The 72,089-nt window shown below is 39.5% G+C and overlaps 2 protein-coding genes across 9 annotated transcripts; one reads left to right on the top strand and one right to left on the bottom strand.

The window, feature by feature from the left end:
• Positions 1–8,650: 8,650 nt before the first annotated feature.
• leap2 (liver-expressed antimicrobial peptide 2) lies at positions 8,651–11,782 on the top strand. The gene is made up of 3 exons (XM_063461435.1): positions 8,651–8,931; positions 9,705–9,892; positions 10,216–11,782. The coding sequence occupies exons 1-3, from the start codon at positions 8,854–8,856 to the stop codon at positions 10,268–10,270; spliced, it is 321 nt and encodes a 106-aa protein (XP_063317505.1). The 5' UTR covers positions 8,651–8,853; the 3' UTR covers positions 10,271–11,782.
• Positions 11,783–15,700: 3,918 nt separating this feature from the next.
• Positions 15,701–52,164, bottom strand: phka1a (phosphorylase kinase, alpha 1a (muscle)). Of its 8 annotated transcripts, none has more exons than XM_063469434.1 (35): positions 51,902–52,164; positions 45,498–45,656; positions 45,307–45,354; positions 44,611–44,779; positions 41,859–41,941; positions 41,692–41,772; positions 38,361–38,459; positions 38,134–38,280; positions 37,500–37,553; positions 34,647–34,769; positions 34,453–34,548; positions 33,395–33,502; positions 33,135–33,213; positions 32,760–32,894; positions 31,931–32,040; positions 30,801–30,945; positions 30,538–30,616; positions 30,096–30,265; positions 27,573–27,734; positions 27,390–27,484; positions 27,146–27,291; positions 26,085–26,238; positions 25,436–25,594; positions 25,226–25,355; positions 24,317–24,418; positions 23,637–23,752; positions 23,136–23,171; positions 22,314–22,349; positions 22,148–22,183; positions 21,573–21,602; positions 20,903–20,941; positions 20,526–20,687; positions 20,216–20,269; positions 18,284–18,484; positions 15,701–17,662 (listed from the first exon to the last, which is right to left on the bottom strand). In XM_063469434.1, exons 1-35 carry the CDS (start codon positions 51,977–51,979, stop codon positions 17,489–17,491), a joined length of 3,795 nt encoding a protein of 1,264 aa, XP_063325504.1. In that variant the 5' UTR covers positions 51,980–52,164; the 3' UTR covers positions 15,701–17,488. The 8 variants fall into 8 exon arrangements, with proteins under 8 accessions (XP_063325504.1, XP_063325507.1, XP_063325506.1 ...); XM_063469437.1 differs by lacking the exon at positions 51,902–52,164 and adding an exon at positions 45,993–46,231; XM_063469436.1 differs by lacking the exon at positions 22,148–22,183.
• Between the last annotated feature and the right edge of the window lie 19,925 nt (positions 52,165–72,089).

Consider the following 72,089-nt stretch of genomic DNA (forward strand, 5'->3'; position numbering starts at 1 on the left):
TAATAATAATAATAAGAAGAAGAAGAAGAAGAAGAAGAAGAAGAAGAAGAAGAAGAAGAAGAATATTGAAATATTTTAGAAAGATAGAAACATATTTCCACACTCTATGGCTCTGCACTACTGTTCAGCAGTTCTGGGTACAAGTTACAAGATCACTTTCCACCATGACTGCTGTCTCATCCCATTATCACCACATCTCTGTCTGATAGGAGACACCACAACAATTATTAATCATGTCCAAAATCCCAAACAGTTACTCACAGCATTAACTGTTGCCAAGAAGACAATCCTTGTGAACTGGAAAACGAAGACCACCATCATTCTGACACTGGAAAAACGTACTAGAGCATAGTCCACTGGAAAACAACTTTTATTCATTCTCAAGGATCTTCATTTATATTACAATTAATATGTTCAGTTTACGTATCATGTTTACTGTCTTTGTTTTGTTTTTTCTTTTTCTTTTCTTCTTCTTCTCCCTTTTTTGTACTGTCCTTTCTCCTCACACAATTCTTGTATATAATCCAACAAATCCACCCTGGTAGAATGAAAATTGCTCCCCTTTTCCTTTACTTGTCCAGTGTGTATGTCTAGATGCGCTCGCCTCTTGCAAATAATTTATTGACTTGTTTAGCTCAGTAAATGTAATGAATGGGGCCCTGTATTTTTATTATTATTATTTCTTTATTTATTGATGACAATGTCAGTCTTTACTGATTTCATTATCATTTACTTGCACAAACACACATGATCACGCATGTTCACCCACCAACCCACTGTACTGCTTTTTTTCCATTAATGCACTTTTACTATGTATCTTGTACATAGTAACAGTACATATATTATACATTTTGAATCTCATTTGTGAATATAGTGTTATTTAATGCAAACCATCATGGTTACATAAAATAAAATACGGGGAGAATTGTAAAATGTAAGGCATGTGTAATTTATTTACACTCATGTCTATAGTTGTTATTTTGCCCGAGGACCTGCAGCGTTGGTCTGTTACGGAAATATTTTATGACTCACTGACGGGAAATATTCAGTTTTACAGGGCCTCCCTGTTAACTACTTTGGGGGATTTCGTGTGTGTGTGCAGTTTTGTCCTTCTCATCTTAACCTCCTCTGACAGATGTTGCACACTTTTGAAACACACAAACGAAGACATCCACCGTGATTCCCATAAACACTGCGCGCACACATACAGAGAACAAATAAACCTGTAAAGCTCTAAAAGGCTTTGAGGTAAAGTTAATGAGTTATTGTGTGTGTGTTTGTGAGTGTGGTAGGGGATGAAGTGTGTCAGCAAGGTAGTCATATTGTGTGTTTACTGTGTGTCATGTGTTCTTACATTGTTCATAAAATTGGTGACACACCGCACACTCACAGCAACAACATGAGAGAACGGTCTGTACTTGTTAGCTCTTTCACCTCCTATCAGACTTCTACAGGGCGGAGAACCAAATTACAGCTAATCATAAAGGACCTGCTTATCAAGGTGCGCTAATAAACTGTAGAGGCAAATCTAAGGGGGGTGTTGGTTTTTTTATAATAGCCTCCATACAGTTATTTTCAAGGGTTAAATTAGCTACAAAGTCTAAAAACCTGGCTGTAAATATGTTTATTTTATTGCTGAAGCTGGAAATTTTAACAGAACTGACTTGCTCATAGAAGATCTGCCTCCAATTGGTTAAGGTCAAAGATGTGAAGTGGACAGAAAGTGTCTGAGAGAACAGCTTACTATGAACAAATAAAGCTTCTTCTTTTTTTTGTTACAATTATACTCGTTGTAGTTTCTGACTTCACTGACTAATTTTTTTGGCTTAAACTAAATGCTCTTCAGTCAAACTTTTAAGTTAGGGCTTGTTGCTCTTGAACTAAAACGTTGATGTTATTTGTTTGTTGTGAAATTAAATGTCAGGGCGTCACTGCAGTCAGCAGGATTTGTCATTTTGATGTTTTAAATGCTAGTGCCAAATGTCACAAATATCCCTCAATAACTTAAAACGTGTTTCTCTCTGTCTGTGTAGTTTTTGCACTCTGGTCGAATCAGCGAGGCTCACTGAATGAATCTGAACATAGAAGCACATTTAGAAATGAAATTTAGAGATAGCCTGAATACAAACGAGAACTATCTGTCTGGATTTGTGCCACCGAATCTCTAATCAATACACTAATGGTAGATGGTGTGCCACGTCAGACAAACAAAACACGAGAGTCAACAGTGTTCCTGTAGCACATTACCGATAAGCTAAAAATAAACTTGTTTAAAGATGCAGGGTGAAAAAGAAACCAAAGACTGGGTTTTATAAAAGCCATTGCTGAAGTAGAAAAAAACAAAAGCACAGCTGGAAGAGCCAGACAAGATTTTTCATTAGCACCTCCAGCAGTGAAATTAAACTGCTGCAAACGTTGATTTATGTGTGCTGTAGAAACATCAGAGAAATATTGTATCTGCTTTAATGTGAGACTTTCTCACAGATATCCAAGTCTGCGACATGTGATTATAATTTCTCTGTAACTGGTGCATAAAGCAAAACTAGGTTACAGCTGGTAGTGATGAACTTAAATTCAAAATTTATAGTTTGTACAAAAGCGTTTTACATTTGTGACATTTAGCTTTTGTTGCATAACTCAATAAATAAACTTTGTTTGAGTTTGTTTGAACATAATGGTCTCATTCATATTCTAATACCAACACAAAAACATACGACTGGGGCCCTGTCACAGCAAAGTTACAAAGAATATTATGAACATGTTACATTTATGTTATTAAAAATATTCCATTTGGTAACAAAATAACCACAATCTTATACAAAGTCTTAGTCATTTTAGGAAAAAGCATCGTATTTATGTTTGTTTTGAGACATGTTACATTGTCATGTATATGACATATACACATATAATGTTGCAGTTTAGTGAAATTAGGACTAGTCACAGTTGCGATTGTGTGTGTGTTTATAAGAGTACTGTCCACCTTCTGATCTCAGATCTTTTTCTGATATCATTGAACGTAATAATGTGGGACTGCACTGAATTAAAAATAAATAATTCAATAAATCTGCATTCAGTGTTTAGCATTTAGGTTCACCTTTAAAAATGTCAAACTTATGGATAAAGATGTTTGTCTATTTGGCAGGTAGAAACATTAATCTGGACTAAGTCAAACCCAATGGATGAAAAAGTTATTGTTCAACTATTAACAATTAACAATTATTGTTCTGTTAGCAACTTAGGTTAGTCTGTTTTTCTAGTTGCTGATTGCATCAGTATAAAGTCATGCAGAGGAGAAATCCAGGGAGCCAGTTAGAAGACAGTTGGCTTGAACGGAGAGTGGTGTTAAAGGGAGATAAGCTCAAACTGAGAGGCTCCATCAAAGCCATTGAGAACCTAACGAGTTAAAACTGAATCATGCAAAGATCCTCTATTAGAGTCTAGAATGAAAGTATGGAGCTGGGAATGATACTAAGAGTTCCCCCTTGAGGAGCGTTTGTGTGGCAACTGTGATTTTTACTGATGAGCAGTTCTTAAACTACTTTATATTTTTGTAATATAAACTTATCAATTCAGAAAAAAGGCTTTTTTGTCCTTTAAATGCTTTAAATTTTAAATTAACTAAAGGTTTAAGACTCCACTTGGGCAAGAATTATAAAAACTATATTTAAATATGTATATATATGAGTTGTCGATGTGGCAGGTAGGCTTAAGAAAGAGCATGATATTTTTTTTATTTTTTATTATCATAACTCTGGCTCATTCTACTTCTGATTACTTTTAAAGAGAGAGATAAGTGATAAGCGCTGCCACTGCTGAACCTTCACCATATTTACTTATCAAGCATTTATTGACTTCCACTCAAGGCCTTCCCACATTTATATTACCTTCTGGGTAACCCATTTCTGTGAACACCAGCCTGCACAGTCCACACGAGGACTGAATGCTGGTCAGATGAGGTCATGTCTGCAACCCTACGATCAGGCTGTCCAGTGGAATTCAAGTTGAGAGTTCAAATATCATTGCCTAGTCAGGCTTTTTTTTCCAGAGCTGATGACAGTGGCCTGCCTGTGCTGGAAGAAAAACTGGCACAGTCACACCATGAAGGCTGAAGCCAGCCAATGCTGCTTCAGTCTGCAGCATAGGCCACGCTGCAGCCTCCCACAGAGAGACCCTGACATGATGATTAAAGTTCACTGGATTTGCTTTCCCTTTGTAATGTGGAAACTTTTTTTGGCAATGAACATGAGCCAGAAAAGCCAAACAAACACATCAATTACAGCACTCATTGTATTGTTGATGCTGCTGATCAGGAAGGACCTGACCTGCCAACAAAAGCCGATTATAGTTTCTCTTCTTGTGTAGCTCAAAGAGAGTTTTTCAGGGATTTTCAGTGACGGTAAAGATGGAAACTGTTTCACATGAGCACAGGACACAATGAAAATGGAAACTATCACAGTCAGAAAAGAAATCGATGTTTAGCTTTGATTAGAAGTTTACATTCATAGACATGGATGTCATGGTAATTTTGAGCTTTTAATGAGTTTTTGAGGGTGAGATTGTTGTACAACAAACATCTTAAATTACTTTAAAAAAAAAGAGAGAATTTGATGCACTAGATTGAATCTACTTGGGATTTTCTCTAATCCACACGGGCTCCAGAGTACACATGCGCACTCTGTCTATGATCTGGTGCAGTACATTTTATTTGTAATATTCAATACATTTAAAATATAGTCAATAGAAATTTGCTGTATCACTACCATCAACACCTGCTTATTTCACCTAACAAACTCTTTAGAAAACAGAATTATAAACTTCAGGAAACCACAGGTGAATCATATCATAGAGCAGGAATGTCAAAGTACAGCTGGAGACATGTCTTTAAAGGAAAACAAGCAAAGCTTGACAGCTTTTCTCGTTTTTTTCCAGTTCATATAAAGGCACAGGTCTTCTCGTGCAGGCTGCTTGTAAGCAAGCAATAGTGTTTTAACCCATTCAGTCCATGCATTTTGTTAACTACATCTCCAATCCAGAGTTGTAGGGGGACTAGAGCCCGGCTGTTTTGCGGAGAGAGGTGGGGTAAACTCTCGACGGGTTGCCAGAGTGTCTGTATTCTTTTTTCTTTTTTTTTTGTCTTTACAATTCAAATTCAATTCAAATAATTTATCTAAACTGAAAAATACCTTTGACTTTCGGCACATCCTCACTCCCTTATAGAGTTATGACTGGCTTGTAGTGCGCAACAAAGAACAGAGTTACACTATGAGGATCAGGAACGTAATATTACTTTTAGTGTGTATAAATCTATACAAATGTTGCAGTGCAAAATAGTACTAAACCAACAATTCAAACGAAAAAAAAAAAGCAAGCAGGCTGACCTGCAATCTCCACATAAGAGCTCCTGCAACACAAACACAGCAAGAAGGCCTGATGCCGGAACATGCAGTAACCACATCCACATATTCCAATGCATTTATCCTAATATGTTGAGTAATTGATTACTTTATTAATATTTGCACATTGTGTGACTCCAGTAAGTGAACTAAATTGTACCTACGGTGAGCAAATTGTGGCCCAGGCTGTGGGTTGACATTTTGGCTTGCTATTTTGTGTCTTTGGCACAAAAAGTCTGAAAAGTACTGCTTTGCACTACAGTATATACATGTAGAGGAAATTCTTGTCAAGTTGTAAAAATCCCCCTGGTAGCATGTATACATATTTGCAAAGTGTAATGCAGCTGGAAACAGTTTAGTGATGTATTATTAATAGCTGTAATATAATCAGAAGACAAAGGACATGACTTTAAATACAGTTTGTATCTGCTATGCTTAGGAGGAGAAATATGCATGTCTCTTTAACTTGTTCCTCTAAATATTTAAACCAGTTGCAGATAACCAACTCTTGGCACTGGTCCTGCATCAGCGCAGCACAGTCGACACAGAGCCGGCGTGGAATAACAGTCTATACTGTTCTCCTCCAAAGCCCCCAAGAGCGTCATCTGTCCCTGAAGTTTCTCTGCTGTCAACACGATGAGTCACGCTTGGCGATAAATCACGACGCAGATGTTCTGAGTTTATGTCGCGCTGATTCCTGTCAGTCTTGTGTGCTTAATGGTGAACAGCATTACAGGAATCTGCACAGTAACTTTCCACTACATCCAACCTCAGATCCTCTTTATGAAATCCACCTCCACTTGTTCTCTTTTTGTTTCATTTCAAAGTATTTTAATCCTGTTTCTGCTGTGAAACATACTCTGGATGGATTTACATGAAAATGTTTCCAAAGGTCAGGCTTAGTGCAGTTTACCAGTAATTATTTGAATCCACATCCAGATGTAGCTCAAGGAATTAGATGTTAGATGGACTCTTTACTATTGTGTGATATTTTCTCATTGTTTATGCAGGGATTTTCAGCCTTGGCAGAAGTACGTCTCTTACTTCTGTGTTGTTGCAGTATATCCCATAAGATAAGTAGTCCAAGGGTTGCTTTCGACACACAGGTAGAGACGCTCCTGTTACTTTGTACCTGTGTTAACACTAATTCAGTGAAAATACAAACTACAGACTAAGATTAGCTTCACTGGCTGTACTTTAGAAGGTGGAGATCACAAACATTAAACTTACCAAAACTTACTTTTTTTATTTATGTATTTTTAATTTATTTATTTATTTTTTTTACATCCAAGTGATCATATACTGACAATTGGTTTGGACTCCACATTGTAACACACTAGATCAAACTGTAGTGTCATTTCAACATGTAGTTCAGTACGATGGAGTTCATCTGCAGCGCCTCCACATGCCATGTCACACATGGTTATAAAAGCATAAGCACATGCTGTAAAGCTGTCTACACGGTAAGCAAAGAGACAAAAATGAAAGTAAAACATGTAAAAAAAAAAATACTAAGAGGAACAGAACGTCCCATTTATACTTTCAATTTAAATTTCAGATATTTATCGTTAAACAATTAAGTTTAAAACACTTCTGATAAAATTTATTTTACTCCATTTAAACCTTCTTCTGATTATTTTTTATGAGACTGATAAGTGATAAGCCTTGGCACTGCTGAACTTTCCCACATTTACTTATCAGGCATTTATGTACTTTTTATCTCTGTGAGCCAGAAGCTCAGAATTTAGACTCCTCTAAATGCTCAGTAAGTCTTTTTATTTTTTTTTTAATTGGATTTTATGATGTCAGCGAGAGCGTACAGTTAGCTTAGGTGTATAGCTCTGGCTCTGAGCACAGAAGCCCCACCCACCTGGTGGATAAACCTTCTGTCTTCAGCCAATCAGGGGAAGGTTTGTTTAGCGAGAGGAGAGGTGCTAAAACATCTTGTTTTAGACAGAAGAACTGTGTGAGAATCATGCACATCCACTTGATTAGACTCATAGAGAGGATAAAAGACAGGCACAGCTTCCGAGGCTGAAAATGTGTTAGTAGACGTCTCTGCATTGAATCATACCTGTTATTAATCTCTGGCTCTCTCCCACAGCATGTCTTTAATCCTGTCTTCAATCCTGTCTTCTTTCTCTCACCCCAACCGGTCGCAGCAGATGGCCCCGCCCCTCCCTGAGCCTGGTTCTGCTGGAGGTTTCTTCCTGTTAAAAGGGAGTTTTTCCTTCCCACTGTCGCCAAAGTGCTTGCTCATAGGGGGTCATATGATTGTTGGGTTTTTCTCTGTATCTATTATTGTAGGGTCTACCTTACAATACAAAGCTCCTTGAGGCGACTGTTGTTGTGATTTGGCGCTATATAAATAAAATTGAATTGAATTGAATTGAATAAACGAATCTATTATTTTGTAAGCTTCTATCATTTTTACAGCCAGAAAGATGGATAAACCAGGGGATGGCTTTTGACTAATGACTTGTCAATTACAAGTTTTTTTTTAGATAGCTGTTCTTTATTCTGAGCTTAAACCTGTAAAAGATAAACAGCAAGACGGTTTACATTTCCTCTTTAAGTCTGATCTTTTGTCTTATAATGATGAATAAAACGTTCTCTTTTTGTAGTTTTAAGAAAATGAAATTTAAATTTTGGTGTTATTTTAATCTTAGCCGGTGTGGAGTGACTGAGAACATCTGCACACATCTGTCACACATATCACATGCGCTGCGTCCCTGCTTATGTTTGCTTATGTAAACCCCACCCTCATACATTTGCACCAGCTACATTATATAAGGCCCTCTGTACGAGTGCATGATGTCAGTGTCCCTGGTATTCAAATATGTATTGCAGAACACAGATTGATAAAACCTTATCATCCTCAAAGTTCATTCACATGCATTGAAATAGAAACACACATAAATTTAGCAACCTCTTTCAAACGAGTTTGACCCAGCTGTCCTTGTGTTACCGTCACGTGTGCCATGTATGGTGCCTCTGTGCTCACATTAGACACAGAAGGAAAAAAAAATGTGTTTGTCTTTGTAATAAGAAAGGAGCTTCTCTGAACATACTGGACACATCATGTGATGTTTAGACTGGATAAGAGAGGCAAAGAGGGTGAGATGAAGCAAATGGGGTGGACGCTGCATGGACTGTGACTCCCTCTCCCGCCCTCACTGCTCTACCTCTCCAGGGATCAGGCCCTGACTATATAACAGAGAGCCGAGCCCTCCTGAAGTTCGCTAAGTCAGGCTCACTTGAAAAGACTTACAGGTTCCAGATTCACTTCTTCTCACTTCTGGAAGTTGGCAGGGGTGCTTGAGTCCTCCACAAAGTCTTGGAAATCAGGGAAGCCACCAGGTTGAGGCTGAGCAACGTAGCCAAAGAGAAAGAAAGAAAGGACGATAAAAGCAAAGAATCTCCGTAGACTTACCAGCAAACACCCCGGTCCACTGGAAAGATGCAGAAGACAGGCTTCTTCACCCAAAAGAAAGCAGCAGCAGCACTGTGCATTGTCCTGTTAATGGTGGCTCAACAGGTGAGTGGAGTAAATTTAGTAATAACCACAGATGTGGTGTTAAATTTACCCTCTTCATTCTACCCTGTCATCAGGAAACACCCATAACCTGATTATGACTATAATTGTAATCCTGGGCAATTAGAACATGTAACTTTTGTTTTTATTCAATTGTTTCTCCAAGTGAGTAAAAACAAATCAGCTTAAAGTCCAATTTGCCTTTCTTTAAAGTATAGAGTGATAAGTTTGTTAGACTATGGTTACATTAATAACCCTCTAATATATTCATCTCTTATAAGTCTATCAGCAGCATCTTTCACTTCCATTAGTTTTGGATCTAAACCCTTTTTGTGAAAGCCTGCTTTGAATTTTCCCACTTTTCACATCAGGCATGATTTCACCTTTCAATGATACAAGATACTGGATATCACTGACATTTCACCATGTCTTCTCTAAACTCGTATTTTCCTCTGTGGAGCGTCCATAGTTAAGAACTAAAGTGTAACTGAAAGGGTTTTCTCTCCTGCTGGTTGTGTTTGATCCTTTCTTTCCTTTGCTTCTGCCTTATTTGACTTCCTGTCAGAAAAAAAAGAAGAAGAGTTTTTCCTCCCCACAGTCACCAACACCAATGTCTCCAGTGTTCATATGAAGTCACTGAGTCACTAAATAGTTGATGAAGCTTATGTCTTCCCACTGCTTTGAGTCAGAATACACTGGACTACATCAGCATCAATCATCAGTGTGGTTCCTTTTAATGAAGATTTGTATACCTTTCTGTCCCATCTGTATTCCAGGTGTGTGCAGGTCCTTTGGTTTCACAGGATCAGTCCAGCTTCCTCCAGAGTGCAGATCTAAGGGGGTCAGATGTCGTCCACGCTCCAAGGAGGATAGCCCGGATGACCCCACTGTGGCGGATCATGAACAGTAAACCCTTCGGAGCATACTGCCAAAACAACTATGAATGCTCCACGGGCCTCTGCAGGTAACTGTGCTGGCAAAAGTGCAAAATAACCAGGCTGTGTAACAGAAGAAACTCAAATTTTAATGTAGAAAGAAAAAAGGAAATGTGGAGATTTTTGTTAAGAAGCTAACTTCAAAAAATCCACTGGGCTGGTAAATCCTGCAAAATGAAACAGATCTTTTCTATGGCAGCTTGTATCTGCCACTCAATATATTTGTATTTTTTTCCTCAAAATTTCAAAATGTTATTTTTAATAACATGAACACTTAAATACACCTGATTGGAAATTTTTGGCAGAAATAAGCTTTCAAACTTTGTTAACATCTGCTTGTGTTTTGTTTTAGGGCAGGACACTGCTCCACGATGAACCGTTCGGCGTCGCAGCCGGTGAACTATTAGACGTCCGAGGACACAACCAGCATGTTCATCCTGACGGGTTCTGATAACTGGGAGATTAGCTTACCCAGGCTTCTTCTTCTTCTTCTTCTTTTACTTCTTTATTTTAAATCAGAATTTGTATTTATTTTCCAGTAAAATTATATCTAAAAATTTTTTAAATGCACCTGTCAGGCAGCTACTGCCCCACCTGATGCATTTCAAATTGGGAATTGTCAGGCCTTTCAAACCTTAAGCATTTGATGACAGTTTAACCACACAAAGTTGTATTTCTGCAACTATTTAGCTTTTTTTTATTATTATCTCTGTGTCCTACTAGTTACCCTGGCCTTGAACTTATCCCACAGCTGATATAATGGCGCTCGATAACAGCGTTTTATTTAAAACCCGTTCCTTCACAAATATCATAAAACAGCGAAACATTTTTAAAGGAAATTTGTAATTCTGTAACTCTGAGCAGATGCGTAGTTTCCACATTTTTATGACTGAGATGTAATTGGTCGTGTTTTCTAGGGTGTGATAAACTCAGATTTTTAATGATACGACTTTATCAGAAGTAAATGTAACAAGGAGCTGTGCAGCAATGCCTTCTACAAACTCCTCACCCTTATTTTTTTTTAATACTCGCAGTCATAATTTCTGTTCCCTTAATAATTGGACCAGCCTAGTTTAGTCCAAGGTTAAATTAAAAGGTAAAGTGTAAATGAAGGATAAACCAATAGAGAACAAATGACGTGGAGCTGACCTTTGGCCTTTGACCACTACTTACTGTTGGGCGTTTTACATAAAGCAAAGTTTTAGAAATCTTAAAAATATGAATGAATATGAATATGAATGAAGTTGTGGAAATGGCATAAAAGGTGATGGTATAAAAACTGAGAAGAGGTGGAGCAATGTCGTTATGGATTTAAGATAAGTTATTTAAAGTACACTCAGGTTCTTGACAAAAGGTTCAAACACAGTTGGATTAACTAACAGTACCTGTAATGCTGATTCTGGTATTTTATTTATTTTATCTTTTTTTAAAATGTCAAAATTTGCCCATTTTCATTTACTATTTTAAACTCAGTTTAGGATATTTCACTTTTTTGTTTTGTCCCATAACTGTTTGGGTTTTTTTGTTTTGTTTTGCTTTTTAAAAAAGAAAAAAGAAAAAAAAGATTTAAAGCAGGAACGTTATGACATCTACATGCTCAAACAATCTTAAATCTGCAAAGTCTCAAAGTTTAGCTACCTGATGGGCTGAGTGTACAAATACTGGGAACAGATTCCTCACTATGAGCTGCACAGCCTTGTTTTTTTATTTGCACATCTATGAAATCCTGAAATTTAAGAGGCGGTTGCAGCTTTAGCTTCAACTCACCTGCAGTTTACTTCATGCACACAGCAGGTGCTTGCTGATATTTTGTACACTCAGGTTGCACTTTTAAACCCAAATTATCTTTGTACTGTGTATTGCTTACTGTACTGTTTTACTTGCATCTGAAGGGCCGGAGATGAAGTGAAATAAAAGCATCGGACAAAAGAATCAGTGACTCAAACGTGTACTTTTGTACGCCGTTGCTTCGTGTCTTCTCATATACCTTTCACCTGGGACATAATGTGGACAAAGCTGACATTTGAATCCAAGGTAAACAAATGAATCTGCTGCCAGCGTTCAAAAGTCAAACAGCTGCTGGTGCACAGATATTCAGTCTTTCACAATGAGAGAAGCCAGCCAAGCGTGTGAGTGGGTGTAGGAGATAAGTCGTGTTCATTTAAGAGGAATGACGCCTCCTGAAGGAGTTTTCCACATCTTAAGAAAATCTGCAGAGTCATCAGAAATGTCTGTTTGCATGTTTGTCTGCACATTCCTGCTGAATTCACTGACAAGAAAACAGAATTTTTCCAATATTCCAGAAGAGGAGCCAAGAGGAAAGAAGGCAAAAATGGGTCCAAATTCATGCAGACGTACTTGAAAATTAAAATAAATAAATAAATAAATTAAAAAAAAAAAAATATATATATATATATATATATATATATATATATATATATATTTTTTTTTTTTTTTTTTTTAGTAAGTTAATGTAAATAATAAGAATAAAAAATGAACAAGGAAACACTCCTTTTATTGATAGATGGTAATCCAAACTCTTATTTGTCTTTTTAAAAAGTGCAAGTACAGGTACTGGATCCAAATCCTTTAACAAGGATTGCCTTACCTTTTCAGACATTTTGTTTGACCTTTACTGTTAAGAAGGGAAGGAGCAACTAAGTGCTGATAATACACTTGATTAAACATTTGTCAGAAAGTCTGAGCACATCTATAAAAATCAGAACTTCTGGAAGTTTCCTCGCCTGGAGCATTCAAGTGTGTGTTAACACCATGATGCAATTTCACAAACTGTGCAACATCTCGGACTCTACAGGCCTCAGTTAGTTAAAAGTTAAAGTTCATGACAGTACTGTTAGAAAAAGACTGAACAAGTATGATTTGTGTAGAAGGGTTGCGAGGAGAAAGCCTCTTCTCTCTAAACAGAACAAGGCAGCAAGGTTCAAGTTTACAAAACCGCATCTGAACAAATCAGAAGACTTCTGAAACAATGTTATTTGAATGATGATGGCTGTAGCTCAGGTGGTGGAACAGGTCACCTACCTACTAATCGGAAGGTTGGTGGTTTGATCCTTGTCTGCTCCCGTCTGCAAGCCAAATATCCTTGGGCAAGATACTAACCCCAAGTTACTCTCCGATTCATCCATTGGAATATAAATGGGTGAAATCTGTGTAAACTGTCTTGACTGCTCAGAGTAGAAAAGAACCATATAAGAACCATGATACTAAAGTATTTTAGAGTCAAATGTGAGGCCATCTGTCTGACAACGTCCCAAGCAAATCTACAACAGGATGGCTGAAAATGAAGACAGTGGTGCAATGTCCCAGTTTAAGTCCAGACATCAACCTGTTCATTAACAAATGCCCACACACCTCAATGTGCAGAAGCAATGCTGTAAAGAAGAGTGAGACAAACTTCTCCAAAGGTGAGAGACTGGAGAAGTCATGCAGAAAACGATGGCAATGCTAAAAAGTGGTTCTACAAGCTACTGAATAAAGCGCCATATTCAGCTTTTTTTCCCACAGGACTGTATAAAAGATGGATGTAGATACCGTGACATCATCCACTGGGTTGGGAAGTCTGAAACTGAAGAAAAGCAATTTGTCAATCACAAGTTTCTACCCTAGATAATCCTCCTATTAGACTCTAAAAACAACCAAGATTTACAAAATGGACTTCATGCTTTTGAGAACGTCGTGAAATAAGTGAATAAATCAACCAGGCAGAGGTCTACTCAGGGTCAGCAACCAAGACGCTTACATTTCAAAAAAAGTGTGGAGTGGAAAACCAGCGTTGACTTTGTCCATCTTTGTCCATGACTGATGTTCATTGGTGCAGTGTTGGAGTGTTGGCCACATGGAGTGCAGTATGAGCCATAAAATTGTGCTCACTGGGGTAAATTTGTGTGATTAAATCCTATAATTGGGCACGTTTGCTGATAGGAAGCAATACTGCCAGAATATGACATCTGAGTTGTTTTAGAAACAGACTCCATCAAACAGATTGCTGGCACATGAGCGTAACGCTTACAGCTGAAATGTGTTCATGTTTTTGGCAAACAATGAAGAACAAGAGAATTTATCACAGAGTATTGGCATCAAGTTTTTTCAGATCACATCTGGTTTTGCTGTGTTTAATTAATCACATAATTCAGCGAGCAAGCTGAACAGATGACTAAGATGGAGAAAAAAAAAGGTTTACATAAAATCGAAACGTTCACTGACGATCATTTGATTAACCACAGAGACAGATTCGTGCCTGGCATCGGACAAGTGATCGGTCTGCACGTGTCTAGAGAAAATGTTCAGGCCTGCCGAGTGCAGTCCCTGTTCATCCTTGTCTGTTTGCTTTCCACATACATGTAACCAGCCACACTTTAAAAAAAAACATGGTGTTTAGAGTTCAAAGTTCAGCAGCACTTAACATACTAATTTATCTGATTGAATATTTTCTCTTTTGAGGCAGTTTTATTTCAGGTAAAAAAAAACAAAACAAAACAAGATCCTGTGCTTAAACCACTTCTAACTCTTCTCAAATTAACTAAACCTTTCAGCAGAATTTGAAGAAATTACATCAATGATGTTATGGTTATGTCTGTGGTTTCTAATTCACTACATTCACTCACCTGATACCTTTATTTGGTATACCTTATTAGTATTTGGTTGGATGCCCCTTTTTGCTTTAATTCTTGGTGACACCGATTCATTAAGGTACTGAAACTCCTCAGAGATTTTGGTCCATATTGAAAGGACAGTATCACACAGATTTGCTGGCTGGCTGATCTGAGTTTTGTGACACGGTGTTATCCTGCTGGAAGCATCTATCAGGAGGTGGTCATGGACATGGTCAGCAACAATACTCGGGCTATGGTGTTGAAAAGATGCTAAGGAGCCATAAATGTTCCACACCACCACAAGCAGTTCTGCATTTGGCTAGGGTCAGTGTCACTACTGGTAGCATGAGGCGATATATGGACCCTACAGTGGGTGCACAGATAGTCCAACTCCTTGACGATGGCACATCAACACATGCCTTTGCCAGTGTCTCCCAGCAAACTCTGAGGAGCATGGAGGAGATTCCAGGAGACAGACAGGTACTCTAGGAGAGCTGGACAATGTCAAAGAAAGCACTTAACCCATCAGCAGGACCGGTATCTGCTCCATTGTGCAAGGAGGAACAGGGTAAGTACTGCCAGAGCTACAAAATGACCTCCACCAGGACACGCGTGTGAATGTTTTTGATTTTTGGTCAGAAACAGAGTTCATGAGGGTGACCTGAGGGCTCGGTGTCCTCTTGCGGGCCCTGACCTCACTGCCGGTCAACGTGGAGTCCGATCTGCCACTGAGTACATTACGTTTTAGTCCATCCGATGGTGCCAGGTTGCACCTCAAACTGTCCAGGAGCTCGGTGATGTCCTGGTCCAGATCTGGGAGAATCCCCCAGGACACCAGCTGTCATCTCAGGAGCATTCCCTGACATTGTCAGGCATGCAAATAGGCATGTTGACCATACAAGCTACTGAGTACCCCTAATTACATTTAATAAGAATGGACTAAGCCTGCCTCATTATTTTTCACTTTGATTTTTGAGGTGTCTTTGAATTCAGCCCTCACAGTTTGGTTATTTAATTGCCATTAAACTTTTTGGCATCCTTTCAATCTCAACACTTCCTTACTTCTTCCCTGTTCCTTTATTTTTTGGTTTGAGCAGCATATTCATATATATGAAGTTAAACCAACAAAGCACATGTAACAGACCTGAAAGTTCAGGCAACTAAGATGGAGAGAGCACTTTGAAAAGTTTAAAAAGACCTACTCAGATTAAAAACACTCATAACTGATTTTGATTATTTTATTACAGAATTAGTTTCAAAAACAAAAAACAGTCAACCACTGGCTTGCTCATCGATACTCGTTCTGATACGATCGGCTGTAGTTCACGTGGAGTGTGCTGGAACGCCACAAAATAACTGACGTCAGCTGATTACTGGACATTTAAACAGGAGGCACGATTAGGTATGTTCTTCAATAACCTTAATAATTTATTCCAAATTTGCCGTCAATATCGTAAACAATGAACCATCGAAGAGCCAACAGACAAAATGTGTTCAAGTTTAACTGCAATTAATCTAAAAACAGAAACAAAATTACAGTTTCAGCAATCAGATGAGAAGATTAAGGCAAAGAAACGCATTAATACACTACATGCTGAGGAAAACATTCTGAGAAATTAATTCAATTCATTTATAGCTTTAAATAAAACAGCACTCCTGAAGTTTCAGTCACACCAACTTCTAGACTCAAAATACAACCATGTTAAGGCATCATGGCCTCTTTAAGACACCTGCCTACAGGAGCTGACTGTTTAGACCTAAAAAAATAAATACTATTTTTTTTTGCTTTCCATTTGTAATACACCGTACAAGCACACAGGACTGGAGGTATACGAAGACGGGTGAGTCTTAGTGGTTGAGCGACCAGGTGAGGTAATAAATTAGAAAACGTTAGAAGATTAATTTGAATTTTACGAACTTCATGTTTAAGTCACACAGGTAACACTGGTTGGAGGTGAAAATGTTTAAGGTAGTGATGAGCGCAAGAAAAAAAGAAAAAGAAAAAAAAAAGGGAAAACTGTATTTTCTGGCCATGTTGATTATAGCTGGGATACATTTACATTCATTTCCACAGAGTGAATTAGCATATTTGGCTAATTTTTCCCATAAATAGATGAAAAAATGAGCAGGGGATGGAAATTAACTGCTTTAACTCATTCCCCCTTTGAGAACTACTACGGATAACTGTCGTTTCTCTTGTCTAAACTTAGTTTCTGTTATATTTCAGGCCTGCTTCAGAACAAAATGACTGGGTGTGCATCAGAAGGTAGTGGGTAGCTTACTAGAGCTACCCCTGGAAAACCAAATGTGCATTAATCCGCAGCTGAAAATAGTTCCCAACAAAAAGATGCATTATTTACCACAGTTTTAGTAACATTTGCTAATAACTACTGTGCTATGATGTTTTAGGAAATGTATTTAAATATCTGGCCAATGTTTATTTTGTATTAACACTGAAAGTTTAAGTACGGCACACAAATTTAAAGCTTATGAAACAAGACAAAGAAATCCAATTTTGAACTAGAGGAATTTATACTAGTTAAAATACTTCAGCTCTGGCAAGGGGTTAATCAAAATTGCTGATTCCAAATTTCACTTTTACTCTTCCTCCTCCTAACGTTTGCCATTAGGAGTGAATATCTGTGGCTTTCCATCACAGCTTTTTTCAGGTGAGTAACACGAGGCCTTTGAACGCACTGCCAGAATTAAAGTAGGGAACTGCTGGTGATTACTGAGAATAAAAGAAACACAGGAAGTCACCACCCTGAAAAGAGAAGCAGACGAGGCTTGCTAATGTGGCTGCTACAGTTTCTGCGGCATTCTGTTGCTTCGGTACGAGCAACGGTTGAAGAGGACAACTCTTCACGTAAAACTTACAAACGCACCAGCTGATCTATCATCTGCATTAACACAGATGTGGTGACAACACGAAGCGAGGCTGTTACGTTAGTTTATGTAGTAAAAAAATCCAAAAAAAAAAACCCCAACTAACTGTTGCACCATCTCGTCTTCTCACTGTACGGCACACGAGCCGCTGGGCAGGAAGTCCTGCACGTACACCGCCACAGCCTTTGTGAGGTAGGTCATGCTCCCGAAGCGGCCGCTGGGGGCACTGTCATACAGCAGCCTGCATATTCCTGTGGACGGATCCCTCTCCAGGATGTGCTCCTCTGCTCCAAGGTCCCTCTGCAGAACAATGGAAGGAGAACAACCTGCTTTAGCTGACGACAGGGATATGGACGCTGGGATTTTAGGCAAGGCAAGGCAAGTTTATTTATATAGCACAATTCAACAACAAGGTGATTCAAAGTGCTTTACAGAGGCATTAAAAAACAAAAACAAATAAAAAGCATGATTTAAAATTGATAAAAAAAAAAACAGTAGATAAAATCAGAACAGTAGATAAAGTCAGTAGTTAAAATGTAAGTTTTGAAATTTAAGCTTAAAAGTGTGGATTTGGTGCTTTATTCAAAAGCAGCTGAGAATAGGTGAGTCTTCAACCTGGATTTAAATAAACTGAGTGTTTCAGCTGATCTGAGGCTTTCTGGGAGTTTGTTCCAGATATATGGAGCATAAAAGCTGAATGCAGCTTCTCCGTGTCTGGTTCTGACTCTGGGAACTGATAAAAAACCGGATCCAGATGACCTGAGGGATCTGGAAGGTTCATACTGGGTCAGGAGGTCACTGATGTATTTTGGTCCTAAACCATTCAGAGCTTTATAGACCAGCATCAGAACTTTAAAGTCTATCCTCTGACGGACAGGCAGCCAGTGTAAAGACCTCAGAGCTTTTAGAGCGACTGCTGACCTGGTCTTTGTCGAACATGTCGTTGGCCAGGTGGACGATCTTCTCCACGTGGATTATAGAGCCGATGCTCTGGATGTCCACGTCAGCCAGCATGGTGAGGACCAAGATGGCCTCCACCAGCAGCTGTCGGTACTCAGGCTGAGGGACTCTGTTCAGGACGGTCTCCACATGGACGGAGAACTTTATCTCCCCTGGGGTCATCTGGAGAAGGTGGAAGGTTATAGTTTTTATTTTATGAGTAGTTTGTAAAATTATTTAGTTTTAAGGTTTTTCTGTTTTGTTTTTAAGTTTGGTTTCAGTTAGTTGGATAATTTCAGTTCTTTTTGTTTTTTATTTTGGTTTTTATTACTGTAAAATATTGGATCAAATGTTTCATTTTTATTCCTGGTTAACCAGGATGTTTTTTCACTCCTAGTTTTAGTTTTGAATTTAGTTTTAATTTTAATGACCTTGGTGAGTAGATGAACAATAAATATGTCTGTAAAGAGAGTTTCTTTAAACTTTACAAATAAAAAAGGGTATTGTTTTGCATTTATGCATAGTTTAAAATCTCTAAATAGCTGTCAATGGAACAAAACAAACAAAAAACAAAAATTACGACTTTAAAAGATAAAATTGTAGAAACAATCTTAATTAATAGCAAATAACAGAACAGAGGTTTTTGCTTTTGGCTGTTTGACTGTGGCTGACCTGACTGACAACGCTGCAGACTGATGAAAGTTTTACTTACATTTTCAGGGGAAGTAAGCAGAAGAAGAGGTAAGTAGGCTAACTACTATGAGACTCACATGTACAAGTAAAATGAACCAAATGAATGAACCAAATGAACCAAAAATAAGCTAAAACGAAATATATTCAAACTTAAACAAGTGAAAAAATATTTCAACATGGCATATATTTTTGGTTTTCGTAAGTGGTCACAATATACAGGAGCGATAACTCTGATGCAAAAATACAAAGCACTAAATGCAGCGTCTCCTCACTTATTTTTATTATTAATACTATTTTTTTATGTTGTTTTAAGTTTATCATTTAAAGTTAAGTTTTTGTTAGTTTTGTTCTATTGACAGCTTTATTAAGGTTTTAAACTAAAGCGTAAATGCAAAAAAAAACCCTGTAAAGTTTAAATAAACTCTGAATTGTGAAGGTGACTAATATTTTAACAGTCATTAAAATTCATTAAAACTAAAATCAAAACTAAAACTAGGTGTGAAAAAACATTCGTTTCCAGATTTCAAGAGAATTCATTGTGCAACATCATTTAAATGTTTGCTGATCAAAGCATTAGTGTCTTAACAAAACAACACAATATATTACTCAGTATCGGTAAAAATCAGGATTAAAAAGAGTCAAGGTTTTTCATGCAAAGTGTAGTAGCAGTAAAAAAAATTTTTTTAGGAATTTGATGTAATTTGGCAAATATCCTGGATTTTCCCCCCGCTTCTAAACATTTTCCACTTTTTTACACAAGCAAACATCAATGTAAAATAACACAAATACCTCCAATTCATTTCTTCCAACTAAGGATGGGCCTGTTATGAAATCCTGAACTAACATCAACAGTGTCATTTTCACTGTTTTTGCAATAGAAAAAAAAGTCATTAAAATTATGGGCGACACCAGATCATCTCAACTGAACCTCAACAAATTGAATATCACCCAATAAATGAGCAAAAACATACTACTAATAATTAACTCTTGGCTCTTACAATTGAATTCTCAAAAGTGTCTTACCTAAAAACACTAACATGCCTAATCAGAAACTACAAGGGGCTCCAAAGAGCTTTACATTTAAGAAGTAAAATAAATACAAATAAATACCCGACGTAGCATTTAAATGATGAGAAGACGGGTTTAAAAAAAAAAAAAAAAAATACTAAAGCAGTAAAATTTTTCTCTCAGTTTCACGTGAAGTGTGTAATCAGACATCACCTCTCTGGTGGTTGAAGATGGAAGAACAAAGCCCTCTATGGACAGACCGTGGCACTGCAAGAAGCACATCAGTATCACCACAATTACTACACAAGTCCGAGTGTGACAGAAACTTTTGGTTCATCTCGTCTTGTCACTTTACATTAAAGATGTTTTAAATTTAACTACATGAAGACTCACAACAGGAAACAATAATTATACTACAGTTTTAAAATGTAGATTTCAAATGTTTACTAATTAATCCAAGAAGTGAATAACATTAAAAAAAACACACTTTCATGAGTAAATATACATCTGAGTCATAACTCACCTTCTGCAGGATCTTCCAGACTTTCTGGTAAAAGCCGACGGGCACTCGGTTCAGCGCCCCGTCCAGACGCCTCCTACGCAGCCACTGACCGTGTCTGGTATCCTTAGCAACCGGAATCTTGTCCGGGATGTCGAAGGATTCCATGGATGGCAGCCGGAACCTCTGAACAGATGGGAAGAGAAAAGCGGAGTCACTCGCTGTAACTGCGTTTATTCTGGAAGAACAGCGCCCTCTTCCTGTTTTGAGGAACAATGACACCAGCAGACTGCTAATCCACATCTGATGGAGTGGCTCATGTTAGAGGGCCACTACAGGAAAACAAAACAAAAAAAACACTAAGTAAAAACAAAAAGCAGGAGAATAACGCAAAACTTTACCCCAGACTCGATGCTTTCTACGTCCGGTGACTGCATGCCCTGAGAGGCAGAGAATAAAACATAAAAGAGCAGAAAGAAAAAAGAAAATAAACAAACAAAAAAAAACTGACATGAAAATAATTCTGAAGAATTAAGGATCGGTAAAAGCCAGCATGCATGAATCAAAACCAGGGCGTCAAGTGGGAGAAATTCTGTTAGAAAACCATGAATCACAGCACAGCTCCACCTAATCTGCATCATACTGTAACAGCTGGTTAAAGATCGGTGAGATCTTACACACGAGACGGACCTGTGGGCTCCAAATATTTGAGGTTTTATGGAATCGACCACTGTGACGTTTTCCTACAAAGCTTACTATAAATAATTCAGCTTAATTAACATAACTTTTCTTTTTCTTGTTTTAAATGGGAGTAAAATTAAATTTACAGTCAACTCTGATTGGTCAGAGAGGCATTGGTTAATAATAATAATCATAATTATTGATTAATCAACAATAATTATTACTGATTAACAATTATTGGCAAATCAGTATCTGAAGCTGTGGTTAGCTGCTTAGATGATTACAATTGCAATGCAGTTTACTTGTTGAGCAGCCACACGTTAGAGTGTTAATCACTCAAACGGCCCTGAATGCTCAGTTATCAGACTTTAATGTCGTTATCACCGTCACCTTCAGGGTGGACATCACAGATTGGTCGAGCTGAAAGGAAGAGAAGAAGATCACAGATGGAGGCTTTCATTTAACTTCTGCCGAAATGTTTTCCATTCAGATTCCATGAGAGACGGGTCGAATCACCGACACCACCACCACCATCATCATTACCCCCCATAAGAGTGTGGCTGGTATCGTTTTCACCCTGTGAGTCTGATTGGGTTTTTAAGCATTACGGTAGGAATTTACATGCTCACATGGGGACAGAGGTTGCTAACTGTGCATCATAGTATAATTCCAGGTATAGTTGAGCTCAAAGTAAAGGTTGAGTTTTAAGATGGGCGTGGCCTGATCAGAGTAAATGATTCAATATAACAGACTCACAGCTGTGAGCGATACAGCCACGGAAGTTCAGGTTTGTAGTCAACATGACGACAATGATAATAACCAGCCATGGGTTCTACTTTGATTCAGTTTGATCAGAAATGACCTACAGCTCCACTTCATTTGAATGAAGTGTGAACTGAAAATTACAATTTTGAATTGAAATTTCAGCATCTAAATCTTCCTCACACTTTCTTTATCATCGTCACCTTAACTGAGTCGGTCAAAGACACCCTGCAGTCTGTCTGTAATAGACAAAAACACATTAAACAAAGGCCAGTTTTTAAATCTGCAACCCCAGCTTCCTCCTCCACAGCAAAGCCAAAAGCACATTCAAATCTTCCTCCTCAATACCAATGAAATCATCATCATCACCTCCTCAACTGGATCTGTCAAAGACAGCCCGGGTTCCTGGGTTAAAGATAAAAACATACGAGCAGGATTACAGCAGCTGCCTGAACCATCACAGCTTGTTATTCCAGAGCTTTCAACTGTCTCTCACAGTCTTTATCCTCCGGGAGCGTTTACACAGTGTTTAAATCAACTTTAAATATAAATATATGGAGGGTCAGTGAATTTAGGGTAGTTGAGTGATATAATTTAGGCTAACATAATACAGCAACATTGCAAATCTCATCTACAGATTAAGGATGAGAATTAATAAAAGTTTGTGATAAGGGTCATTCTGTGAGGTTAACACCTTTAGTAACAGCCTTTAAAGTTTACAGTTAAATGACTGATGTATTTTAGGTTATCTTAAGGAAAATAACGCATGTTCAAAAAATAAAATTACATTCATCAAGACTGCTGTCATTATGTGTACATTACAATTTAAGAATCATGGTGGAAAATCATAATTTTTGTTTAACCCAAAAAAACAAAACAAAATAGCCGTAAATTTCTTTTGACTTAAGGATGTTTTGTTAGCTACTCTCCAAAATGTTGACAAAACATCTAAAACCTTGGACCGTCATCATGATGAAGATTGAGGAACGCAGCTGAAAGCTCTGGAGCAAATAAGCAGGCCTTGAGTTTTACAAATGAACAACCTCCCTAGTGCACTGATTGATCTGATCGGTGATGTTTACATGGAAGGTGAATTAACAGCTACAGGTAAAAACATAAAAATAAAACAACAACAACTAATGAACAGATGTCATCACTGTAATAGCTAATATCCTTTCATGTGATCATCACCTTAAGTGTGTCCATCATGGATAACCTGCGATCCACCTGCAACACAAGGACCAGGTCGTAAATGAATGACTGAGCTGTTTTAAAAGACATAATGATTCAAATCGATCGATAGTCTCGATCTTAAAGCCGACAATTTTCCATCAACGAGCCACTGCTCTCCTTCAGCGCATGCTTTCAGCTCTCTATGAATTACTTCATGTCCCACCAGCACCCTCTTCCAGGTGAATTAGCACCTCATTTAAATAATTAACATCACCTTGCTCGGATCCGTCAAAGACAACCTTTGCTCCAGCTGCAAAAACACAAAAGTCGAGTTTGCCAAAAAAGCTCAACAATTTCAAAATAAGAGCCTCTCCTGCCTCCATCTCTGTTTAATGGGCTGCTGAGTTTACTCGTTTGATGACAGTCAAATGTTAAAGTTGACACTGTGTGCGTGTCACTTTAAGATGAGCTTCCTATGTGGAGCAAGGTAACTGTAACCTCACAGTCATGGCATCCTACCATTTTCATGTCGCTCTTCAGTTTGCTGATGCCGGCTCTCTCACTTTTAGTGGCTCCCACATTCCCGAGATGATGGATGGAGATGGCAGGACTGACGCCGGCATCCATCTCCCGAACTGTGTGGAGGATTGAGGAAGAAGAAACAAACAGGACAGGCACAGAGGGGAAAATAAATGGGAGTAAAGGTCAAACGGTGAACATGTGGATTTTTGTTTAAAATGAAGTCTGGAAAAACAGATTCGGACAGCACACAGGGGCAAATACTCCCATGCTAACCAAGCAACTAAAATATATGTGTGTATATATATATATATATATATATATATATATATATATATATATAAAAACATTAACAATGACATCAATAACAAGAATAAACAATCTAGAGAGGTCTTCTCTAGCACTTAGTTTAACATCATGCGTGCAATGTTACAGTTTATCTGTGGAAATATGAGGCCTGTCAGTGGCTTACTTATTAAAAACTGTTGCCCACCCTTCTTCCACAGCATAATGAAACAGATTACTTTGGCTACACTCTTGTCAAAAGATTTCTCTTTTCATGTAACGACTGCCCCACCCAATCAGAAAGCTTCACCGTCATTGCAGATGAAGCAGCAGAGACTGCGTCAGAGTTGCAGCATATGACTGGTTCTCGTGTTACATGAGGTAAGAGGACTCACCACTGCGCTCCACTCCGAACTCCTTCCCGCTGAGGATGTGATGGAGCAGGTTCTTCAGTTCAGACGGACTCAGACTCATCAGGGTCTCTGTGGCCTCCTCTCCTGTTTTCACAAACGCAAAGACAAACATGACTCCTGAAGCCCGTACTACGAAGAAAGATTACTGTCGAGCTTTAAGTCAGAGTTTCCCTTCCCATGAAACAGACTCTTATCTGGCTAAATCACCATGGTAACTTATGCTGAACACATAATTTGGCTAATACATAACCTCATTAGGAACAGGCTGTGTTTGCGTTTAAAATCTAATTAAATAAATTAAATATTCTCTCTTGGTCAAAAATTAAATCTGTAACTAACAACTCATAAATTAAAACGCTGTTATTAAATCAAATAAACTGCAGTGAAGTTACAACAGAAACCCTTGTAGCAAAAGTTTAGTGAAAGACTTCATTAAGATTTCATTTTCCACACATTTCTTTTCTTAACCTTACATCAAGCCAAAGAGGCCAAAGAAACCATTTGGAGGGAAAGCCAAGGAAAACATTTTACGATTGGAGGCAATATTTCACATTTAACGCACATCAACAAATTAAGCAGCTGAACAAGATCTGTGATTGCGTTTACAGAAGTTTGATGATGCACTGCTTGTATACATTTGGGGTGTTTTGTTGTAGAGCTGTGATTTTGTGTCCAGGGGCTACAGCTGTAAATTAAAGTCATGTACTTCATCCTTGTTCGATAAACAAATACATAGTTTGTAATATTTAGGCTGAATTTGATCTTTGGTTTGTTACTCCACTATGGCCATAAACTGAGTCTTGATAACGGGTCTTGGGACATGGATTTTTAGTAACAAACTTGAGTATTTTACTTCTTAAAGCCAAGCTTTAAACCACCTTCCCGTCTTACCTGAGCAGTCGAGTGACTGAGCCAGCTCGGTGGCCATCACCTGGATGATGAGACCGATTCTCAGCCTGAACATCTCGCTGAACAGCCTGGGCTGAGTCCTGATGCTCATAGCCAGGTACACCACGATCTCCTGGTGGAAAGACATTTAAAGGATGAAGGACAGATAGAGGAGAAGGTTTTAAACACATGATTGTGGAGGAGGTAACTCACCTGTGTGAGAATGGCAACACTGATGTTGTTTTCGCTGGCCTCGTCGATAAGATTCCCCAGCTGGTCAGGCGGTATCGGAGCCGTGATGGTTTTCTCTCTCGGCTCAGGAGGGAATCCGATCGTCAGGTGCTTCTGGTGGGCCAGCAAATCAGAGCAGGCCTACCGAGAGAGACCACAGCCAATTAGGAAAGAGCAGGAAAAGTTAAGGGTTTGCTGGTGGGAGATCTAATGCAGCATGGAGTCAACTGATAGCAGAGGGTTGGCATTTCAGAAGTATTTCACTCCAACTTCAGGAGCTTTTCTTTAAACCTTCTTAGAAGTTTTTAATTTAACCACAAACTGTGGTCAACTCATTTCAAGCTTTTCGGACTCTGTGACTCGCTACATGTGAAGGTAAGAGATGAATGACTGAGGAGTTAAAGGCACTCATAGAGTTCAAATCTGTGCCAATAATGAACAATGAACCCACCAGTTGTTCATATAGATTTTAGTTTTACATTATTTTTTACTTTACTTAAAACTGTAGCTTCAGGACTTTTTTCATAATCATGGCTAAAACAGAAGATTCACTAGTAACATCACACCTGACCACACTGGTAAAAGTACCGAGCTTCTGTACGCTGCCCTGTTATCTATAGCTGCACTGTACCGAGTCGAGCTCCTCCACCTTCTTCCTCAGCATGCCAGAGATCATCCTGATGAGACCCCAGTGTTTCAGTTCACCTGCCTTCTCATAAAGATCGGTCAGCAGAGACCTCACAGTGGAGCCTTTACCATGCACACCCGTGTCCCAGTCCATACCCCTGAAAAGGAAAGACAGCAAGGGCTTTTCATTCTTTTCACCGCCGTTTTGATATGTTACAGCAGCACAGTCTGAACCAGGAGCGCTTAATGACTCAACTGTGAAGACCTGTGAAGTCAAGTTCAGATACTTCTTTCAGATCCTGAGACTCACACTGATGAGCTAGCTTGATTGGTTGACTGTTTGCATGATGCAGCACAAAATAAGCCAGCCAAAGACACAGCCGTACACAGAAACAGCCAAGCAACAACAAGACTTCACTGTCTGTAAATATCTGTCAAAACTATGACTAAAAAATATTTATTAAACAGTTTTTTTATGTGTAAAACACAAAGAAAACAAAAAAAGTAAACAAACTGCACTATTTTGCTTCCACTTCAAGGTGGCGACCTCCGCTCAGCACAGCTAAAAATGCAGAGTGCTACAAGTTGGCCAGTCAGCCGATGACCTTTAGACTTTAGTTTGTTGTTTCTTGTAAATCCTTAGAGTCTTCCAATGAGCTGTAAGTGAGCATGTCACCATTACTAAATCACAATCATTCAAAGGAAAAAATGTAAATGTTGGGCTTTAACCTGATTTTCCACAGGCTGCCTGTGAAAAATCAGGCAGCCTGTGGAAATTTACGAGGAGATATTGAAATAGACAGTTTTGTTTTAATCCTTCTATTCTGTAAACATCCATCAACTGCTGGGCTGCCGGTGTCTGGGAATACACGCTTCCCTAGCAACCAGTGGTTGCCGAGGGTAGCTGACCAGTCTCTAGGCTTTTGTGACTGAGGCTTTAATATTTTAATACCAAAATTAAGTTTGCTGCACTTCCTGCTTTTTCGCATCACCTTCGTTGTGTTTCATATCTGTTTTAATAAAAACCATGGTGATGTCAAACACACCCAGCCTCATGTTTCTCACTTGTCTTTGTAGAGGATGTAAAGTATATCAGCCTGGTCCTGCAGAGACTGTGTGTCTTTCAGCAGCTGGGCCAAAGCGTTGTAGTCGATGGCTCCGCTGGCATCTCTGGGAATGCCACTCTGTGTTGTGACCCCCGCCTCAGGACCCTGGAGTGAAAACACAGACAGACAGAGGAAACTGAGGAGTCTGTAAGTGATCAAAGAGCTGACATCAGAGGAGAGAAAAGAAAGAAAGGAGGAAGAACCTGAACGTCTGGTGATGCAGGAGAGTCTGTAAGATTCAGGTTGAGTGTCGGCTGAGGAGAACGAAACAATTTGCTCGGCAGGTACATGTTGACATCTGAGGGGGGAAAAATAGAAAACAACGTTTTATTATTAAATTTGTGATTTAGTCGAGTTTGTCAGTCGGAGACAAAGCGCCGACTCACTTTGTATGTTGAGGTCCTGAGCTTTGTTCATCAGAGTCACCATCTCTTTGGTTTTGGTGGCCGCAGCCTTGAATCTGCTGAGACCTCCCACCGGACGCTTGGGCTTCTTGGGGGCAGAGTGGGCCAACAGGTGGTCAAGGTACTGCGCGAGGTCGTCATCCTCTGTAGGGAGGGACCAAGAGAACAAAACAAAGCGATGAAGGAGGGTGGGATGAGGAGAAGAACAGAAATGTGGAGAGGGAAAGGAAGAAAAATGAATAAGCAGAAAGAGATCATTTACTCACACAGAGCTAACTCACTGCTCTTTTTTTGTACAGACAAGTGTTAAAACTGAGTTTCTTTCTAAACTTTATAAAGTACTAAAAAGAAATAAAGCATCTGAAAACTATTTTTCATTTTATGCTAATTTATAAACTTAGAAGCTTTTAAAGGGTTTGCTCACTCAAATCTCACAAAAACAAAACATATTTATTATTGAGTATCTGAGATCTTCGTTCATTTCAGGTGGTTTACATCAAAATTAATATTGTTTTACAGGAATTTCTGTTTTTCCGAGGAACAAATTGCAAATATTCATAAATACCATTAAATATGACAATTGTGTGAATGTGTGTATTTATTGCTTTTGTGAGTGACTCTTTGGGTGAACTGACCCTTTAAACTGAAGACTTTATTGGTCACAGCCATGCTAGCAAATTGTGATGCATTCAGGGACCAACGGGCTGTCTGTAAACATGCGTTTATGGCAAATCTAACCAGCCGTGCGTGAACACAAACAACACAATCAGAAACTGTTAATGTTTTCATTCTTCCACTCGTGTTGAGATTTTGAGGCGTTTTAAATGCACCACAGTCAAAAATATACTTTTTATTTTTTAAAGAGGACCCATTATCTTTATTTCCATATTGTCATTTTTCAATCATGGACTCTCCTACAGCAACAGTTCTGAAGCAAGTCATTTTAGCTCCTTCGTAACTTTCGTCTGATTGGCTGCAACACTTAAACCAGAGGTGGGAAACGCCGGTGTCCTGCAGGTTTTAGAGTTCACCCTGGGTCAACACACCTGAATCAAATGATTAGTTCATTACCAGCCTCTGGAGAATTTCAAGACATGTTGTGGAGGTAATATGGCCATTTAAATCAGCTGTGTTCGATCAAGGACACATCTAAAACCTGCAGGACACCGGCCCTTAGAGCCTGGAGTTCCCCCACCCCTGACTTAAACAAAAGATCCTATCTCCCAGTGGGCGGAGCTTCTGTGCTGTAATTTCCATATAAGGATATTTTTTTATTTTCTCTCTTAATGCATAGTCAAGCAGAGCAGAAAAATAAAAAAACTGCCTGAAAATGTTTTGTTTTAAATATTTTTAAAGTTTTAAATTGAGTGTTCAGATTGAACTCTGACTTTCTGGCTTGAAGGGATCATTAAATCTGAGCGTCTTTTACTAGAAGCTCCACAGGTACGAAATCGCTGATTACTGATCTATCAGTTCCCCAACTTGCAACTTTATTGCTTATTTTTTTCAGAGCAAATGATTTTACTTGAGAACTTTATACTAAATCTGAATATAGAGTACAGTTAAATCTGGTTTTTATTTTCCTTCTTTCAAACCAATAAACACCAGTTATCAACTCACACTATCTGAGCCATTAGATCCTAGATAGGCTTTCTTTCCAGGCTTCAAAAAGGCTAAACTTTACTGATATAGTAGCTTTTACCCCACATGCATACATTCATTTATTCAGTGCTTTTACTACTCAACTACTGTTCAGCACTACTTTCATATTTGCCCTTCCTTTGTAACATCAGCTGCTCTGCTACCAGTACATTTATCCATGTCTGTGATTGGTCAGACGATCATTAAAGAACTTGGCAGCAATGTTTAAAAAGTGGAGTAAAAGAAAAACAAAAAAACCATTACAATTACTTGTATATTCGCAGACCTCATTACCAACCTTTCCTGTGTTAAATATGAGCATCAACAAACTAAATGTACATCAAGTATATGCTTTTCCTTATTTTCTGTCATAAGAGGTCCACTTTAAGGTCCATTACAATTCAAGTTTTGAGTTATTTTATGTAATAATTTAGAGCAAAAGAAAAAAAATATTCCAAGTTGCCCAACAAGGCACCCAAAACCCCGAGTGGAAGAACTGATACACAGGGATGATGGGTGATGATAGGATGAAACAGGAAGTGTTGATTAATGAAGTCATGGGTATTGGATTTTAGATTTCACAATGAAATGGCAAGAGGGAAAAAAAGAAATAAAAAGTAGATGCACAGATGCAACTCAAAAATCAGCCAATGTTAAAAGAAAAACTGTCAACTTAAAGAAGCTGTAAGTCTGCTAATAGCTGCTGGGGTCTGTGACTGTGTGAGTTCTTTCAGGAATGGTCAAACCAACCTTGGAAAACAAATGAGCTTTCAGTGTGAGCTCCGGCTTTAAAAACGTGAATCCTGTGAACAGCTGGTGTCACCATTCCTTCTCCACCCTCCATCCACGCTGTGTTTTTCTTACCAGCATCATAATGCAACTCATGCACGTATCCATCGCCGTAACGCTCATCATCATCACCATCATACTCTTCGTCGTGGCGGCCCATGCTGCCAGAAGCCTTACCGTCCAGGAAGCTGAGGTGAGCACAACAGGAAGTGGTAAGGAACTCCGACAGCTTCCCCGTCTGGATCCTAAAGACGAAGAACAGAAGAGGAGGGGATGATTATGAGAACTGGGAAACATTAATAAGCAGTTTGATGTATTTTATAGACTCATGTTATAGCAAAAGAGCAAATCTTGGCAATTAATCAATAAAAGAGGATTTTAAATTGTCTCTACAGTGCAGGAAAAACTAATAAAGTCTTTAATTGGACACACAAAGAAAGACAAAATCAAACAAAACAGAACTTATTACAAGTTGTCAGATGTAAGAATTCAAATTTAATGCAAAAAAGAAATTCACCTTGCTCCTCCGTAATACCCGTCCTGTAATTTCTTGAGTGTTGCCAGAACTGCAGGGTCCAGGTTTGAGTGATCTTCAGCTGAAGCACAAACACAAGACGAAAACATGCAAGCACAGAAAATGTAAAAAATAAAAATACTTTTTTTTTTTTCCCAATATTTAAAGATTTCATTTCAAACTCTCTCTACCATTAATAATGCAGGTGCTTCATTTAATAAATAAGATGTATTTGGACATTTAGCAGAAAAGGTCTTCTCACTCACTCAGCATCGTCTGTGAAATGGGAAAAGTGACAGTCGGTCTTCCCGTCATCCTCCATCTGCATGAGAGGTAGGCGATTTCTGTCCTCAGCATCTCCACAATCATTTTATTATCCAGAGCCAAATAGAACTGCTGATGGTCAATGAACTGAAACAGAGGAAATTATATTTATTTAAGTCACCAGATTTCCCTTCACCAGAAGGGAATTTGGGTGATCTGCAAATCTCATTTTATCATCAATCTCATTTCTCATTTTAACCCAGATTTTATTCACAGTATATGATCAAAAAGAACAACAATGGTGTGTAAATGTCTGAGAACTGCTGGACATTTGGGAGAGGAATATTGTCCCCATGTTTTGGCACAGTTTCTGGATCGTGTGCGCAGATGGTTTCGCCTTTCCATGATGGAGCTTTAACCTGCACGTGTGGATGTAACAGTGAACAGAAGATGAAGGACCTCCAGTATTGACTGTTGGCCTTTGTCTGCTGCACACAGAGATTTCTCCAGATTACCTGAATTCTTTTAGGATATTCAGTACTGAAGATGATAAGACATTCAAAGCCTTCATAATTTAATGGCGGGAAACATTACAAACAGTGATGAACTTCTGCACATCTTTACCTCTGAGAAACTGCCTCTCTAAGACGCTCTTTTTAAACCCACTCATGTTACTAACTTGTAGCCAATGAACCTCATTAGTTGCAAAATGTTCCTCCAGTTGTTTCTTTTCATTTTTCCAGCCTTGTGTCGCTCCTATCACAGCTTTTGTTGCACTGTGTTGCAATTCAGAACAAGCCAATATTTTTCACGAGACAGTAAAACAGTCTGATCCAATATGGTGTCCTATGGTGGCTGGGTGCACCCAGGACAGGCTGCCAGACTGTCTCAGGACATTCACACCTATGGACATCGTTAATTAATCTAACCCCACTAACTGCATGTCTGTAGACTGTGGGAGGAAGTCGGAGTACCTGGAGAGAGAACGGGGGACACGGGAAGAACATGTAAACATCACAGAGAAAGGCTCCAACCAGATGGTGGATTCAAACCCAGGACCTTCATGCGTGCCACCATTAAAATAAAAAGTGAGCTGCGTGTTATTCTGATGTTTTCTGTAGTTTTTTCTAACCTGAGGTGTGAATGTGAACATGGTGTTCCTGATGATGTAGAACTTGGAGGTTCCCAGCACTCCTATCCTCCTGTAGGGGCGTCCTGTCAGCCCCAGCCTCGGGTTACGACCTGAAACAAAAAAAAAAAAAAAGCAGTTAAACTTTTGATTTTATGAATCCCCCCTGATAAAAATCTACGCTCTACTCTTTGGCTTTTTTGTGTCCTTCAGATATGATGTTTTGTGAAGTTAGTCAGTCTCAACTAATTTAGGAGGTACTGTCATAACTTTACTGCAAATGCTGCTGGACTAAAAAGCATCAACCCTGAACAGCAAACACTTCCATACCAGACAAAATAATGCTGAATTTGAATTAATTTGATTTAAAAGATTCAAATAGTCAAGAAAAATCCCGGGTTCAGATCACGGACAGTCTATGAACGATAAATGACGTCATCGTGACATCACCCGCTGGTTTGTGATTTACTTTGAAGCCTTGAGCTCAGCGTTTTGGCCGCCATCATCGCTTTTTTTGTTGTTGGCTTTTAAATCATAAGCGATAAGCAGACAATGCCTCACATTCACACGGTAACGATGGCTCAATCATAAGGTATGCTTGCCCTAAAGTATCTCTCTCTTTTTTTTAATAGTTTATTTGACTGTAAAACGGACCATTATGTACAAAACTAACATCATGTTGTAAAAAAAAAATCATGTGACTAGGACCATAACATTATCAGGAAAGTGTTTACTGAGGTCATGAATCTGTAGCAGGCTCTAGTCCATAACATTTGTGCCTGATGCATAAAATCTTGATGGGACAGATTAGGCCACAGCAGGGAGTTTGTACCAAGTCTGGCGTAGATATGGCTGAGGACTCTGGAGGGCTGCACATGGATGGGGTGGATGTCCGCCACAGTCTCCACCTCTATCCCTTGCTTAAACAGCAGCTCTTTGATCTCCTCCGTCTCGGCCAGAATCGACACTGAAGGAGGAGAGACGCACATGAAACCATACAGATCACTGACATTACTCACATCTACTGCCCAGCCTGCATATTGAATTATCCTCGGGCAAAATACCGAGCCCTGAGTTAACCCTGATGCAATCATCAGCATGTGAGTGTGTGATGAGGTGGTTAAAAGAGCTTAAGTAGTCCATTTAAAATAATTAACACTAATCTGGAGCTCAAAACGTCGTACTGGGACCTGGGCGGTTAACTCACCCTGTACGACCACGTCAGGCTTGGGGATGGTGGAGAAACGCCGGTTAAGAGGGTCAATTTCTCCAGGCGCCAGAAAACCCTGAAAAAAACCCACCAAGGCAAACTAAATGATCTCAAAATAACTTGCAGCTTGTAAATTAACGTTTAGCAGTAAATCTTAAGTGTGTTTGTTTTCTTCGACTCTTACGGTGTAACTTTGTTATTAACACTTATCTGAGCTGCAGAGCTACAGCTGGTCATTTGTTTATGTAGCAGCTCACCTCAGCTAACAGGTTTCCCAGGATGTACAGACTCTGCCCCCACCTCAGGGGTAATTTTCCCATCGGGATCCTCTCCACGGTGTGAGGGTTCATGTACTCCTCCTCCACCTGTTTGAATAAGCAAAAACGAGACATGATAAAGACGTTTGAAAGGTCTGAACGAGTTTAAATATGGGGCATTAAAAGTCAGAGGTCATGAGGTCGTTTCTCCTCATTTATCGTTTTAATGGGCACGAGCGTATTGCATTTAAGAAAACACTTAAATCACTTCTGCTGTGAGTAAAAGAGAAGCAGATTACTGTTTCTGTTTTTTTCTACAGAGGAACTAAAATACCTAAAGATGAGAACAGAGAACAGGTTGAAACAAGTGGACTTGAAACTGAGGCTACCCTCCACACTTACATGGATATTCTTTTTAAACTGGGATTTTCCACTTTTTGTTTTTGTGTTAAAGACCCTGAGTCAAGATTGTGGCAAACTGATGTGTGACACAACGGCCTCGGTGCTGACAGCTGTGTACGTGTAATCAGCATATGATCAATATGACAAAGGGTCTGTTACAATAAAAGGTAAATACACGAGCAAACACTGGAAGGACTTCCTGAGGGCTTGATGCCAGTATAACCAGTACATTTATATGACAACATCATTTACAAGCCAATCAGGAAAGCATTTGCGACCACATAATTCCAAAGCTACTAAGAGCTGACAAAGTTAGACACAGTTTATTGTTAGCTTAAATAACAACCAGCGTTTAAAGATGAACAGCCTTCAGGTTGTCAGTGATGAAAACTTCATTTAATGCAAACTGTTTTAAGCCTGCAGAAATAATAAACTGGCAACTGAATAGTATCTCTATGTTATCAATCTGGAAAGCCTGTCTGGCTGCTCCCGAGATATTGCATTAACAAACATGAGTCCATGTTGCCCATCTGCCTGGCAGGGTGAAGAAAATACCCCATTGGCCTTTTATGGCTGCAGGGTCAAAACTAAGAATCTTGTAGCTCACACATTAAAAATTAGTTAAAATCAGCTTCTAAATCATCAAGATGTCTGACCTTGTCTGCGGGGACGCTGTAGAGCTCCGGCAGCAGTCGTATCCCGTCCTTCTGTTTGATCAGGATTCCCTCCAGAGCCTCCTGGTACTCCTGCACCTGGATCACATCAAAACACTTCCTTTGTTAATAAAGGAAGTAAATACTGTCAAACACTGATGCACACACACAGGCAGAGTCTCTGAGATTTAAATTACCTGTTCAGGGCTGTTGATAAAGATGCCATCCAGTATGAGGTAGGTCCAGAACAGAGGCCACTCGCACTCGATGTTCTCAAACAGCTTCAGCTCTGCAGACTCGTAATAGAGTCTGTTTGGATCCTTTACGGAGACAGTACAAACCTTCAGCTGCTGGACTCAGATTACTGCAGTGCTTGCAAAATCAGATCCAGATCTGACTTCTTTCCTCTGTCAGAGTCAAACTGTCTCAAAAATCAGCGTCTCTCAACATGAACCTGATACTTAAACAGAGATCCTAAATATGTCCACTTCTCTCAGGAACTGTTTGCAGGCTGTAACCATGTGTGTGTACTTTTATGATCATGCACAACAAACATACATATAAGTAAGATTAGGGCTGTGTGATATGACCAAAATCTCATATCCCTATATAAGACATCTATTGTCCCGATATCGATATAAATCACAAAAATTTAACATTTTCTGTAAATTCTGTGAATCTCGGGCATCTCGACTTGCGTGAAGTGTTTCCAGCTGAGCGTCGTGGACCTGGAGTCGAGTGTTTTAACAGATGCATGAAACTATACATTTTTAGTCATAAGTTGTAACGGACGCCGTTTTCTTTGTGAGTATTTATTACACAGCGTGCTACGGGGAAAAGCCTGTTCTAACGTTTGAGTCTAAGGTTTATTTTTTAGCACCTGACGGCTCTTTTTTGCTTCTCATCCGTAAATACTCTGCATACTCTTTCACGTGATTCAGTTTATTTTGAAAAGTCTCAACAGGATCTTGAGCTTTATTGTGAAAGGTTTATGTGGAAAATAAACAGACACGTGGTGGTTTTGCTTGTTGCTAACGACAACGCATAAAAACAGGCGCTTGTCCGTCCGTAGTGTGGTTATATTAAATATAAGAGAAAGAGAGAACTTTAAGAAATTAATATAGCCACTACAGTGACCATCAAAACGATGAAAAAATGTTGCCGTAAACAGTTTATTTTGCGACACCACGAAACAAACGACAGCGTAAAATGAAACAATAGACGTTTTTATATCGTCATCCGATATATTTCGTTATATCGAACAGCCCTAAGTAAGATTAAGAAGATTAATATGGAAAATTGTATAAAGTAAGAGTGTCTTGGGTCTTTTGTACTTTTGTTCCTTTCCTTAAAAAAAAATAAAAAAATAAAAATGTATGATGCCAATTAGGGCTGGGCGATATATCGAGTTTTTAAAAAAAAAAAATCGATATATTTTTATACGAGATATAAGATGTGACAATATCGTTTATATCAATATAGTCTATGTTACGTTATAATTATACTTGTGGAGCCGCAAGTTTGCCTCTATTTCGTCCACTTTTGTCTCTACGCAACGTTACTCGGCCTCGCCTCTCCTTCACTGAACACAACTCCCCCTCCTCCCCCATCGCTTCACCTGCAGGCAGCGACAAGATGGACACGGCAAATCTCCGTTAACGAGTTACTACGCATCGCCCCGTGCGTGGGGCTGGACGGCGTCAACGCGTTAACGAGCTAACCACGCTAACGCCACGGCCTAAAATCCTTTCATTTTCTCAAAAGTTGACAGTGCGCCTTATGTATGAATTCTGGTTGTGCTTGATGACCGCGAACCAATTTTATGTGGTACACAGCGCTCAGCAATCTGTCAAAAAATGTTTTAGTACGACTTTGGTAAGCTACGGAGCCGCACCGCTTGATGGATTGTTGGAGCATTACGGCTACCGAGGAGCCTCGCGGAGTAATACGTAATACTGTGCTTCAACGTAATATTACTGTATTGTGTGTGTATAAGGACCATAAATGGCACCTGTTAAGAGACATGGTTATGAAGAGGATTTCAAACTCCAGGCTGTCAGTCACGCAGTAGAACTTTTGGGAATAGAGCAGCTGTGAAATCTGTCTCTTTGTTATTATGCTCAGCGTCTTTTAGTTTACATTTTGACTGCACAATTGTGAGCTCTTTGTTATGCACAAAAACAACATAGTTTCTTTTATTTATGGAGCGTTATTATTTAATAAATGCTCATAATTTATTTTTGAGTAATTTTTTCATGTACATCTATGCTGTATGTTAATAAAAGTGCCTGTGTGACATCTGGGACACAGCTTTGACTAAGAACTCTCTTTTTGTTCTTACTTTATGGCTTTAAAAAAATATCGTGATATATATCGTATATCGCCATCCAGCTAAAAAATATCGAGATATGAATTTTGGGTCATATCACCCAGCCCTAATGCCAACGCTTCCCTGTCTCTACTTCCCTGACAAATCCATGCCTGTTCCCCTGTATCCCCCTGAAATCTATGCAAGGAATTTCACTTTGTCCTGTCACAAATGTTTGAGTTTTTCCATAACTTACATCTTTGGTTTGGATTTTTTTCCTCAGATTCCCAACCAAATCTGAGGAAAAATGACCCTGACAGATATTAAAGAGTAACATTTACAGATGATTCAGTACTACAAGATAAACTGTAAAGCTGCAGACATTTGACACACTCCTTTAACCAAACATGCTCTTTTCACAATCCCATCTGTAACAACAAAGCAGCACAAGCCTGACGTTCGCCTCAGACGTGTTTGCATTCACAGCTGCCTCGGGCTACTGAGAGCCACCAAGCTTCATAACAGTGAACAAAGTTTAAGCCACAAAGTTTGACCACATTAAAAAAAAGCAACAAACAGATCAGACAGCTGTGCATTTACTGACTGCAGGAGACAAAACAGAAAAAAATGCTACATAGATTCAGTGGAATGTTTTTTCTTCTTCTAATCCAAACAAATAGATAGAAATAGATTATCCGACAGGACGAATTAGAGGGAGCATTGACCTTTACAGGTTGTTTACCTCTTTGGGGGTTTTGTGTCCATCTCTGAGAAACCTGCAGCAGCCGTATCGACCCTGAACAGAGACGGAGGAAATCAGCAAGAAAAAGGTCACCTCAAACATGCCGCACCATAAATACACGAGGCATATTCTCATAATACAAGCTGAATTTTAGCTACAAGTTGTTTATTTTAAGCTGGTTGGATTTGATTTGTCACAGGAAAAACTACTTTTTGCCCTGTCTAACCTTCCTCTGTGCCCTGGCTGATGATCCAAACTTTCATTTACTGCTAAAACAACCAGCTGATTCAGTGACTCTCTCGATCTGTCTTTGAGATGGTTGGTCGGCTGTGAGAAATCACGCATAATCAAAAAAAGTCCAATAGATACATTTTTTTTAAAAGTGTCTTCTTTAAATGTGGCAGACTGTTTCAATGAATCAGTCCACAGAAAATCAAACAACACGTCCAGCCATATGAACGTTTTCCTGCTTTTTTGTTGCCGCTTTCTTCTTTTGGGAAACTTACATTAAATCAATGTTCTCGCACAAATCAGCCAAAGTTTAGAAAATAAGTTGTCCTTGATATACCGAAAATTATAACTTGAGCCCTAAACTTCTGCCACGTTGACCCTGCCTCTGTGAACTTGTCTGCACCTGCAGTTTGGAGATGATCTCCTCCTTGGTTGCGTTGACTATACTTATGTCCTCAACGGCAAAGGCGGGGTATGAGATGATGGCCAGCACTCCGGCATCCACTTCTTTAGAGATGGACGCTCTGGGTAACATGGACGTCAGGATGGACTGATGGGAATACAGACATATATTAAAATCAAAGGAAGCCGATGAGCTTCCCATCCTGATATTTAACTGTGTGCACGTACCTGGCAGTGCTGTATGTCATCAGCCAGAGCGTGGACCAAAGAGCCCGGTCCTCCCTTTGCTCCAAACAGGTTGAGTTCATCCAGCGCCTCCAGAGCTGCCTGAAGGACACAAAGCAAACACGCTCATTAATAACAGTCAATGAAAAGAGGGCAACTGTCCACTACTCAAGTCTGACTTCATTCACCATTTCAAACACTCGTTTAGTTCCCAAAAACAAACAGCAAGGCACCGCTGACAGTTTAGAGGCTTACAGTTATTTCTGCTGTTTATCAGGCGCTACAATAAAGCTTTAAAATCAGATCTGGAGTTTGGTTATCAATCCAGATAACCTGTAAATAAGTTATACCATGATATGACTGAAGTATTTCTAAAAAATCTAAAACTCTGGTTGTAAATAAAGACTAAATACTAAATACCAGCAACGTCTGGAGGCTCAGTGAAGTCGGGCTCCATCTGCTACCAGGTGACTGTAGCTACAGAGCTATTGTTAGGGTAATATAAACTAATTAGCACAGAGATGATGGAGGATAAGGGTTAAATTGCAAAAACATCAGACAAAAGAGCATCTGGGACCCACAACACGAGGTTAGTCTGTGATGTGCGGCTGTGTGAAGCCATCAAATATTACGTTTTAGCTCAAAGAAATGAGAACAGTGCAAATAAAAAGCTACAGAGGCTTTGCTACTGCAGATTCACTTGGAAAAATAGAGGATTAAAACACAGTTTGTGGATAAAGGTGGATAAATACACTCTGGTTTGGTAAACAGCAGCTTATTTGCACTGGAAATGTGAGGCACTTATTTACATTTTTAAAATTATGGGTCAGTTTAAACTAGAGATGGACCGATCCGATATTGCGTATCGGTCCACTACTGACCTAAATTGCTGGATCGGATATCGGAGAGAAATAAAAAATGTAATCTGATCCGAAGTATCACAAAATCACCTCACAAAACGCACTACTTGGCGTAACCCAGCTCAGCGCATCGGAGCGGTACGTGTCACGTGATAGAGCGGCTGTTGTCTGCGAGACCTGTCGCCAGTCTGGTGGAGCATTTGGAGCCTCGCTACACGCTTCCAAACCGCGGCATTTAATCTCGGAGAAAACTATCCCAGAGAAGTAAAGCAAGTGTGTAAGTTCATCGCTGAATGTTTGCATAGTATTTCCACGTTAAGCTTAACAACTGATATATGGAGCCACAGCTGGACTGGCCATTGGAGTTCCATATTGCAGTGAAAAGGAAGCGATTTGTCCAGTACTTCAGCTAGAATGAAAAAAAACAAACAAACAAAAAAAACAAACAAACCCAAAGCTGGACTTCTTCTGTCTTTGCTGCACAGCTGCCTCTTCTTCTCTCATTCTCTCCCCCTCCCTCTCCTGTTTCTACTTCAATCATGAAACTGATCAATGATCAGCTGATCGGCGTTTCTGATGCAAGTCCAGTCTCTCTCGTTTGTTTATCGCCCACTTTGCACCAGAAAGAGGAAACCAGTGGCTAAACAACAGCAGCACGTTTAAGCTTGATCAGCTGTTGTTAGAACTTATTTAATATTACTTTCTAGTATCAGCTGATGTTTGCTGGAGCCACAGCTGTAAAAGCTGCTGGTCATGATATCCGTTTGGATATGTGGCAGGAGGGAAACATGAAGATGAAACCAGGAGATGTCCTTACTGGATCATCAGAGCTGAACAGGTGATATAGAAACAGGTTTACCTTTTAGGTGACATGAATGAGTTGAAGGAAAGTTATTAACTGTTTCTGAGAGACAAATAACACCAGGATCCTTTTCTAAGTAGCTGACAGCTGGTAGCTGGTAGCTGTGCAGGGGCGGGTCTAGCAAAATTATGCCCGGGGGCCAGGTAGGGCATTAACAGGGAAAAGGGGGGCACAAAGAAATACTTTATTTTGTTTTTTCATTTAAAATGACTAGCTTTTAATAAATAATTATCTGAATCTTACAACCAAAGTGGTCATCTGATTAAATGTATAGAAATCCATTGTTGTATATAGTAACTATTAAGTCTAATAGTAAGCTATAGTACTTATTCCTTTGGGAAGGTACCATCTGTGCAGTCTGCAATTCTATTGAAGAAAGATGCTGAATCTATTTAATTATTGTAGAAAAATAATTGATTTCTGTGCATTTGTTTTACACTGCATCAAATTAAAGTTGATTATGTCGATTAAGCATTGTGAGGTGGAGGGTGGTTCCCTAATATTTTTGCTGGGAGTTGGTAACCCTATTAGTTAGGTTGTTTAATATTTCTGCTAAGTACTAGGAAGGATGGTGTAGGTTCAAGTTTATTACATTGATCAGTATTACTGAACTATGAAATATTTTGGGTGCAGTGTATTTTTTTTTTGCATACAGGTATAACAGAATAGCTTTAGTGTTTGTTTGTTTTTTTAAAACTTGAGTATGAACTTATACAAAATGCAGCAAGATATTTATAAAAAACTGTTTTATTGATTACAAAATACACTATATCGGATTCATATCGGTATCGGCAGATATCCAAATTTATGATATCGGTATCGGACATAAAAAAGTGGTATCGTGCCATCTCTAATTTTAAACCTTGTGGTTCAATGCATTGAGGAGCAAATCATGTTAAAGCTGCTCAGCTCAGGTCTGCTGTTATAAATAAGATTAACTTTACATAATTAACAGAGCAGAGAAGGTCCTGTAGCGGTGCTTGTTTTCAAAGTCTTAAATTAAAGTCGTGTGTGTGTGTGTGTGTGTGTGTGCTGAGTATTATGTTATTTCTGAGTGAGAAGCCATTCTTGGAAGACCACAGAGAACATGATACCCCTCTTTTAATGCCAAGTGAGGACAGAGCCGGACGCACAGAGAACAGGCCCGGCTGCTGCTGCATGAAAAAACTCAACACAGTAATGTTTACCAGTGACCTTAAAGTTTCACTCTCACTGCAGATTTTTACCAACTGAGGTTAAATGTGCTGCAGAGAATTCAATAAAATCAAAACATGTTGGAATTTAAAAAAAAAAAAAAAAAAGCATGACTGTCACCCTTCATTCTGGGACAAATTTGACTTTACAGAGTTTATCTGAACATTTACTGACATGCTGCTGCTGCGAAGATACTTTCAGTACTGAATGTGATCCAGACTTAGCTCTGTGGAGTCAGGGTCTTCTAAAGGTCAGCGTAAAGGCCGCTGTGCACCTTTGACAGTGCCAGACATTTTTACTGGAGCACCTGTTCCCCCTGTGCGTTGGGAAGCTCTGCTCTCACTTATTTTGTCCCCCCGAGCTTGTTAAAGTGTCGTAGATGTCTGCGTTTATTGCATGTTTGTGTGTCTGTGCCAACCTTGGCCGTGCCGATAGAGCTGGCGTTCAGCTCGGTGATGCCCTGGTTGGTTTTGTCTCCTCTTTCCCACATCCCATAATCCTGAGGGAAAATAGAAACAAGACAGAATGAATAAAACAAGAAGCAGTCATTTTCTGTGGAGCTGGAAAAGAATAAAGTTGACTTACGGCCACTTTGTAAGCCGCCTCAATGTAGAACATGAGATTCTGAACTACGTCCACTTCGTCCTGTGTGTAGATGATATGAAGACCTGGGACACAGACGTAAACAATGAAGACAGGAACCTTAATTTAAAAAATTATCACAATCATTTTGTTTGGATGCAAATCACACACACAATGGTAGACTCAGAGTTTCAGAGGTTCTCTGACAAAACATCACAGCTAAAGATGTCTCTTTGGTCTGTGGGAAATAATTTTTCTAGATTCTGGCAGACAAAATGATACCACACACAGAAAATAACACTGACAGCATATATGTTGAATTTTTGGATTGATTTTGTTCTAGTTTTGGCTTTCCCTTGTGAAAATGGGAGCATGAAAAAGTTGTTTTTTCCCTTTAAATTGTATAGTGTTTATATTTTACCTATACCTTCTGAAGGTCTCAGGCTACGTCCACACTAATGCGTTTTCGTTTGAAAACACATCGTTTTCTCTCCATTTTGGCCTCCCATCCACACTGAGACGGCATTTTGGCTCAAGGAAAACGCAGCGTTTTGAAAACACTCTCGAAAACGCATCCATTTGAAAACAGTGCTTTCGTGTCGCAGTGTGGACAGCGAAAACGGAGACTTTTTGAAAACAATGACACATTTTAGTCATGTGATCCAGTCATGTGACCAATTAAACTAAGATAGCGGAGCAGTTGTTTTGTTTGCTCTCAACTTTGACAGCCCTATTAAAGATTAATATCAGTCTGTACACGCTCCAGATAGCTTTTCTTCAAATTCTTTAATTCTCACTCGCTTTTGCAACTTTGTACTTTTGTGTTACTCGCAGCAACAACTCCACCTCATTGTTAGTCCATTTAAAAACTCGCCGCAACGTTTCAAACAGCTGGAAAGTAAATAAACGGCAGACAGAAATGAGGCAGTTCGAATCGTCTTGCGTTTCACGCATGCACAGTACTGGAACGTAAGCGTTTTCGTCCGTTTCAATGTGGATGCACAACTCTGTGAAAACGACTGAAAACGTTAGTGTGGACGGGGAGCGTTTTTCAGATGAAAACGCCATTTTCAAATCTATCCAGGCTAGTGTGGACGTAGCCTCAGTCAGCCCCATCAACCACTGGTTGCTAAGAAAATGTGTACATTTTGCAACAGGTTGGCAAGAGGCCTTTCCGTGCAAACTGCTGGCAACCAGGACAATCTGCTACTTTATCTTATTTCTGTATAGTTGTATATATTAGGGGTGCAACGATACACAAAATTCACGGTTCGGTTCAGTTCGATACTTTGGTGTCACAGTTCGATATTTTTTCGATATAAAAAAAATGTTCATGCCTTTTTAATTTGTCATTTGTTAAAATTATAAATATATATTTTAACTCAAAAGTAGTTTTTAAATTTAATGTTGCTGAAACAACAAAATAATAAAAAAAATAAATCTATCTGATCGAGAAATCCCTCATCTTTGGAAAAGAGAGTTTATTACAGAGAAATGGCTCTTTCCAAAGTAAAAGCTATACTATACGCTTCTGCTGGGCTATATTCTCAGCAGCATATTAAATATATCAGGTCCCCATAAGGAGAATCATGTGCTAACGGCTGTCTAAATGACTCGGGTAAAGTCTGTAGCATGCGTGCTTGTTGTTTTTGTCTGCTTCCACTTGTCTTTGCACTAAGATGATGTCGGAGTAAATGTGCAGTCATATTTGTCGTGTTCCCACTAGTACTGTCAGCGTTAATCTCGTTAAAATGACTTTAACGCCATAACGCGGCAAATCTCCGTTAGCGAGTTACAGCGGATCGCTCCATGCGTGGGGCTGGACGGCGTCAACACGTTAACAAGCTAACTGCGCTAACGCACTAGTTCCCACCAATTGAGCATTGCGTGGCACATCCGACATACTGTTTTACTTTTGTCCATCAGGGTCATACTTCACATGAAAACCAAGATAGTTCCAAACGCCAGATCTGAATGAGGGTGGGGGAGGTTCAATTTCGGGTAGCGTTGAGGCAGTTGCCATGTTGCAACGAGCTTAGCTTCTGTCTTGCTAGCTTGCGCTGCGCTCAGTGGATCTGCGCTCGACAGTGCAGCCTAGGCGGAGTAGTCGAACGCAGATCCACTGAGCACTCAACACAGACAGCATCGTCAGAAGAAAAGTTGATAAAACAAATTAAATATTTTGTATTGTTCGATACATATGCGTACCGAACCGAAAGCACTGTATTGAACGGTTCAATACCGATACAAGTATTGTTGCACCCCTAGTATATATGTATATTTGAATTTTTTCGTTTTTATTTTTACAGTTTGCAACTTTGATCTGATATCTCGTCCCACTGTATACTTGACTGCATATTGTTGGGGTGACAATAAAACGCTACTCGACTTGATCAAAGCAATCATGACAAAGTTTTTGGTGCAGGGCTCTCTCTATGACCAATTTCACCTAGTGACTGGCAGAAACCTACAGCCGGTCAAGGATTTTTCCCTGTACGGCACTAACGGCTCTCTAGACCTGTGGAACTGAGGCCTAAGTCTGACCAACATGGTTTAAAATTCACTTAACAACTCCTTCAGCTAAATCAACACAAAATGGGAAAAAAAATATTAATGATTCTTCAGCAACAGAAAGTCTGATGCAGGCAGACTCAAGGTAACAACAACATCTATTAACACTGGTTCTGGTTTTCATATAATGCTTTTTAGTTTAGTTTCATCTGTTTTACAGGGGATTTTATAGGTTCCCTCCTACCGGACGCAGTCATCTGAGCGAGGAACAGCAGGAAAAGCGAGGTGGCGTCGACCTGCAGGTGACCCCACTGATCGTCCCCGACCACCGTCGCGCAGGTCTTGGTGTTGTACTTTGCGTGGAGCGAGTCTGAGGTACTACGGCTGTATTTAAACTTCTCCACCTTATCCAGCTGAGAACAAGAAGGGTGGAGAGATTTTTCTTTTAAAGCGTGTGAAAAGAGCAGGTCCAAAAAATGTGCAATGATTCCTAAACGTTAATAATGATTAAAATATCCAACAAATGTAACCACAGAACTGCACAAATGAATGCAGAGGTTATAAATATGGAACCAATGTTATTTAAAATGACAACAATAATGTTCACATTTATATATATAAACTGTGGAAACGACTGAGAAGATGAAACAATGCTGTCGTTCACAGTCACACTTTGAGTCAGCCGTCCCCGCTCTCAGACTCACAGCGAGCGCAGTTAAAGTAAAGTAACAACAATAATAAAATAATCCAATCTGACGACGGCACGTTCAAGTTTAATAAAAGTAATAAACATCACAATGAGAGCAACGAGAAGCTGGTAGGGAAACAGCTGACACAGGGTTAGAGAAAGTTTCTTTTTTTTTTTTTTTTTTAAAGAGAGAGAGGGGAAGTGACCTGTATCTAACAGAGAAGTTAAAAGACAAACATGGAGATATCCTACCTGCCTCATTATGCACTGCAGGACGCCTCTCATTAGCTTCACCACACTCTAGAAACACAGAGAGACGTTTAAATGTCAACATTTACACCTCAGCCTGCACATCTTTAAATAAACAACCCAACAAGCCAAGTCAAAGAATAAAAACACGACCTCTTGACCGCAACGCTCTCCATCCACAGGCGCACACCTACCTGCTCCAGCTCGTAGGCCTTCGCTTTGTCTTCGTCCCGGTCGGCGTTCTTCCTGTAGGCCAGACTGAGCGCCCACACGGACACAATGCTGTAAACATTGTCACGGACCCAGGCGTCAGGCTGATCTGGGCTTCCCGGGAGAAGGCCTGTGACCGGATCCTATGGGACACAGGCAGAGGTCAAAGGTCACAGGCGCTGTAACCTTTGATAGGCACTGTAGGCAATGTAGAGGTAAACTTTGCGAGAGAAATCAAGATTGGATTATTGGACATGCAGTGAATAAACCGTGTTCTCTGTGCAGCCCTTTGTAACCTGCAAAGGGCTGCACACAAGAGAGGCCAACACAATCAGACAGATTCGGAGCGCTTTGGCAAGAAAGACGGGGCAAATATTGCAAAGTCAAGATTGCTATGCTGATAAACTCTTACCCGAGTGTGTACACTTATGCAACCAACTTATTGTACGTTTTTAAAATTTTTATCTCTCTCCCCCCACCTGTTTCATTGGGAATGACTAAAATCAGAGGGACAGCTCAGGTTGAGCAGTCTGGAGACAAGGTTGGAGAGGTGAGGCTGAGATGGTTTGGACATGATGACAGATGGAGGATATATTGGACAAAGGATGTTGACGATGGAGCTTGTTGAGGAATAGAGGAAGAACTCATAGCAGGTTAATGGTTGCAATGGAGGAGGACATGCAGAGTGTTGGTGTGACAGAAGAGGATGGCTGGAGTTGCAAGATGGAGGCAGATGATCCACAGCTGAAACAAGTTAAGTGGTAAAAGCAGAAGTGCTGAATGTGAAGTAGTCAGACACGAACGTCAAGGAAGGTGGTAGGGAAGCAGACTAGGCAGGCATTTCAGATTTCCAAGGTGAGCAATTTATTTACAGTGAACTTAATATAATGTAACTTAACAAAACTTCCCCCAAATCAATTCAATTCAATTCAATTAACAAAACTCAACATAACATGGCTCTGGTAACACAGCTCACCTCTCCTCTCTCTTGCATCTGGTAGAGACTGGCTTTAAATAGGGCCATCAATTTCCCTCCAATTGCCCAGCCAGTACCACTTACTCAACTGAGGGATGTAAAACTCTACACAAATAATTTAAAAACACAAAACCTCTACACACTTCTAATATGCACATTTACACAACTAAATGGCAATATTAACAAAAGGAAAAACATTCAACAAATTCCTTTAAACCTTAACACAAACAAAAGGAAGCATCTCTATGGAAAAAGAAACCCCTCCACTTGGTTTGACCTGCTGATGTCATGTGTGACATCATCAGGATTTTAAAATGAGGAAATGCCAGGCGGGCGTTTCCCCACACCTGACCCTCATGAAAACTGAAAAGACAAACAAAGTAAGTATGAACAAATGACTTAATCTGTAACATAATAAAATATAAAGAAACATAACTTAGTATTTGTCTTAATTTGCAGAATGTTTGATTTGCCTGCAACAAAACGCTTACACAAACAAACCCGGGATAGTGAGTGAAGCAATGTTACTTGACAAATAGCAAATCATAGCAAATACATAGAAACAAAATAATGTGTACAATGTGCAAAATAAAGTAAACACATATGGGACAAATGGAGAGCTTTACAACTGCTCCACCACTTTGTCACACTGAAAAGAGCCACTTCTGTCCTTTTGGATGTACTGAGCTATAGTGAAACAGATGGAGAGCTCATCATTTTAGCAGGACTCACAGGTACACTAACATCTGCACATTGGTACTCATTCATCAACAGCTCAGGGAAGGACTGAAAGAGGTTCTTTGTTTTCCCTTCATACTGGTATGAACCATCAGCCAAATTGTTGGTTTTAAATAGTACATCCAATGTGAAAATGCACAGAAATACAGACACAACAACAGCAGACAGCACAGCATATACTACAACTTTGATGTTTTATAATGTTTTTATGACAACATGCTGATGTCAGCCCATTACAGCGTCATTGTGATGTCGTAGGGCAGGGGTCTCCAACTCCAGGCCTCGAGGGCCGGTGTCCTGCAGGTTTTAGATGTGTCCTTGGTCCAACACAGCTGATTCAATGGCTAAATGACCTCCTCAACATGTCCTGAAGTTCTCCAGAGGCCTGGTAACAAACTAATCATGTGACTCAGGCGTGTTGACCCACGGTTATATCTAATACCTTCAGGACACCGGCCCTCGAGGCCTGAAGTTGGAGACCTCTGTCGTAGTGTAACGTACTGAAAAAATAAAAAGTGTGTGCTACAGCTCTCACGATGCCCTTTCATATGACATATTACTGGATATGGTTTCTTCACATTTCTTTCTCATGGTCAACTTTGACCTTGGGCACTAACAGTGAAGGTCAAGTCCAAATGCTTAGCCAACCTTGGTACTCATGTCCCCCAGAGCCTACTATATTGTTGTGAAGTCTGAAGACAATCTATAAAAACTTGTGGGTAACAAAGTTTTTGGTTTGTTACCCACAAGTTTTTATAGCAGCTCGAGTTGTTATCGACATCTGCCGTCACACAAAATTTTAAAAAAGATGGACTGAAAACTGTGGATGCTAAACTGATAACAAACAGACTGACAGACAAACAAACTGAACCAATTACACACTCCCTCCATTCTGAAAAAAAGACCATTATAGAAAACGTTGAGTCATTTTTGTCAATGTAAACGACGAGGGGAATTTGAAGCATTTTGTATTTGAAGCATTTTGAAGACTAAGCATGCATTTCCCCTTACTGCGCGAGCAGCACAGCTGTAACTGTGCATGCTTCTCTTCATTTCCCCTAAGGTCGGTGTTTGCTAATAAAACCGGATAATTGCAAAGTCCTTTTCTACGAGTAGAGAACTCATAAACCCCTTTCTTCCTGTTATAGCGAGGTTGTTTGACAGCAAAATGCACTTTTCAGATCAGCAAATGTGAATCGCTGCTGTCTGTCTTGCTACCTGCTGCCTAAAGAATGTCCAAATGTCATTTTATCACATGCACAAGACATAGTACGACTGTCAGAGATTTCAACATCAACACAGGTTTCATCACCAACAGAAATGACACTCAAAGTGTTTTGTGAATGTGTTGCAGAAATACAGCGAGGTGTTGTCAAGCTCTAAAAGTGAGAATGGTTCGAGTGATTCGTGTGTGGAACAGCTTGTGTTTAGTTGCTTTTATAACAGGACAAACTGCTGCAGATCTTTTTCACTCGCATATCAGAGTCTCTCAGCTTGCAGCTGCAGCAAGGGCCTCAGCTCTCACTGAGTAACTGTGGTCCTTAGTGCACTGATCCATCTGAGCAGTGAACTGTATACAACTGCGGGCTGGCTAAGCAGCCACTTGGGACTTGTTCAAAAAGTGACCTCACACTGAATTTGTCTACAGGACTACAAACTCGGCGGTGAGAGAGTCCAGGATCACCCCTCCCCAGGCTTCTTACCCTCTTCCTCCAACTTATAAACTCTATAAACTCCAAAATCCAAAACAGTGCTATTACCAGAAGCTTTTCCAGGTGTTTTCCTCTCTTTTAGAGGTTGATTTCCTCTTTAAGAAGGTGAACTGTCCTCTGTCCTTTCTGGGTGGAGTTGTTGTGTTTGATTTACTACTTTAACCTTCTCCTGACACTCAGCCTCTCTTTTACCATCTTTTAATTCCTTTGCTCTGTTTTTGTCTCCAAAGCGTCACTGATCTTATCAACGTGCTCTTCTGCAGTAAACAGGACTCCCTAATCTCTGTAGCTTCTATGTAAACTGTGACAGGACGAAGACACACCAGCCGATACAAGTGTAGATGTGTGGGTTTATCTGCTGTTATTCTCCCTGCTCTTTGCTTTACTCTTTACCCAGATGAAGGAAAATGTTAATCCTGAAGCACGCTGGGATATTTTAAGCAATAATATGATTTTGTTTGTTTTTCTTTGTTGCTGCAGCTCATGTTCCCTGTACTGACGTAGCAACACTGCAGTGCACAAAGTCAGGGGTATCGAGATTATTTGTGCTGTTTTTGGCTGTGCAAAGAACTAAATTCAACACTTTCTGTGGGCCGGGAGGTATCGTACAACATCAGAGGTGGCCAGGCCATAGATTTTAGGTTATCATTGTAGTGGAGGGATGGCATACACAAATCTGAGCACATAGCACAAAGCACATAGACAGGTACACTAGCACTGTAGTTGCAAATTAATAAGCTGGATAACTCAAAGAAACAAAGTGTGGGAGATGTCTGATCACCTCAGAGTCTAATATTTTAGAGTCTAAAATGAGGCCCACAAATTTCTGTTTTAGAGGAACGCTGATGTTTTCATGCACACACCAGCAGAGATATTTGGGCTTCAGAGCGTCTCTGAACTGAATGCAGGCTGCAGCCACAGGAAAATGTCTCTCTGAGCCAAAAGTCAAAGGCACATTTCATGTTTATGTGCAGCCAGATTCATGGGAGCAGATCGGGCTGTATGACTCCTGTGCACGGAAACAAAGGCTTGTTACTTTCCGTTAACATCAGGATTAATTTGGTTGCCTTAAATGGCCCAAACTACCAGCAGCTCTCACATTCAGGTTTGTGAAACAGGCTAATTTGAGGTGGCTGTTTGTTTTAAAGCCTCTGAATAGAAATATGATGAGAACATTGTTTTGCTTGAATGAGTGAAGAAAACTAATAAACTGACCAAACTGAACATGAAACAGCTTAATGAGACATGCTTCATTCATTAAATTAAAAGCATGTTAATAAACAACAAGTCTGAACTTGCCTGGTGTGGCCTTTAGTGAAAGTGAATATGACACCGCTGTTGAAGGTCGACTCTCTCCCAGTGTATGCGACACAGGGAAAACACACTGACCCCCCCCCCCATTTTTAAAGTTGATCAAATTAAGTAAAGTAAATAAAAATGAATGACTGAAGAGAGGGGAAAAGAAAATAAACTCAAGCAGTTATGACTACAAAAACCTTAAAAAAAAATAAAACAAAACAATACCAACAATACTAGTTTCCTCTATGCAGGATGATAGAGGGGTCTCTTAATGTCAGTAATCAGGACTCGTTCTAATTATGGTAAATGGCCTGCTCTTGTATAGCGCTTTACTTAGTCCCTAAGGACCCCAAAGCGCTTTACACTACATTCAGACATCCACCCATTCACACACACATTCACACACTGGTGATGGCAAGCCACAGCTGCCCTGGGGCGCACTGACAGAGGCGAGGCTGCCGGACACTGGCGCCACCGGGCCCTCTGACCACCACCAGTAGGCAAACATGGGGTTAGTATCTTGCCCAAGGATATTTGGCATGCAGCCAGGAGGCAGCCTGGGATCAAACCACAGACCTTCTGATTAGTTACCTTCTGACCTTCTGATTAATTATGGGCAACACCTGCAGCCCAATTATAAAATATTACATCAGAGACTGCAGCAGCAGTTATTCAAACAGCCATATTACAGGGGTGTTCACACAGAATGGCTGGGGTGCCACTACCCCCTGTAAAATATGGCTGGCCACCCACCATATGAGAAATATTACTCTAACAACCCCCATTGAATAGAAAGCATGGCTAGGACCACTCAAGTACTTCACGAATGTACTTTAAGTATTTGTTGCGCCACAACACTTGTTGGTAAGCTTTTGATGAATAAAATGGTACTTGTGTAGCACTATTTTACTCTAACTGAGCAATCTGAACACTTTTGACTCAATCACACACACATTCATACAAGTGCTTTTCTCTATATCTGAGGGTCTTGTCTAACATTCATGCACACGCTCACTCTGATTAGGGGTTCAGTACCTTGCAGGAGGATACTTGGACATGCATACTGGAGGAGTTATGAAATCGACCCCCTCTACCCCCATTTGCCTTAATGAAGCACTTACATGGGTACTTTTACATTAAATACTTAAAGCTTCTTTTGCATTTAAGACTGGACTATCGCGCCCAGAGTTTTTATGTAATATTGATACAAATTTAAACGTTTGTCTTTATTTCTAATCAAACACTAATGTCCCGTGGGCCCCCCCATTTAAAACACTCTGAAACCGCCCCTGCAAGAGGATGTAAAACTTAACATGTCCGCATACTTTTGGCCTCTTCAGAAGACGTTGACATAAAATGGCAAAAACTTCCCCAGTGCATGAAAGACCTCCATTACACTCACAGCTGCACACTCACTGTCCCTGCCCCCCACCACACACACACACACACACACACACACACTTCAGGGAAAGTGTGTGTGATTCAAAGAGCTCTGCAGCCTTGCGAAATATCGCCCTGCCTCACCTCCTGCATGCATGAAAACATCCGAGTTTATCTCGCAGCGGAGCAGCTAACACTGCCTGCACACATGACACCACCTAAGTGTGTATTTTAAAGCTAAAAGTCGCTAAACAGCTGTGAAACAACAACGCTTCACACTCACTTGGTGCCGCAGGATAGTCTGCTGCACTATCCGGGCATAGTTGTCCAATTTAACGCCCGAGTTGCTCCGGCTTCTCATGGTGACAAGTCAACGGTTCACTTCAGGAGGGCAGAAGGAAAACTCTCTAAAAGCTCCCCAGAAAAGTCATTTCCTCTGCCCCTCTCTGGGGTCCAACAAGCCGAAAAAGAGGCCCGCTATTACGGTGACCGGAGGAGCTTCTGCCCGGCTGTCATAAAAACAGCTCGGCGGCAGCCTGGAGCTGTAACCTGAACCCAAAGCTGGCTGCGATAAGCTGGTTCCCGGAAGTACCAGTACCAGGAAAACACCGGAAATGTGGAGACTTCAAAATAAAAGCGTAGAAAGGGGGAAAGGGCTCTGCACTGTTATCCTATAGCTCAAAGATGTCAAACTCTGTCAGTGTAAAAAAAAAAAAAAGTTTAAGTACACTTTTAGTCCTGGAGATATCTTAATATTAGAAAAAAAGAAGTGCAATTTCAAAATCAGTCTTTATATAATAAATAAATGCTGCTGTAGTAAATTAAAGAAATCTGTCAGCAAGACTCTTTGGGCTTAAAATGCAAGAAATAATTGTGTAAAACTATAGAAAAGAATGTCCTGTAATTATAAAACAGGTTTTTAAAAAAAAAAAAAAAGTTTTAATTCTGTAGTAGTGAATAAAAAAACAGGTCACTTACTTCTTCTTCTCTTACTTAATTATTTTGGTGTAGTATGAATGACCTTAGGGGAGGTTTTATTAGTAGGAAAAGCTGTAAAACTAAGAAAAATAGAGTTTAAAGTCCAACATTTTTGCATTCCTTCATATTTTCCACACTGGGCCAGAATGAAATAAGTGGGCCAGGCCGATTCAGACACCTGGGCCATATGTTTGACACACCTGCCTTAACTGAACTGCTTATTCTGGGAATACTGACACATGAACTACACATCAATATAATTAACCCATTTTCTCCCAGTCCACCATCATGGGGGGCGGGGGCTAGAACCTATCCCAGTATGGTACACCCTGGACAGATCACCAGGATGTTGCAGAGCTAACAAAGACAGTCAGACAGCCATTCATACTCATGGGCATTATAGAATTAGCAGTTAACCTAACCCAACTCTGGGGCTGTGGGAGGAAGCCAGAGTACCCAGAGAGAATCCATGCAGACACAGGAAAAACATGCAAACTAAGTATCTGGCTGATGGTGGATTTAAAACTTTTTGCTGTGAGGGAACAGTGCACTGCCATGCTGCATTATACTATACTTAAAGGCAATGTAAAGAAGTTTTTGGTAAATACTGCCCTGTGCAATAGTCATGACTCTGAGATAGACTGAAGTGGACTGGACTTTACTCCTCATCCACTGACAGCTGGAATAGCCTGCAGCCCTGTGTCATTATTTGTAAATGTCTTCAGGATTCGAGTGGGAAAGCTTGTCCCAATTGTGACCAGCAGATGGCAGGAGTGCACAGTGAATAAGAGCAAGTTTCAGTTTTTAAAAAGTGTGCCTGAAGATGTGCTAATTTATGTGAAACCACCCTGTTATCTGCTGATTTGGAGCCTTGAAAAGGGAATGTTGGGCAGAAACAAAAGCTTTCTTAAGATCCTTCCTTACCAAATGTATTTTGTTGAATTATTGTAGTATTGTAGCATAACTAAGGGAGCACTAAGTATATGCTTTATCAAAATGGAAGGTTTTAAGGCTAATCTTAAAAGTAGAGACAGTGTCTGTCTCTTGAATCAAAACTAGAAGCTGGTTCCACAGAACCACAGAGCAAAGTTCTCTGTTGGGGTGATACGGTATTATGGGGTCTTTAAGATAAGATGAGGTCTGATTATTTAAGAGCAGGATTTTAAATTTGATTCTGGATTTAACAGGGAGTCAGTGAAGAGATGCCAGTGTGTAAGATATATGCTCTTTCTTTCTAGTTCCTGTCAGGACTCTTGCTGCAGCATTTTGGATTAACTGAAGGCTTTTCAAGACGTTTAAAGGACATCCTGAAAATAATGAATTACAGTAGTCCAGCCTAGAAGTAATAAAGAGAAGAAGTAGTAATACAAAAGTAATAAATGCATGAACAAGTTTTTCAGCGTCACTCTGAGATATCACTCAGGATATTTCAGAGTTTTCAGTCACTGACTTTTTTCTTCTCTACAGAACTTTGGGATAGGCTCATGACTCAGACCTCACAGAGTTAAGTCTCATACGTACACAGTATCTAGATATTACAGTTAGTTAAGTTTATTTAATCAAGGACAGCACACGATCAAAAAGATTTTCACTGTCTTTTCTCTCTGTTTCTCTTGTCCTCTATTCTTCTCTCCTTGTCCTTCCTTTTTTCCTTTCTCGTCCCCCGGTCCTGTGCGTTCTGATTGTCATAATTTAAAAGCAAAAATAATAATAATAATAAAGATCAAATAAACTATGAAAATCAAGTGGACCAGTATAGCAAAAGCCAAATAAATATGTTGGGCATTTATCTTGGCCTTCAGACAGTAATTCTGATTGCTACAGTGCTGGACAGGACAGGCAAAAAAAAAAAAATCAAGGACAGAACGTAAGACAATATTACATAATAAAACAATGCAACCTTTGTTTTGTAAGGCAAGGCAAGGCTAGTTTATTTATATAGCACAATTCAACAGCAAGGTGATTCAAAGTGCTTTACAGGGACATTAAAAAACAAAAACAAATAAAAAGGATGATTTAAAATGGAAAAAAAGGAACAGTAGATAAAATCAGTAGTTAAAATCTAAGTTTTGAAATTTAAGCTTAAAAGTAAAACAGTGCGGATTTGGTGCTTTATTCAAATGCAGCCGAGAACAGGTGAGTCTTCAACCTGGATTTAAATAAACTGGGTGTTTCAGCTGATCTGAGGCTTTCTGGGAGTTTGTTCCAGATATATGGAGCATAAAAGCTGAATGCAGCTTCTCCATGTCTGGTTCTGACTCTGGGAACTGATAAAAAACAGGATCCAGATGACCTGAGGGATCTGGAAGGTTCATACTTGTACAAAGGTTTTCTAGCCAAAGGTTAATTTGCAAACCCAATCCTTGGTTGGACACTCAGAGTTATTATAACTAATAAATGCATGTTAGGAATAGTCTGTTATCCAGCCACAGCAAAGCAGCCTGGTTTACGTCAGTGTCAACAGGTTTGTTTTTGTTTCAGCCAAAATAGGTTTTGTTTCAACAATACCTAGTTTTAGATTGTAGTTTAGTAACCTTGATAAAGGCACACACTTTAATTCTCTGTATGGTCCTGCTGTGCACCAATGGGAGGCGTCTCAGTCCTTTCCAGTGACTGACTTTCTGAAGCCTCACCTTTCTCTGAGATAGAGCATAACCTGGTACACACTGCTTTTCCCCCTCACAGTAAAACAGCTTGGCATTCATCTTTATACACAAAATAACACAGCAAGAATAGCAGTAAGACACATTATCACTCAGCGAAAACACGTTTATCACAGCACATAATGTTAAGGACAGTTGGCAGTTACAGCAACAGCAGATATGATCTCTTCTTTCCTCTCAGAGATGTTAGTGGTATGAGTCTGCTTATTATTCATGCACAAGAGTAGTGTGTGTGTGTGTGTGTGTGTGTGTGTGTGTGTGTGTGTGTGTGTGTGTGTGTGTGTGTGTGTGTGTGTATGTCCAAAGAAGTTAAGTAGCAGCACTAAAATCTGGGACTCTCCACCATTTGACCCTAGGACTGAAGAAGCTTCTTGGATGAGAGGTGAAACGTCTTCAAGCAACTTCAAGAAGTCCAGACGCTTTTCTTTCCTTAGACTACGATGACCTGGATGACTGAGAACCTTCACGGACATATAGCAGCACTAATATATTACATTTTTTAACATTAAAAACCTACCTGTTAATTGCAAAGCTTGTATGACAGCTTTTTGCATTTGAATATGCATTAGTGATATGTCATGAAGTGTGGAATGATCTTTTAATCTTTTAAACAGAGTATATTTGTGAAATTGTGCTAAATGTATATGTTAAATTAGCATCTGTGTTTTTACAATATTTTTATGTGGGGAAAAAAGTAAATTTCCATGACAAAAAATCATGTTTTTTTACAGTTAAAGATCTTCCATTTATTTTATAATTATTGTTTAACACCTTCTCATAGTTGATTACCACGCTGCACATGAGCCTCACAGCTCAATAGCCAGAGAGTGTTTCTCCTGGGTGTTTTGATGCAACACTTCTGGTAAATGGACTGATTCTTATGCAGTCCTCAACCACCCAAGCACTTTTTCTTTGCTTAAGCGCTTTCCACCATTCACTCACATTCATACTCTGATGGAGGCATCTGAGAGCAACACGGGTTCAGTATCTTGCCCAAGTATATTTGGCATGCAGAGAGGAGCAGCCAGGGATCAAACCACCAACGTTCTGATTAGAAGATGACCTGCTCAACCTGCGTTACTATAGTAACCATGAAGACTTGAGTTACATATTGGGTCAGGTACAGTTTGGACACGTTGTGCTGACTAACCTAGCTGGGCTGTTTAGTTGTACCTGAAATGTCTTATTTTCATACATTGAACTTTAAGGGGGATGCTGCAGAGATTCAGCGATGTTCAGCGACTGCTTAGAGTTTATTTTAGGTGTTGAGTAGCTGTTTCTTTTTTAGTCTGCTGGTCTTACTTGTTATGCTCTGTACCTACTTTCAGAAGGCAGCAAAGAGAAGATGTCCAGGATAAGAGTGGCCTCTGAGTAGCCTTTTACTCTGGAGAGAATTCAGGAGCTTGTAAATGTCATCGACAGAAAGAAAACAGGGGCCAATTATTTTTTCTGTTGTCCTTACTACCCTCTGTAGTGTGTGTTTCTCTGCTTTAGAGCAGCTGGCACACCACACAGATACCAACACACTCTCTATGGTGGAGCTGTAGAATGTCAGCAGCAACTTCACCTTTCTGACTAAGAAATGGGCTCTTCAACTGGGCATGCATATAAGTTTAACTTATGAAAGTTTAGGGGAATTTTTTTTAACACCAGTAAAAAAATGATAAAATATAAATGCAAAATATTTGTATTTTGACCAACTCTTGACTTGAAAGTGAAATACGTTTCTGGAAGATTGACTGTAGTGACAGCGTAGAAATATGGAGTAGTACAGGACCATGAAGAGAGAGTATATGAGCTTCACAAATGACCTGGAGAATCCAGAAATTACAGAATAAACAAGCAATAAATAATCAACTAAAGCCCGTGCAAGAAAGAAAGAGAATGAAAAAAGCAAAGAAAAGTAATGAAGTTGTGCAAAATCAAAATGTCATAAATCAATAAATATGAAACGTTTATAGGCTAATTGTATGTCCCCTTTCACATTTTTCTCATTCGCCACCAGTGTTGGGCAAGCTACTTTGAAAAAGTAATTAATTATAGTTACTAGTTACTTCTTCAAAAAAGTAACTGAGTTAGTTACTGAGTTACAAGATTCTAAAAATAATTAATTACTTGAAAAGTAACTATTGGGTTACTTTAAAAAAAATGTTTAATTGGCCATTTTAACTACTTTTGATTTTCCCTCTACATTTCACCTTTACTTTGCCTTGTTTGGTATCATTCTCTTCAGCACAACCTCACGTGTCTGAATTTACAGTTATGTTTTCATTTTGACATACTCTATCAACACAATTGATCTAAAATCAGACAAAAAACACAAAATCCAAGTAGAAAAAGTTATATTTTTTACTGTAACAACCACAAACATGTTTAATGAATCATATTTCATAACTTTAAATGTAAATATAAACTGTAAATTTTAAAATCATATGCACAAGTTTTGCAAACAACAAAGTTATTTGCAGCCATTTACCTTTTACCCCTTTTTTTTAACCATTTCAAACTATTTACAGAACAATCAGCTGTTCTTCAATAAGATGCCACACAAATTATTTGTGCCACTCCAAATATTTCTGTCCACTATAAAGGAGAACATCACAGCCTGATACCTGCAGGTCTGACAGCAGCAGGTGTATCACTCCTGTTTCTACCTGGAGACAGCAGTCACCTTATTGTCCTGACACACAACACAAAACTATCCACAACACTATACACTAACTACACAAGACAACACATTAACTACACACTCCAAACACGCTAAACGTCACAAATCTCTCACATCTCTAAACTTGCTCTCTCTCTCTTTTTCTGCTGTCTTTCTTTCTCTCTCTCCCTCTCTCCGTCACTCCTAAAACTTCCCCCTCTTCCTAAACAACCAAATGTCATGTTGCCATATCATTTTTGATTGGTCGACATGGTGCATTTTTCCACCAACACGAAAGGGCTGTTTTTGTTTGTTTTGGTCATAAGCAGAGAGTGCTTGCTAGCGCTGTCCTTAGTAAACGTGACAAAACTATTGAGGAAAAAACACACGTATATATTGTTTATCATGACTCTGGTTTTATGTGGCCTATCAACACAATTTAAAACTGGTATATATCACCGTGTTGCTTTGTCATCTTGAAGTGGTCATGTGATTGGCTTACCACGACTACTTTATTCTTCCTCAGTCAAACAGCAGCACTCATGCGGTTGTTTTGCCCCCTGAGCTCCAGGTGTTGTGCCAAAAAGTGATGGTCGGGCAGAAAGTGATTGCTGTCCGCGGGAGCGCGCACAGCTGCTTAAAGCTGTAGCGCCCAGATTACTTACAGCTACTTCCGTGCAACTGATATAAGATGCGGTAACCTGAACACAGCTTCAACCGTCTGTTTGTTGACAAAATAGTAACGCGACTGCACCGCATTTTCTTGTTAGTAACGGTAACGGCGTTGTAACGATAGAAATAGTAATTAGTTAGATTACTTGTTACTGAAAAAAGTAACGCCGTTAGTTGTAATGCCGTTATTCCCATCACTGTTCACCACACATACGTTTACTGGGGGCCACCTTGATCATTGCTTTATAGCAGATATATTGTATTCTATACATGAAACCTCAGTGAAATCGTTGGGTACTCGTGTTTGTACACAAGATGGCACAGAAAAGACAGAAGCTAAGAGCACCATGAAAACTCTGCTGTGCTGTCTTTTTGGATCTACTTGTTGTTGCTGCTAAAGGAAGATCTTTAAATTCAAAGCTAACAAAAACAAAAGTCCCATCACAACACCTCTGTCTTTCAAAGTAGGAGTTTACGTGAATCCCAGGACAGGTCATCAGTCCTCCTACAGCGTCTCTGACATCTCTGAACTTGCAAATAGCATGTCATAAGATTCTGCATGTTATTCCTGTAACATGAATTGCATTTTGAGTAATTATCTATATATTAATTGTGCATTTTATTGTGTAACTGCTTTTTGCATTTGTAAACTAAAAACAAATCTTTGATTAGATTGTAGAAGTCCACAGAGGGGAAAATTGAAACCAACGAGTGGATGTTAGCAAACAGTCTGTAAAAGAAATATGAAACTAGGCTATAAATACACACAAGGGAATGAGGGGAAGTGGACATAGCCGGCGAACAAGGCACAACACCTTTTCACAGTACCCCTTGAAGCCAAGAAGTCGTATAATGAATTTGCTGACAAAAACAAAAAACAAGTCGTTGTAAGTGCAGGGGACACTTGAACAACAACAATTAGGATGTACTGAACTCTTGCTTATTTTACCAATATTATAATTACATTTGCAGATGATACAGATGCAGAGGAAGTAAAAACAAAGTTTTAATACAAATCCCTCAATAATTTCTTGATTACCAGAATTTAGTAATAGGTGGACCAATCTAAATATCAGTCATATTGATACCATACTAGTGTGGGGACTGATACTTCAGTTTTAGATTCTCTCTCCTATGCTCTGTATATTGCTCGCATTTCCTCAGTAAGTAGACATGTCTCTGCAAACCCTACTCCTCTCACAACTTACATGCACAGCTTGCTCCTCCTGTGCTCTACTGTGTTTTGTTGTTGTCATGTGACTCTATTCTTAAAAGTGTCAGTATCAGTACTTGGTAACATTGTTACTAGCCCTGTATTCACTCGGTATCAAACAATACCAAAATTACAAAGTTGGACAACTGTAAAAAGAAATCACATTACTTCTGAATTTTGAACTTGATTGGCTCTTTGTTGCCCTATCTTGTTTTACCTGCTCTTCTCTCTGTCAACAGACCATTTGTCCCACCCCCACACATGCCATTGGTCCCACCTGAGCAATGCTTAGTCCTAATTGGTTATACATAACACCAGTAAGTAAGGAAAGCTTACTGAAATAAATACAGAATAAAAGCATGTACAATAAAAAAACACAGAAATACATAATCAAGTAAGGGGGAAAAAAGGGAACTGTGAAATAACTCCACTGAATGACATTCGTCTACTGAGACATCCTACTGTCAGGTGTGACTTCCCTCATGATTTCCTGAAACAGAGTGTAACCCGATACACACCACTTTTCCCTCCACAGTGAAACTGGTTGACACTCACCTTCACATCCAAAGATTCGCACGGGACATTCACACAGGACAGACAATGGATCAGGAAAAACTCTGCTGTTCAGTCTGTCTGGATCTACTGAAGAAGCCAGTGACTATTCCCTGTGGACACAACTACTGTATGAGCTGTATTAAAGTCCACTGGAATAAAGAGGAACCAAAAGGAGCCTACAGCTGTCCTCAGTGCAGAAAAGTCTTTGCACCAAGGCCTGAGCTGGTGAAAAACACTATGTTAGCAGAGTTAGTAGAGGACTTGAAGACACCTGCAATCCAACCTGCTTCAGCTGATCTCTGCTATGCTGGACCTGAAGATGTTTCTTGTGATTTCTGCACAGGAAAGAAGCTGAAAGCAGTGAAGTCCTGTTTGGTATGTTTGGTTTCTTATTGTAAGCAACACCTCCAGCCTCACTATGAATCCTCTGCCTTTGACAGTCACAAGCTGGTCAAACCATCCAACAGGCTGAAAGGGAACATCTGTTCAACTCACAATGAGGTGATGAAGATTTTCTGCCATACTGATCAAAAATGTATCTGTTATGTCTGCTGTGTGAATGAACATAATCACCATAACACGGTTCAAGTTGAAGAAGAAAGGAAACACAGGCAGAAAGATCTCAAGCTGATTCTGCAAAAAATCCAGCAGAGGATTCAGAGAAGACAGCAGGAAGTGAAAGTGCTTGATAAAGAGGTAGAGGGGATTAAAGTGTCAGCTGATGAAGCAGTGAAGGACAGTGAGACCATCATCAATGAGCTGGTGAGTTACATTAAAGAAAAGGGCACAAGTCTAAAGCAGCAGATACAACTCCAGCAGAAAGAGGAAGAGAGTCGAGTTTTAATGCTTCAGAAGAAGCTGGAGCAGGAGATCACTGAGCTAAAGAAGATGGATGAGGAGCTGAAGCAGCTTTTACACACAGAGGACAACACAGAGTTTCTACTCAGCTACTCCCTGCCTTTCAAACTCAACGATTATACAGACTCACCAAGCTTCAAAATGTGTCCAGTTAAATACTTTGAGGATTTGCAAACAGCACTGTTAGAAGTCAGAGACAATCTCAAAGCATTTCTAGCTGAAGAATGGAGGAAGATCACTCTGACAGTGAGATCAGTGGATGTTTTATTGCCACAAAGCAAGCCTAAGACCAGAGCTGAGTTTTTAAAATATTCGTACCAACTGACAATGGATTTGGATACAGTGCACCCTAATATATTTCTGTCTAATCAGAATAGATCTGTGTCAAACACTGTTCAACATCCAACTAATGACTTTTCTTTTCAAAGAAAGGACAGGTTTTCCAACCACCAGCAGGTCCTGAGTAAGGAGAGTCTGATTGGACCTTGTTACTGGGAAGTGGAGATGAAAGGGAGAGGCCTTTCAGTAGCCGTGACGTACATGAATAAAAATAACTTGGATCAAAGTGAATTTGGAAGCAATAATGCTTCCTGGGCATTAGAGTGTTATGGCGACTGCTACAAATTCAGACACAATAAAATCACAACTTCCATCTCAGGCCCTCTGTCCTCCAAAGTAGGAGTGTACGTGGATCCCAGAGCCGGTATTCTTTCTTTCTACAGCGTCTCTGACACCATGGCCCTCCTCCACAGAGTCCAGACCACATTCACTGAGCCGCTCTATGCTGGACTGTGGATTTGGAAGAGTTTTTGGACTGACATCAGTGCTACATTTAATGAGATAAAATAGGCTGTCTTCATTGGTTTGTGAACCCATCTTGTTCTTTTCTTTACTCACTGATCAAATGCCAATCAAACATCTTAAGCAGGTTTCACAAAGAAATATGAAATATTGATTAAAATCTGATAGATTTCTTTGTGCAGGAACATGAACTCAGTAGCAGCTAGGTATGATGAGTGCCAGTGTCTGCACATGTATCATTAATCAAAATGTGAGATTTGTTTTGTACGGTTTATACTGTTGCTGTGAGGTTTTCTCTCACTGTATGAATCATTCATGAACTTTCTCAATCATTTTTCTTCCTTTTACGTTTTTTGCATTTTAAGAAAATAACTGTAATGATGTGTTCAGTACACCCATAATAATATAAAATCAGTTGTACATTCTTAAAAAATTATGTTTAACAATAATTATTGAATGTTAAAAATGAACTAGTGAGGGCAGTAGGTTAAACAGGCTAATTTTAATAATGTCTGCAGTATTTATTGTATCAGTCCAGCTGTTACATGATGTCATTAGTTTTGAATTTGTTCACTGTTATTGACCCGTTATCATGTTTGTAACATTTGTGATGACCACAGATATGACATAGTTGTCTAATAAACATGAATTTAGTTTTATTCCAACAACTTTTCACAACTTGAATATTTATATAATTCAGTAGATTTTGCATAGTGAGCATCTTGGAGTATAATGCAGGATTTTCTGTCACCACACAAAAACTGAATACAAATGTTGAGTTTGTTTTTTTATTTTAATGTACTTTTTAAGGATCCTTTTAAACAGCTGATTATATGTCATGCCCTTTTGTACATCTCCCAGGAGTCGTCAAAATACCAACTTAGGTTTTGAAGCTGTTGAAATATATACGACAAGACAGGCTTTATAATTCCCATTGTTGGGAAATTCACATTGAAACAGTGATTAACATTCAGATGATATGAATTCAAACAGAAGTGTCAAGCAGTGCAAAATAATAAAGACAGTTCATCACCCCAATGTGATGCATGTATAGAGTTCTTCCTAGAAAGTATCTCGTTTTCCTTTTTTCAGTCTTAAGCAATAGACCCAGGAGTCTTCTGTGTTCAGCCCCCCCAAGGAATTAAATTCCAGGACAGCAAGATGGTTTTTGTTTCTCCATAATCTATCGCTTTGGTTCTCACAGCACTAAACCAAATGGGGTTTCTCACCAGTTCTCCCCTGATGATGAACCAAAACCATCTTGCTACACATCTGAACTTTCAGAACTCTGATGTGGAAAATCAAAGATATAGTCCACCTAGCCTCATAAGATGTTTTGTCTCCTTTTCTGTGTGCTTGTGGGTGATCCACTGGGCCCACACTGCCACCTCATGGTAAGTCAGAGTATTTGCTTTCTAAACCACTACGTCTCGTGTCCTTCCTCAGGTAAAGATGCAAATTAGCATGTTGGAGCTTGTTTAATCTGTTTCAAGAGCAGCTCAAAGCAGACTGTGGGTTTCCTCCAGCCCTTACCAGTTTCAAGTAGGTCCTGGTTGAATACAACTGTTCTTACTGGCCTGGCCCACTCCAAAAGCAGTCATTCTGTTAGTCACGCCACCTCATTGCTGCAGAAAAGCTTCTCACAGCCTCTGAAGCAGATTTAAGAGTAGAACATATATTTGGTCTCATGGTATTTCCAGTAAAGGAAAGAGAAACTCTCTGACAGAGTACCCCTGTTGATAACACACGTCTGTCAGGCCTTCTGCTCGGCTTTAGACAAAAGCACCCCTGGGAGATGAAGTCGTAGATAATCAGCTAGGTGCCATCCTTTGTGGAGGATTTCATTAAGTAAAAGATGGCAATTTAAATGTGAGACAAGCAAACTGATTATGTTACTGTTTTGAAAAAGAGGACAGCTGTCACGGGGATGAAGCGGACTCAGGCACAGACTGAGAGATGGGATTTAAACAGTTCTTTATTTATCCACACCAGGTGCACTATATGCACGGGGGGAGGGGGGACACAAAGGGTCTGGAAAACACAAAGCCTTCACACTCGCTCCGCTCCTTGTCCACACAAACTCCTCACCAAGCAGCTCCACTCACACTCAGGAGTCCACGGTCACGGTACGGAGTAGAAGCGGGAAACTAATTCACAGAAATGAGGGTTACTCCGAAGCAAGCATGGGTAATGACTGAAGTCTGCAGAGTCGGGTATTACTAACTAGAGTTACTCAATATTCCAGCGAAGAGTAGCTCAGCGCCCCAGCCTTAAGAAGAGCCAGCAAACAAATGCAGAATCACAGGAGATCAGCTGCAGGTGCGTGGGCCAAGGGCGGGAGCTCAGCTCCGCCCAGGCAGAGAGACAGAGACAGAGAGAGCATGGCGAGCAAGAGGAGAGAGAAAACACAAAGCAAAAACAAAAACATTTGTAGCCACACTGGGCTAGCTGGGCAGGCACAGGTACCATGACAACAGCTATAAGAATATGATCACTGAATGTTCAAAATGAACTGATTGATCTTTAAAATGGCACATTAGCAGGTTTCACCATATTAGCCATTTATTCTGACCCTATACCGATAACAACATGAGACATATCCTGGTTAAAAGTTTCATTTTAATGTTACATGGTCTATCATAAAACTGTGAGATGTTCTTGACACCTCTGATGAGCTCACCAATAAGACAGTTGCCCGCCCTCTCAGCCTGGTGATACCAAATAAAAATCAACCACTAAGTTTGACAGGTTGCCGAATAAAGACATAAATATCCAACTACCCTGAATAGGAGAAACAAAAGAAATCAGTCTACTGTAAATTGAGGTTTGTAATGTTTATTTGTGTAATGTTGGTATTGAATTTATTTTAAATGCTGCATATGCAGTACAATACTTGTTGCTCATACACAACAGCTTTTAAAGTTCATTCCCTTCACTGGGCCCAATCTGGCAACTTCTGCGTCTCAAAGGAGGAGTCTAGAGGAATGTATTTGTCAGACGCAGTCAGTCCCATCAGACCTGTGAAGAAAGCAGGACGCATGATTTCTGGTAAGTAAATAATTCTATGTAGTTTTTTTATTTGTTTCAAACATGTTTTATCCACAGGTCAAATGCACAAATCTAACCTTTGTTTCAGAGACAAACAGCAAGCAATACTTGATTACCAGCACTTATTAAGCATATTTTTTTGTTTTTCTTTAAATATTTGTAATAATATATGATCTTATTAAAATAATGATAATATCGAAAGATATCAGTCATAAATAAATCAATGTTTTGGACACTCAATGATTCTTGTGTCAATGCAACAAGTAGATGATCTATGAAAACTCCTTCTGTGTGCTGCCTTTGTCACAGGAGTGGCCACAACAGGTCGGTCCACATTTTTCATTTAACTGATTTTTACACTGGTTGCCTTCCTGATTTCCTGCTTATCTGGCAAATGTGTAAAACACCACTTAGAAGAAACATTAAGTTTGACATATTTATATTTATCTGTTATACAAACTGAAAAAAATATGGTCTCTTCTTTTCATGTCGACTGAATATGATTGATTTTATTCCACCATAGAGCATCATGTGACAATGCAAAGTTTTAATTATGTTTTATTTGATAAATATTAGCATCAGAGACCCATGAATAGTTGCTACGTTTTTCTTTAAAATGTATGCTTTTTTTAAAAAAAAAACAAGCAGCGCATCAGTCATCACACTAGGCATGGCTTAGGGTGATGTACCAAACCCATAATGGTATTTCCTGTTTTTTTTAATATTCATGTGACCTCAGCCCCCATAGAGAATGGAGCGGGTAGAATTCACACTAAGGAAAACTGGGCAAAATATGAAAATTGTTCATTCTAAAATTGGTGCTGCACTTTCACTGAGATGCCCAACAAAACACCTGCAAAATATGCAAAAGTGAATCAGGTAAACGGTTTTTCTGGGTTTTCTGAATGACTGTCAGTATTTTCACACCTATTGTTCATATACTCTGGTTTGAATCAGTTAATGATGTTATGAAACGGCTGTGTGCAGGCAGGAAAAGGACCCAAAATGCAGACTCACGGAAACCAAAGGTGAACTTAAATACAGCTTTAATGCTGAACTCAAATGGCAACAAACTTCCAAATAAACTTACGCAGGCAGACAGAACACACAGCAAGACGAGGGTAGATAAGAGTAGATCACGACACGGACACAGAGAAACACAGGGCTTAAATACACAGAGGGAGCAATCAGGGAATGGGAAACAGGAGGGAAACACAGCTTGGGCAACTCAGGCCTAACGAGACAAAGGAAGCAAAACCAGACACATTAACATAAGACATGGACCTTCAAAGTAAAACAGGAAACATAACACAGAGACGCAGACTTGACACGGGGATACAGCAGACAGGGGAGACAGCAACTATGGATCACAGACAGAAAACCAGAACATTAAAACTCTAACAAAACCCACATAGAAAACGTAAACTAAGAACAAACCTATAACCCATAATATAATCAAATAAACAAAATCAAAGAACCAAAACCACAAAACACTGGGTCGATGACCCAGGCACCCTAACAAATGAGTTTAGCAGGAGCAACAAAAAATGAGCTGTTCTGTTTTTAATTTGTGAATAACAATGAGAGTTTGTAGTCATTTTACAGCTAGTTGCTGTAGTTTGTGTAGCCTACTCTGCATATCCCAGAATATGAAGCATACCTGTGGGAAGGCAGTTTGTTAAAACTTGCAAAGTATGCTGTATGGTTTTTTTGGGTTTTCTGGAGTAGAACTAGAACCTGCTGGAGAGATTATATGTCTTGTGTGGCCTGAGAATACTTTGGGATCCCTCAGTTGGAACTAAAAACCTAAAATAGCCTGATGTCACTGTGGACCAACTTTGAATAAGCAGAAGATAGTGGGTGGATGGACAGATCAGGGGATGGTTGGCTAACTGGATAAACAGTTGCTGTGAGCGGTGAACAGCAGATGGACAGACATGCAGAGATTTTGGAAATTATTTGTATGACAGTCCATTTAAGTTTTGTCTCTGATTTTTATTATTACCTTTTATTTTATACTTTTTATTATATTTGGTGTTTCCTTCATTTTTCAACCAAGTGCAGTATTAGTATAATTCTATCGGTGTATCAAATACTTATTGGTTCCCAAAGCTTAATTTCCTGAATATTCTTGCCATTCATTGACAATAATTAATAGTTTGACGTATGCCTTTCTGGAATGACGCATAACCTGATACATACATCTTCTTTTCACAGTGGCATTTGGCATTCACCTTATCACACAGAATGGCACAACAAGGAAGCAAGTCAGTAAAATTCCACTGTTCAGTCTGTCTGGATCTACTGAAGGATCCAGTCACTATTCCCTGTGGACACAACTGCTGTATGAGTTGTATTAAAGGACACTGGAATACAGAGGATCCAAAAGGAATCTACAGCTGTCCTCAGTGCGGTAAGAGTTTCATATCGAGGCCTGATCTGGAGAAAAACACTATGTTAGAAGGGTTAATAGAGGACTTGAAGACATCTGGACACCAAGCTGCTTCAGCTGATCTCTGCTATGCTGGACCTGAAGATGTTTCCTGTGATGTCTGCACAGGAAAGAAGCTGAAAGCAGTGAAGTCCTGTCTGGTATGTTTGGTTTCTTACTGTGAGCAACACCTCCAGCCTCACTATGAATCCTCTGCCTTTGACAAACACAAGCTGATCAAACCTTCCAAGGGGTTGAAAAGTAACATCTGTTCAACTCATAATGAGGTGAAGAAGATGTTCTGCCGTACTGATCAGCAGTGTATCTGTTATGTCTGCTGCATGGACAAACATAAACGCCATGTAACAGTTCCAGTTGAAGTTGAAAGGGCAGACAAAGAGAAAGACCTTAAGGTGAATCTGCAGGAAGTGCAGAAGAAAATTCAGACCAGAGTGGAGGAAGGTAAAGTCCTTGAGAAAGAGATGGAGGGGATCAAACTGTCTGCTGATAAAACAATTGAAGACTGTGAGACCATCATCAATGAGCTGGTGAGTTTCATCAAAGAAAAAGGCTCAAATCTAAAGCAGCAGATCAAATCCCAGCAGGAAACTGAAGAGAGTCGAGTTAAAGAGCTTCAGAATAAACTGAAGCAGGAGATCACTGAGCTGAGGAGGAAAGAAGAGGAGCTGAAGCAGCTTTCAGACACAGAGGGCCACACTGAATTTCTACTAAGTTACTCCATGATGTCAAGACTCAGTGAATATACAGACTCACCAAGCTTTAAAATGTGTCAAGTTAAGTACTTTGAGGATCTGCAAACAACACTGTTAGAAGCCAGAGAAAATCTCAAAGCATTTCTAAGTGAAGAATGGAGCTATATCACTCTGACAGTGAGATCAGTGGATGTTTTATTGCCACAAATTGAACCTAAGACCAGAGATGAGTTTTTAAAATATTCATGTCAACTGACGATGGACCCAGATACAGTTCACAAAAAACTTTTCCTATCTAATCAGAACAGAACCGTATCAGACAATGCTCCAAATCCAAATATCTATCCTGCATATAAAAAAAGGGACAGGTTTTCCATCCAGCAGCAGGTCCTGAGTAAGGAGAGTCTGATTGGACCTTGTTACTGGGAAGTGGAGATGAAAGGGAGAGGCCTTTCAGTTGCCGTGACATACAAGAATAAAGATAACCTGGATCAAAGTGATTTTGGAAGTAACAATAATTCCTGGGCATTAGAGTGTTACGATGACTACTACAAATTCAGACACAACAAAATCACAACTTCCATCTCAGGCCCTCTGTCCTCCAAAGTAGGAGTGTACGTGGATCCCAGAGCCGGTATTCTTTCTTTCTACAGCGTCTCTGACACCATGGCCCTCCTCCACAGAGTCCAGACCACATTCACTGAGCCGCTCTATGCTGGACTGTGGATTTGGAAGAGTTTTTGGACTGACATCAGTGCTACATTTAATGAGATAAAATAGGCTGTCTTCATTGGTTTGTGAACCCATCTTGTTCTTTTCTTTACTCACTGATCAAATGCCAATCAAACATCTTAAGCAGGTTTCACAAAGAAATATGAAATATTGATTAAAATCTGATAGATTTCTTTGTGCAGGAACATGAACTCAGTAGCAGTTAGGTATGATCAGTGCCAGTGTCTGCACATGTATCATTAATCAAAATGTGAGATTTGTTTTGTACGGTTTATACTGTTGCTGTTAGGTTTTCTCTCACTGTATGAATCATTCATGAACTTTTTCAATCATTTTTAATTTCTTCCTTTCACTTTTAAGCATTTTAAGAAAATAACTGTAATGATGCGTTCATTACACCCATAATAATATAAAATCAATTTTGCATTCTTAAAAAAAATCTGTTTAACAATAATTATTGAATGTTGAAAATTAACTAGTGAAGATAGTAGGTTAAAAAAGTTGACTAATACTAGTAATGTCTGCAGTATTTATTATATCAGCCCAGCTATATAATAATGTCGTTAATCTCATTTTGAATTTGTTCACTTTTATTTGCTCGTTATCATGTTTGGAGCATTTGTGATGACCAGGGTGTTCTAATAAACATGACTTTCATTTTATTCCAACAACTTTTTCACACCTTGAATATTTATATACTTCATTAGAACTATTTTATAGTTAGGATCTTCGAGTATAATGCAGGATTTTTCTTTTACCACACAATAACTGAATACAAATGTTGAGTTTGTTTGATTGTACTTTTTAAGGATCCTTTTAAACAGCTGATTATATGTCGTGCCCTTTTGTACATTTTTTTTCTTCAAAATCCCAATTTAGGTTTCGGACAGTTCATCGCCCCAATGTGATGCATGTATAGAGTTCTTCCTAGAAAGTATCACGTTTTCCTTTTTTCAGTCTTAAGCAATAGATACAGGAGCCTCCTGTGTTCAGCCCTCCCAAGGAATTAAATTCCAGGACAGCAAGATGGTCTTCATTTTCTCCATAATCTATCACTTTGGTTCTCACAGCACTAAACCAAATGGGGTTTCTCACCAGTTCGCCCATGATGATGAACTTTCAGAACTCTCTTTGATTTTCCACATCAGAGTCCACCTAGCCTCATAAGATGTTTTGTCTCCTTTTCTGTGTGCTTGTGGGTGATCCACTGGGCCCACACTGCCACCTCATGGTAAGTCAGAGTGTTTGCATTATAAACCACTACCAGTGTTGCCAACTTAGCGACTTTGTCGCTATATTTAGCGAATTTTCAGACCCCCTTAGCGACTTTTTTTCTAAAAAGCGACTAGCGACAAATCTGGCGACTTTTTCTGGTGTTATTGGAGACTTATTTATGACGACTATTTGACGTGAAAGCGCGTATCGCTCTTACTCTCAACAAGCAGCGGGTGCTGCCATGGGCACCTCGCCCGTTCCAAAGTGCTCACGGGTGGAGGATAGTCCTCCCCCAGCTGCTATCAGGGCAGGAGATGTTCACACCTATGCGTCCAAACTGCAAATGAATCACGCATGAGCGAAGCCGCTGTTCCCGCACTGACTGTAACGCAGTCAGTTCTTCTTTTACTCTTATGCTGTTTTGTGGATCACAAGGTTTAAAACTACTTATAAACACACACACACAAAGTAACTCCACCAGAGTGCCTATTTCGGGTCACTTTTTCCGGTCCAAGCCCGGATAAAGGAGCAGGGTTGGAATTGTGACATTAAAAAAACAATAATTGCTAAAAGAAATTTAATTTGTAGTTCTAAATAAACTCTAAATGCATGTAGGACGTTTTTTTTTACTCACTTTATGTCTCTTCCACGATGTTATTTCTCTCTCCAACAACGTAGGTTACAATTACATTAGCATGACCAATTATGCAAATTAGGTGATGACATCATTTAGCAACTTCTAGCGACTTTTAGGACAGCCAATAGCGATTTTCCTTACTGAAGAGTTGGCAACACTGACCACTACGTCTCGTGTCCTTCCTCAGGTAACGATGCAAATTAGCATGTTGGAGCTTGTTTAATCTGTTTCAGAAGCAAGAGCAGCTCAAAGCAGACTGTGGGTTTCCTCCAGCCTTTAGCACTCCCTAGTAGGTCCTGGTTACATATGACTGTTCTTACTGGCCTAGCTAACTGCACAAGTAGTCAATCTGTTAGTCACGCCACCTCACTGACCTACATAAACTCCTCACAGCCTCTGAAGCAGATTTAAGAGTAGAACATACATTTGGTCTCATGGTATTCCCAGTAAAGGAAAGAAACTCTCTGACAGAGTGCCCCTGTTTAAAACACAGGTCTGTCAGGCCTTCTGCTTAGTGTAATTGGCCTCGCTAGAAGTCTGACTAGCTATCCAAACAGCTAAATATGAACCCAGTAACTCCAGACAGTAGATGAGATCTTATGAAGTTTACTGGTTTTTTCCATTTTGTGAAACTGCAACAATAAAGAGTATATGGAAAAGTACATTACTCATCTGTACTGTTAACAGCAATGTGTCTTAAAACAATGACCTAACAATGCATTTAAGAAGCTAGCATGACGATTAGCACCGTAAATTAGCAATCTCATTTACATATGAATAGTGCTTTGAAAACGTGCTACCTGTGATCTACCAAGCATAAAAACAACACTTTGTGTGTCTCATTGCTTTCTACCATTAAATATGTACAGACAATGCTTTAACAAACACCCAAAAGAAAGACATGAATGTGGAGCGGCCATCTGGCCACAGCATAGCAAGAAAACATCAACTTCCTGTCTAGCTCTTCTTCTACTGTCAAAAATATTGACTTAAAGAAGCCACTAGGTAGCACATTTTACTAACATTTAAAACGTAAAATTAACCAAACAGTAACATAACATTCAGCTTAAGATAAATTTAAATGCGGTTTAAACAGTTCTTTATTTATCCACACCGTTTGCACTATATACAACTCTGTCAATCATTTTTTAATTCTTCCTCTCACTTTTTATGCATTTTAAGAAAGTAACCGTAATCATGCATTTGTACACCCATAATAATATAAAATCAATTGAACAATTTTTTTTTTTTAAATTATGTTTAACAATAAGTATTGAATGTTAAAAAGAATTAGTGAAGACAGTGGGT

The sequence above is a fragment of the Pelmatolapia mariae genome, linkage group LG3_W (assembly GCF_036321145.2).
Source record: "Pelmatolapia mariae isolate MD_Pm_ZW linkage group LG3_W, Pm_UMD_F_2, whole genome shotgun sequence".
NCBI classification, from domain to species: domain Eukaryota; kingdom Metazoa; phylum Chordata; class Actinopteri; order Cichliformes; family Cichlidae; genus Pelmatolapia; species Pelmatolapia mariae.

Coding starts and splice junctions, on each gene's coding strand:
- phka1a (XM_063469434.1), bottom strand. CDS start 51,979: ATGAGAAGCCGGAGCAACTCGGGCGTTAAATTGGACAACTATGCCCGG. Junction 30,946..31,930: donor TGTTCACATTCACACCTCAG/GTTAGAAAAAAC, acceptor CCTCTGTTTCAG/TTCATTGACCATCAGCAGTT. Junction 22,350..23,135: donor CCATGATGGACACACTTAAG/GTGATGATCACA, acceptor TCTTTAACCCAG/GAACCCGGGCTGTCTTTGAC.
- leap2 (XM_063461435.1), top strand. CDS start 8,854: ATGCAGAAGACAGGCTTCTTCACCCAAAAGAAAGCAGCAGCAGCACTG. Junction 8,932..9,704: donor TGTTAATGGTGGCTCAACAG/GTGAGTGGAGTA, acceptor TCTGTATTCCAG/GTGTGTGCAGGTCCTTTGGT. Junction 9,893..10,215: donor TGCTCCACGGGCCTCTGCAG/GTAACTGTGCTG, acceptor GTTTTGTTTTAG/GGCAGGACACTGCTCCACGA.